Source organism: Ascaphus truei, chromosome 3 (genome assembly GCF_040206685.1).
Source record: "Ascaphus truei isolate aAscTru1 chromosome 3, aAscTru1.hap1, whole genome shotgun sequence".
Classification (NCBI taxonomy): domain Eukaryota; kingdom Metazoa; phylum Chordata; class Amphibia; order Anura; family Ascaphidae; genus Ascaphus; species Ascaphus truei.
The window spans coordinates 198,970,632-199,042,720 of NC_134485.1; the positions used below are offsets into that span (position 1 = coordinate 198,970,632).

The following is a 72,089-nucleotide window of genomic DNA, read 5'->3' on the forward strand; positions in this document are numbered from 1 at the left end:
GGAAACCAGTGTTCTGTCCGGCAAGAAGGGGCAGTGTAGGGGAGGGCTTTTGCAGAGACACCCAGAACGAGGCTTGAGGCTGATCCGAGCGGGAGATTCAAACCTGCTTTGAGCCCTAGGACTTGTATCTTTGATCAGGACTTGCGAGCAAAATTTTCAAAAGTACTTGCTCGCGTATAGTAGCACTGAGGTCCAGACGATCCCTACTCCTATGGAAGGTGGAAGCAATCCCCGGATAAGCATTTGAAGTGACACTTGGCACCTAGGATTCTCTCCCCGTAATCCAGTTTGGCGATTGAAAGCTCGGTTGGTGATTTTGTGCTGTCTGCTGGCTCCGGCCAGAATAAATGTACTTTATTTAACTCCTGTGTCCTGTCTGGTGCCTTGATCCCAATGATTTGCTCTGATCTTCCGTGACATTGTCAACGAATAAATACACAGATCTACCAGATATCTTGCTCCATATTGTTCTGTGATACTATGTGGCTAATTATTATTGCATATTCAATCCATGGACTACTGCTCATCCTACAAGTAGGTTTTTTACTTTTTGCTTAAACTGGTCAGTCCTTATTTTTTTCACGGCCTGTTTACATGACTTCGCAACTATACTTGCAGCTAGGAGTCTGTTTTTCCACACACTTCCCAGGGTACATGTGCCGGTATGGCTTGTTTTCTCTAGATATTGACAATTATCCCATAAAGAACCGAAAGGCCATTTTCATTTTTTTGCAGTAATAAAAATAAATAACCTCACTTATAAAGTTCCCAGAGTGCCATCATTTATCGACTGTTGATCCCATCTACATTTGCAGAACATTAGGGTTGTGCAAGAGTTTGTGTTCATTACTTGTTCACTTCCAAACCCATTCATTCTTTTTCCAGGGTCTCTGCAAGTAACAAGGATTCAATCCCTCTGCTAACTTCCTATGGTATTTTCCGCCTCTCCTGTAAAACTCTACTTTCCACATCAATTCCCTGTGTAAGCTCTCCATTTTACCAGCACTCGTCTTTGCAGCTCATCTCTGAAGCCCTTGCAACAAGTTCTATTGATAGCAGTCTTCATTCCTTCCATTAGGGAGGCGGTACTTGAATATGATGGAAACATTAGCAGCTACACAGCCGTTTTACCAAACATGCTTACTCCCTATGACAGGTGCTGTGATGTCCAACATTATTCCGCCTTATTTTCCACGACTTGGGCTCCCATTTAAGGACTACGTCTCCATAGTACTTTATACAGGTGCCACAAATGAAGGTCTTTTAACCAAAAACTGTTCCCTTCTTGCTTTCATAGTAGTACAGCACATAGGCACAGGGTTCACTCTGTATGCGCTGTACAAGACATTGAGATAGATATTGTACCCGGGAATATAAACTCAAGCATATGTTTGATACATTGCCTGCAGGACTCTATTGGAGAAAAGTATTTCTGTCTCACGATATATAAATACAGGATACTTGTGTAATTAGGTATTCCTATATACAGACATCCTGCTCTACACCTTCTTCACCCATCTACACAGGCACCTCGCACTAATTCCTGATCAATTTACATTTCTATGTTACTTTGTACATCTGTGTATTCAGACTTGCTAGGATGGGATTATTGTATAAATATGACCCGCTATTTCATCTTGATTTGTAGAAGTACTGCCTGAAGAGGCCTGTGTGGTCCCAAAAGCTTGCATTTTTTTAAAACCACGAGTTAGCTCAGTAGTGCGCAAACTGGGGGGTGCAAGATTATTCAGGGGGGCATGAGCAGTTGCAGGGGTCCCACGCTCTTCCCCCCAAGGCATTTAAATGAATGCCGGGGATCACGTGAGGCCTCTGCAACTTCACTGATCTTCTATTCGGCGTCGCCATGGTGTCATTAGGATCATGTGACGTCACGTGACCCCACAACATCATTTGACACCGGAGAGGAGGTAAGGGGGGGGGGGGCGCGCGAGCAGGGAGGGAAGCAGGAAGGGGGGGTGGCTGCACGCGGGAAAGATTGCACAGCATTGAGTTAGCTATTAAAGGTATCGCTTCTATATTACTTTTCGTTGTCTATTCTACAAGTGAGCAATTGTGAAAATAACAGGGAATACTTAGTTCATGTGTGAAGACACGATTGTCAACTTTTTATAGAATGACAAGTGGAGATTTATCGATACTTACATTTTCTTATTAAAGCAGCAATACTACATTTCTCTCCTTTTTTCTTATTTGTATACGTAAAGCATTGTATAATTCTACATTCTTACGTAATCTGGCAATCGTTTCATGATCCTGTTCTAAATCTGTAAAAATCCATTTGGTGTGATTAAGGCAGCGCTTATAGTGCCGGCGACAACGCGGTAAAACAAATGTATTGCCGCCGTCGCGTGCACTTATAGTAGAAGCAGCACGACGGCTTGGTCGCGAGCACTGGAAGTCAAGATGATTTTTCCAGCGACCGCAGCGTGACGTCAACGGCACTATAAGCGCAGCCTAACATGTCTGCTTCAGTTGGTCTAACGCGGCAGCTACAATGTATCCTTATACGACTACAGTAACATCTATTGTTACCCTTTACAGCTGAAAATGCAGGGAATATAGGCAACAAATTATTAAACAGTAAAGTGTTGCAAAAAATCTTGCACTGCTTGGGAGGTGGGCTAAAACCTGCTATAGAAATCAAGGGATGCTTCAAAACTCATTAAAAATTGGATTAAAAGTTGAATTTATTTTTAAATACAGTATTATCCAATACTACAGGACAGATTTAAAAAAAAAACAAAAAAAAAAAAACCTAAGATTTGACATGTTTTGCCGGTTCAAATAAAGGCTGTTTTAAAATGAATGTCTCATTTAGGCTGTGAAAACTATGGATAATAGCCAAATTGACTCTCCTGAATTCAACTTTTTTTTAATGGCACCTCTGAATTTTCATGTCATATCTATGGTCACTCGGTAACACTAATGTTTCTGCTTTCCTTCCTCACTCGGTAACACTAATGTTTCTGCTTTCCTTCCCCCGTGCACCATGTTTGATGGCATCTCCTAAGCTGGTTTGACAAAAGGCTGTGTGAGCCCTGCAGTCCAAAAAACAACAAAAGCCTCATGTCATTTCTACATTTATTTTTTATACCAAAAATTATATGCAACAAAACAATCTTACATATTTACAGGACGTTCGTTTTTCACACACAGTAAAATGGAGCCCTGAACCTGTCAGACATAGGGCCGCTTGTAGCACTTTTCAGAGAACATCTCATAGGCGACTTTGCTTGAAGTTTGCTGGAGTCAAAAGCAGTAGTTCATACATTTTGAAGGAACATTACCATACACAGACAAACACCTAATATTTGGCCATGCTCGTAACAGTTTTACAGTAAGAGAAGACTTCAGGCCTAGTATTTCCAGATCATAACTGTTCTCTGGCCTTTAATTCCAATATTGGTTGAAGCAAAATCAAGTTTTCACCAAGATATATTAGCCAGCACCAACTGGGAGACACTATATGAGAAACAGGAGATTTAGTCCTATTGTGACACTTTCTTTAAAAAGGAGAGGTGAGAAATCAGGGTGTTTACCAATGGAGATGGCAAGTTAAGTTTTTATAAGACTTTGCATTGAAATCTCATACACCATGGAGAGTAATTCATGGCACCTATGTTGGAAGGCTGCCGAGAGGTCATACCCTCATTATGTCAAATCAGTAGTTATTGCTTCTGAAACAAGAGGCATGGTCTGTAAAGAAAACAAAATCAAGGAACAAATATGTATCCTCTGCCAAAAGGTATACCATTAGGGAACCTCAAAACAAAGGGGGCAGGGGCAATACAAACACAGTCATTAGGCATATTTAGGATGGTAAAGTATTCTCAAACAAGAAAATAGGCTGGAGAAAAGCAACAAATGGTTAGAGACAAGACCTTCATGATTTAACACGTCAACTGGAAAGCTTCCAGACGCCCTATCCATGCTTCTATCTGGAAAAAGCATATGCTCACTTAATCCATGCAGGAGTGAAAATAGAAAGCGTTCTTTCCCATTGCGCGTTCTGGAGAATGTATAGCAACCCATTGAACGACCACACAACTCTTTACCATTCAGAGAGGAATGTGCCATCAGCAATCATGCATAATGGCTTATTTACAGAGGTAGAAATGCAGTAAATGGAAGGGATACAAAAGTACTGAAAAGGAACTCATAAATCCACTGTATCCAGATGTCCTACGAAACACAAGTTCCTAAAAGGCACTCCGGATTGTAGACATTATGAATATCCATAAAGATTGAAGGTCCGAGTGCCTTGTAGGGACTATTGTATCACTTCCTCGGAATACTTCTTGAATACTATTTTTCCATCATGTTTTTCACCCAAGCCTTATAGTATAATAAGGTCTTGATCAACTTTACTTTTAGGATTAGAGTTAAATATATCTGCCCTTTACATTCTTTCCAACAGACCAGGAACAAAAAATAGCACAACAAGTGCAAATGGAAATTGTATTTCCTCCTATTTTATTACCATTCTCCAACTATGCCTATTTATGCCCATAGTCACATTTTTAAAACGGGTATACTTCAGTGTGCGCCTTTTGGAAAGCGCATCATTATCAGGTCAATAACAAATTAAAAGTCATTTTGCAAAACACACTGCACCTTTTTGATAATTATTGAGGAAAGTGCAGCAGTGCCATAAAATGAAGGGAATAAGTAAAAAAAAGGGCTTCTGATGCAAGTTAACAATTTTTTATTATATTGCGTTTGGGACAAATGTTAGTGCAATACCCCTTATTGTGCGAACAAAAACTTTTTTTAACCTCAGAGTACAGCTTATAATTGTTCAACTATTTGTTGACTCAGAAGTTTATCAAAGAACACTTTTTCCATTTTTCACAAACTAAAGGATCATCTTGGCCATTGATCTTACAAAACTGATTGCTGATGGGACCGCCCCACCAGCAACCAAGGGAATAATGCACCTTCATTGCATATGTGGTTCTCAAAGCTCTCCTCAGCACTCTAAGCCAGAACCAGGTTTTTGATGCAACCACCCAACACAAAAGTAATTTCAATGGTGTGCAAGTTTATCGGTTATTCCTAAAACCTGATGCGGCCCACTAGAGGTTTGAGAACCACTGCCATAAAAGGGTAAGATAGCATAAGGAAGTGCAGAGTCAGGAGCAACTTAACAAAAGCCTTCACTCGCCAATTATTGCTCCATGCTCAAGTATTTTCGCAGACGCTGCTTTTAATTATCTTCGCTCATGCCTCTGGTTAAAGCAGTCCCAACATCCAAACCGTTGAGTTCAACTTCAAATATATATAATGTATTGCTCCCATAATACAGTTCACATTTACGGCGTTTATTATTCCAGCATTCAAACTATGATGGGGTGGGGAGGGGGAGATGGCGTTGTGAAGTTTAGTTTACTTTATATTCTGTAAATATCCCCAACAATAAATATTTGTTCAAGCACTCGTTTTCAGGTATACCATTCCTTCATACATGTGTGGCAATAGACACCACAGTATGTAGTCTTCCAGTTGCTCCCATCTCTCCCTTCCCAGACTCGTGTGCTAATGAAAGGGTGGGGGAACATTGCGTTATGTGCTGGTGAATTCTATGTCCATCTGTAGAGGTTACTGGAGTTCTGGCAGATGTACCAAAGTGTGGTCTCTCAGTGGGGCAGGAATATATTGTTTGTAATCAAGGCCTAAAGAAGAGGGGAAATTACCAGCACAGGACATAATTCAGTGCAAAAAGACCCAAGCATGCTCAAAGCATTTGCTTGCAAGTTACATGTAAACGACAAGCTTTAACTGTACCCTGAAAGACCACTGTGAAAGTGATATAGTACAAAAACAGCATCAGTTTATTTCAGTATATAAAATATCTAAACCCCTTTGGAAGTATTGGCAATTCCAAAAGTAGTAAAACAAAAAATCCAATCCTGCTGTAAATATTAGAAATTAATTCTACTTTCATGGTAGACTTTTTATTAACATCAATTTCTTCAGACATACACCGAAATACTTGTTTTCAGTATCCAACATTTTGTAGTGTTTAAACTGGCTAAGTTACAGTACAGGAAAACAGACAGGTACCTGGCGGGAAGAAAAACAGATTTGTATAACTTGTTTTTGTACCAAATCGTTAATGCCTTACAATTAAATTTAGTAAAAATTGGACATTAATACATTAGCATTTGCCCATTTACATTACACACAGTTTACCTGGTATGCTTTTAGTGAATGGTGTTAATGTTCGGAACATATATGCTGAGCAGTAGCTTGAGAAAATATAAATATGAAGTTAAATGAGCTGCCAGTGCTGGATAATCCTGAAGCTCCCTGAACAGAGCCCGTTTCCTCAGCATCGGACAAGTTAATTCAATATGAGTGCACCTGTACACTGCAATATGGTAATTGGCACAAGAATCTTGTATTCCTTTCTATACCACCATGGCTCGCAATGGAATGTTTACCCCCTCGGGCAGTGAAGTATCGAACCAGTAGCTTTCTCAAGTAAATATCCTTATAACAAGAATTCATAATCACCTTGGACTCTGAAATAGATTGCAACAAATTGCAGAGCCCTTGCAAAGATGTAGATAGGAAATGTCACTATCAGTGCCGCTTATTTTGAATTAACAGGTGATGAAAGCAGTTTGGACATACCGAACGTGAACACTTAAGTCTCACTAATGCACACCAGGCGTATGGTTACATAAATGATGAAAGGGTGTAAACCTCTTAGTTAAAATGGGAGCCTGCTAATGAACCACTTTGCAGGTGCCTTTGGCAACACAGGTTAAAGCAAAATTAATTTAAGAATGTTTTAAAGACCTTTATAATGGGACCATGGTTTCCAATACATTGTTATGGTTTACCTCTTATGTAACTTGTCTTTTGCTTTTAGGATTCCTGGAAATCAGAAGAGTTTACATTTTAATCAACTTCAATGACAGGAGTTTTAATGTGTGAAACACCAAGTCATCTCTTAAGAGGTAGAACCTTTTATACCCAATGCCATCTCACTCCAATAACTAGTTTTGTTTCATTTGTGTTCCGTAGCTGTGACTCTCAGATTGCAGTTTAATACAAATGTTTGATTGTTAAAGGAGCCATCCACCCAACTTCATTTTTTTACCTCTTCTTTACGGGTTTGGATCCAGGAGATCCTCCCTGAGCCGAACCAAACTAGTTGCAGCTTAATGTCCCTTCGGTTCCCTAGATCAGTGATTCCCAACGCCAATCACAATCAGTGGCTTAGTCATTTTGATTGAGCAACCTGTTCTAAAGGGGAACCACTGCCCTAGATACTTACTGGTGAAGCTAACCATTATTTCCTATTCAATGACAATTTAAATTCTCTTTAAAAACTAGGACGTCACAACCCTTTTTGCAGCTTCCTATCGGCCTGAGATTTTTATCCCCGGAGGGAGATTTTAACTTTGTAACTTCACCGGCAAGCATCTCAGGAACCAGCAGATCCTGCTCTCCTCCCCCGCAAAAGTAGGAGTAACTTCTCCTTTAAAGGTCGTCATGTTAAAAAAAAAAAAAAAAAAAAAACTGCACCAGATTGAACCAAATGAAAAAAATATTATTGCTTTCAAAGGGATTTTCTTGTCTTTCACTGTAGCAGCTATGGAGTTGGAAAACTGATACATAATCCCTTTGATGCGGAGGAACACTTGGTTGAATTTTTTTTTTTTTTTATGTAAAGTGGTGATCTCCCCAAATCAATGTTCCCCACCCAACTCATCCTTGAGGACTTGTCGCCAGGTGAAGTTTTTGGGTTACCCAATGAATATTCCACTCAAATACTGAAAATGGGAATTAACACGTTTGCATATTCACTGGTTACCTGTAAAAACGTATATGGCGGCAGGTGTCTCAGAATAAGGCTGGGAACCGCAGCTAATATACAATCACACACAAAAACAAAAAACAGGTATAAGGAGGGGGGGAAAAAAGTGCTTTTATAGACAGAGGCTATTGCTAGAATGTCTACTGTTATGGAAAGTAAAGAGTACTTAATGTAGCAAGATTTGTTACAAAAGGAAACATTTCACCAACATGCCTGTGACTCAATTTTTGGGAGTTGCAGTACTTGGAATAATTGAATCTGTCACTTTCACCACAGGCAGAGGCCAAGCTCTCTCTATACAGGCTTGTTTGGCATCTGCAAACTTTTATGAGACTTTAAAAGGAAAACATTTTGGAATAGTCATAAGGTGCTGAAAATAGAACTAAATGGCACTAAAACAAAAAAAACACACAAAAACAAATCTAATCCCGGTGAGATATGTCCACATTCCCTTCAAACTCTTAGGAGTATCATTTAACCATTTCACTGTCAGACAAGTCTGTAACTTCTGGCTCAAGGCTTGACTTTTTTTGTTTGGTAGGCTCCACACAAGACAACACCCCCGCTGTTCTTTGCCAAGTACGTACATGAACATGCACTAAGTGCTGGCGAGGCTCACAGCATATTTTTCCTCCGTTAAATGGGAACCTCTCACCACTGACATTACTATCCTCAAGCAGTGCAGGAGTTGAATCCACTCAATTGTGAAAGCGTCCATCAGGGGGCGCTTGTGAGGGAACCAGAGATTTCTACATCTTCCACAGATATGCAACGTGCTAGGGGTACCCAGTGCAGAGAAAAGGAGTCTCCTTCATACATAGGAAGAGTTAGTCAGTCTAGCCACTAGGGGGATAGTGCCGATTCAGTACTACTGCACAGAATCTCCCCCAAGAAGAATACAGACAGTTTGTGACTCAACAATTACCTCTCGCATGGAAAACCACAGTAGCATATAACTTTTTTTGTTTTGTTTTTTTAAACGCAAAAAAGTTTACGGTAGTACCCAAACATGTGCAAAGCCTGCTTTAAATGTGGCTAATGAGCATGTTGTAAAGTGGTATGCAGGCAGAAATCAGAAACTAGCATCTACTATATGGAAAAGGGGGCCCTTTAGCAAAGCATACATGCAGCATTTTGGCTCAGGCTTGGAATGCAGAAGGCACTTTTACCTCTTTGCTGAGGGAAGGATGTGCAATACATTGCACTTTCAAGTGTTGCAAAGGATTTAACCCCAAGTATTTGTTTCCCCTCTGAAATAATTGAGAGGCAGGTCTGGGACAGTGTCCCATCCGATAAGGAAGGGCACTCACACACATACTAGGATGTGAAATTCTGGCTGCTCACCCAGAGCGAGCTGTGTGTGGCACATAAAAATGCGCTTAATCATTTGTCCACTTGGTCAATTAGATAGGGCAACACATCAGGACGGCTGGCAGCAAGTGGCCATGTATTAAAAAGAACTAATTTTGAGCTAGGAACAGCGTACAGGTGAACTAGGCTGTTACAGAATAGTAATACGGCGCCTTACAAATTCTTATACCAAGAAAACCATTGCAGGGATTCTGACTCCTAAACACATCGGTACTACAATAGTAACCAAGGTCACAAGAACGACCTGTGCTATGGCTTTAAAGAGGAGTGCAATACGGACACTACTTCCATTTTCAGAACAGAGAATGACTTCTAAAGGAAAACAACAATGCAATTAAATATTTGGGCACAGACGTTGTGTTGAGTTACTGCCCCTTTGAAGGTTTGGGCTACCTGTGAATGTACACTAAAAAAAAAAAAACACACAACTAAGAAAAGCAGGAAATAACTGAAGAGGCAGCCTGTTTCTCTTTAGCCAAACTACTCATTTACACATGTTGCAGATGCACAGATCTCTGTTACTACTAAATAAAAAAACGGCAAACTATGCAGTGCTTATAATTGCGGTCTTATGCCTCTTTCTGCCAAAGTGTGTGGCATTCAAAAGTTACGATTTGCCCTAGGAGTCACCCTTTAAATATAGAACGTGCTAGGGAGAAGTGCTGCCGTTTATTAATACTTGGGAGGTTGCGCTGCTACCAATGCCATGCACAATGCTGGAATAATGATTGGCTGCATTGAGCTGGACTAGCCTTGCTTCACCAGCAACTGTGTTCTGAAACAGAAAAAGCTGAAGCCATGTCAAACGTTATTTAACAAAAGCAGGCGGATTTGCTATGGCAGCGTGTTCATCTTTAAATTTTTTAAAATTCCAAATGGGCAAGTCACACCCGTTGACAGCGTTAACATGATCCCTGCTTCTAAAAGCCCTAATCAGATTTATTAGCAAAAATCAGAGTAATTCTGAGGGATTATTAAAAAGGGAATTTAGCCTCTTCCCTAGCTCTCAAGATTCAGAACAGGGCAGCACTGAATGGCCTGTAAACACAAGGTGACAAGTGTCCTAAAAAAAAGGTGTACACATCAAACTGACAAATAAAAATGTAAAACAAGCCAGTTGAATGGTGAAAAGTATCCCATTCATAATCTATAAAAAGATAGAAAATATACTGCATGGAACATTAACAGGTTCTTTTTTTTTTTTTTTAGGTGTAGCTCTATCCATAAAACTATCACCCACTTTCATTATAAAAGCGGTCCTTGTTTTTCTGAACTACTAAAATAATGCCTTCCCGTAGAAGACCAACACATGGTCCAGATCCAGATCTGAAGGGTCTATTCACTGAAGTGCAACTACCATAAAGAGATAATGGCTATCACACTTCTGTGATTAGTCCCCTTTGTCTCTCCGTTTATAAGCTTATCTGCACTAAAAAAAAATAACCCAGTTTTCAGGCCCTCAAATAGTTAAAGGCGGTCCTTTACTACGATATGTTCTTGACTTTCCAATCATAACACACTTGAACCATCTTATTTGCACAAACCTACGATCCATTTTGTTTGCAGATTTTAGGTTACTGGTCATAAGCAGCTAAGTCGAACTTCAAACTGAGAATCTCCCTCCGTGTGGAGAGGTTTGTATGTCGCGCCTCTTGATCGGCCAAAGCTTGCAGTGCAATTAACGAACTAACCAAGCAACTGACGTGATGTCAAAAGACCGTTTCGCCACAAAACAATTAGCATGGCTGGACAACTTAATGCAATCCTTACTTTTCACTTAAATCGGCACAAAAGTCACTACAGATACCATTCAAAATTACTACCCATCCATAAAGATCCTCTAGATCTGGCCAAAAACAAAAAAAACAAAGTTGCCAGATGTTTGCAGTTCTTTACAATGTAGTGAAGGGGTAAAAACTATATCAGACTACCATAATGTACATGGAAAACAAAAATGGACATTATGTTTTGCTGTACCTACCGTTCTCTGTAGACACATGACAGCCACCAAGGGAACATGGCAACGCAAATTCTTAGCCAATTACATATCCTCATGATTAGATCTTTTCAAAAATACCCGCATTGAAGGTTAGACAAACACACATAGGACACAGGGAGGCACGAGAGGGGAGGAGGAGCTGTTGCAAGCAACCGTTGCCTATATTGGAAAATGTGCCTTACAATAAAACACCTTGGAAAGTACAGTTAAAGCTTGTCACTCTTGTTTAAGTTATCCTCACTCTTGCATCCATCCATTTCAAATTGAGAAGTGCCATAGCAAATATACATATATATCCAGGGCCCGGTCAGTCAAAAGTAATAATAATAATAGAAAAAAAAAAATTTGTTAAGATTGTTCTTTTTTTTTTTCTTGCAAAACTGCCCCCCAACCAATATCAATGTACTGCAAAATAAACGTTAAGGAAGCAGTGTCCCTCGGCTGTGAGTCAGAGTTCAAGAGGCCTCATTCGTCTTTCTCCTGCAGCTGCTGTTTCCAGGCCTCGTTCAAGTAAACTAGTCGTTTGTAGTTGATGATAAGGAGAATGAAGTTCAGCAAATAGGTGGCGATGCAGATAACGCAGAAGTCCTTCAGCACAAAGTACAAGATGTAGGCCAGGTACAGGGACCCCATGACTGACACTATGGAGGAGGTCATGAGCAACAACGCTGCTACGGCACTCACCGTCATACCTGTAACAGAGCAGAGAAGTGTTAGCCGCGCCATTGTACAGGGCCCTGCAGCTTGTGGTTTATCCCTACAGCAGGGTTACGTTCAAATCAAATTGCGGATTTTAGATCTTCAGCTATGAAACGTTAGAAATGGTCATCACGGTAGCTTCAAGGGTTATAATATACACCAAAATAACTGGGTTGAATTGAATGCGACTGTGATATGATAAAGAAAGTTTGTTCCTTCAGGGAAGGTGAACACACAATATTGAACAAATAACACACAGAATATATACACTTACGTGGGGAATGGGGCAATGAAGTCATCAGGATTCGGATTAGCAATTCATCAAGGCATCAGGTATCAGTAAGATGTAGTCACGAACATTGGGCATAGAGCTGGCAATCAGTTATAAAGGATTTGGGCTCTATCCCCAACATTGGTTCTCAGATATTGGTTGACAATTAATTATCTGTACCCAATAACCTTTTGCCAGCTAATCGTGGGAAGCACTTTGGTACCTGCCCCCAGGTAGCTGGCACATGCGCACAATCCCTTAGTCAGGCTCCCATTTTAATAGCCCCACTCAAAAGAGTTGGCGCAGCCAAGTCTGCCAGATGGGGATCTGCGGCGGGGAAACCTGACTAAAGGTGTGAATTATGACACTTTGTGAAAGGCCATGTCCTGCTTTCTGTCCACCCTGTATATACAAACCAGGGGGATGAGCCTTTGATCAGTGGCCTTTGTGTAGACACACTGTCGCCCCCTGCACATTAACATACCGTATGGGTCAGGGGTTTTCACTGGCTTTCTACCAGGCATAAAATACAGTATAGTTACAATATTTTATATAAATCAAAATATTCCGTTCGGTTGGGCCGAGCGGGCTAAAACTTGCCAGACCCCCATGCTGTAGGGAACTCTACAGGGTGGCCACGTTTCAGCTCGCTGCGACCCGCCGAACCGGAGTTACAGTAATAAATTTTAAAAACGACACGTTTTATAAATTGCATTTCTCTGCCATTGAAGTCAATGGCAGAACCACACATTAAACAACAACCCATACTCCGTTCGGTTGATCGGAGAGGGCTGGAAATTGCCATGCAATCATGCAGGAGCAGTGACTACATGGTGGCCAAATCCCTGCCCTCTAGTCCTTACAGAGCTGGAGATATGGGTTTTCACTTTTCACACTTTTGGACTTGGGGTTTTAAAGCCATGCGGCCTTTCTCCGCCATTGTGGTCAATAAGGCGACCCCCGTAGCCGCCGCGACCCTTTCCCATGGCCATTGCCCGTCGGACCCTTTTGGGGTCGAGTAAGGGGGTCCCACTGAGCTAGGGGCAAAAAGAATTGGACCGCTACCTGCCCTAGGACCGGAGATACAATTTTAATATGGATGAACTTGGCCGTGACCAAGTTCCCACGCCAATTGAGTGATCAAAAGCTCTTTATTGAAATTGTATCCGCTTTCGGGGATTGCGGTTTGGCCGGTATCCAACTCGTCCTTGGAGGTCGGACTCGAGAAATCCTCATTGAAATACATTACTCCATTCATTTCAATGGAGGAGTAATGCTCGTACTCGGGCGCCACCTGTTGGTCTTTTCTGATATCAGACCAAAACCATAGAAATCTCCATAGACTTGCATGGAGCTCCAATGGCAGCCTATGGGACGGGCTGCAAATGGGGATAGAAGGGGCGGAATGGGAACAAAGGGCCATAAACATGTTAATGCAATTCACCCTTGCCCTCCCGACCTGATCCCAGTGTATGTGTTGCATGCACACGCTGTAAGGGGAGAAATACATGTAACCAGGGGGAAACACATTCTGCACCGAGGCAGGGGCATAAAAACACAAATAAACATAACCGTTAACCCCTCGCCTCCCATACGATGGTAGGGGTGCCCCTTTGGGGTGTAACCCCTTTATTACTGGGCCCACCACCCCTCCATCGCTACAATGTTCATGTTCTTTGTACTACTATTTCAGTTACAAGTTATGTTGCCAAGTGGAACAGCATCCAAAAACCTCAAGCTTTTATACTAGAAGGGCTGTAACCATACTGCCCAAGACACCAGAGGCCTTCTATGAAGACAGGAGGCAGAGATTGGATATCAATGCAGTGCAACCTGCAGCTGTTTCTGTAAATGGCAATGCTGTTTTTTTCTTTTAAAGCAAATGTACCACTTAAATAGTATGCAATGCAACAGCGTATAGCACCTCAAGTCATAACTTATCCTGTGCTTTCAATATAAACTTCATGCTTTATCATTTAGAAAGATGAAGTGGTATAAAATGTATATTTGACACTTTTTTTGTGGCGTTTAATTTAGAACGCAATCAAGCGAGAGCATATGAAATTGCAAAACAAGGCTAAATAGAAGGAATTCTCCACTTCGATTACCAAATATATACATTTACACATGTAAGTTTGTAGGGATTAATGCGGACAATGCCTCCTGCTTGCTTGCAACTAAATAAAATTGCTTGACAGTTCTCACAACAGAGCCCTGTGACTCCCTATGCGCACATGTTTTTACAGCCGATTTGGCCAAAACTTAAGAGTGAGGAAAAACAAACAAAAAAAAAAAAAAACTGTTAAAAGTATTTCCATCTGTGATTGTAACACTTTATGCATGACATGCTTACAGTTATTGTTCAGAGCTTTAGAGCATCATAAACTACATTTATTAAGCAACTGGTGAGGCTCCTAGACCAAGTAAAAGTGGAAGTGAGTATGTAGGGGACTTTTTTTCCCAAAATGGCAGCTGGGGCACATTCAGACACTGAGATGTGAGGCACAATCGGACAGTGTTCTTGCTGTGGGAACATCCTCCCGATCACTTACAATCATGCAATTCAATGCGGATTTGACATACTTGTGAAATGTAGGCTATATATTTTTTATACAAATGTTATTTATCAATATGCCATGTTCCAGTTTCACAGGCATTTTTGTTATTTGCATGCTTTTTGTTCTGTGTGTTTACTTGCTCATCATTTCAATTAAACAAGATTTGACATGCTTTGTTTTAATTTCCATTAATAAATAGTCTATGTCCAAATGCTCCCCCTCATGCCTGTCCATATCTGCCCCGGCATGGGGCAGACATGGAAAATGTTGCCCCTTTTATGGTTTACTTTATTCCTGATTTATTAAAAAAGGGCAGGACAGTGGTTTTAGATTAAAAAGCAGCAGCATGGTTCAGGCATTCCAGCACCACTATCACAAATGCACAGACGTTTACAGAGACTCCATGGAAGCTATACAACTTAAGTGTGTCCAAATGTGCCCCCTTCTCCCCTATATCAAATTGTATTCTTAACTCCTTCAATGCCAGAGGTGCCTCTAAAGCACTGCACCCAAACTGCATAGCACCCCACCCTGCAGTCAAGTTTTTGATACCCTTTCCCCACAAATATAAAACTTGCAACGAGACGATAGAACTTTTCCCCCGTGTTCCAACACAAACATACAAGCAACTATTACCACATACATTTTTAATTTTAAGAGTATAACACTAAAAAATAAACATTTTTTTTTTTTACAGGATGGGAACCAGAGGCTACCTCCTGGCTCCCAAGATACTGTACTTGCTGATTAAGGTACCAGCATTTCAGTCCCCTCCCAGGGAAACAAAATAGCTCTTTAAATGTCCCGCATGACGAGGGACAACAACGTGCCGCGACGGAGGCCTCCATTGGTAATAAGTATCTTGGGAATCAGAGGGTCCCCAGGGCAGAAAATGACACAGTTCAGCTCTGAGGACCTCTTTGTTCCAATTCTGTAAAAGAAAATGGGGCTGGGGTTAGGTTTGCGGGGCAGGGGGAGGGGGGTGTCAGGGGAACTGTTGCTTTAGGTGCAACTGAAAAACACCTTAACCAAAAACAAGGGACAAGTATTTTACAAATAAATGTTTCAAAACTTAACAGGTCCACGGTAAACACATGCTTTGTAACAACGTGCAAATGTATTTGTGATAAAACGTATCAGCCATGAAAATCGTTAGCTTCGCTTTCTTGTAAGCAAAGTAGTTATAGCGCTGTCATTAGTCACAGAAACATAAGTAGGGGTTATGCTTGCATTCAATACATATTCATTTTTCACAAAATAGAAAGAAGTAAAACAGTTACTTTAAGGGTGATTGAATGTTTCTAGAGGAAGTCAATTACACTGATGATGGTTTCAAAAGATGGTTTGACCCACTAAATTGAATTACCTCTTTCAATGCTGACAACTGCTCTCTTGAATTAAAGTAATTGGTATTTTTTTAGCAATGCTGGTGACTTTTTTCAGAGAATAAGATGAGTGATCAGCGCAGGACGCTGGGCTGGTACAGTACTTACCGAGCAGCAGCTGTAGTAAATAAAATACAAGTCCAAAGACACTGTTTGGCTGATTCATTACACTGTCCTTTCCAAAGATGGAACCCAACAGGCCAAATCCTCGACCCCATCTGCAAGACGGAAAATAAAACAATTCTACATTTAGTAACGCATCTGGTGAGCTGATTCAGACTCTGCCCTGACTCCATTAACATTTGAGACACACCACAATAGCAAGGCTCTGGTTCCCTGCTTATGCATTGTACCCATACAACGGACTGTAGCTTATGTATGCTACAACTGTCAAGGCATCTATCTTGGTACGCACATTTGCAGCCGCTAGTTAAAGCTAAAAATGTGCCAAAAAATGATGGTGCAGCAATACTAGTCCCACATTGATAAAGGGACATTGTATCCTCTATGGTATTGTTACAAAGAGTATTTGTTTGAATGGAACAATACGATATTTTAACTTTTTATGAACTTAGATTTTGTAGACTCACTATATAATAGTCTGCACTCTAGGGCTGTGCTTATAGTGCCGGCGACGTCGCCCGAAAACAAATGTATTGCCGCAGTCGCGTGCACTTATAGTAAGCGCGGCGCGAAATTTGGAAGCTGGTCAAATTTGAATTTTCAGAGGCTGTCGCCACGTGACAGCCTCTGAACCAATCAATGACCTGCTCACCCGCGACACCGCGCAAAGCGAATTACAACTTTTGCTAGCGGCGACAGGTGACGTCACCCGTCGCGCGCACTATAAGTGCGGCCTAGTACAGCTGCACTGTACTAACTAGGAGAGAAACCATTTGTAGTAGAAAGAATATCATTGTAATTTCCCGGCATGGAAGAAGTCAAACAAAGTAGTATTTCCCCAAACTTATTTTATATTCTGAAACCATTAAGGGGATTTTCATCCTGTCGGAAGATTCAAGATTTTTTTTTTTTTTCAAACCAAGGAGAAGATCAATACTTTGTTTCAGCTAGTACAGGGGTGCTCGACTCCACTCCTCAAGAACCCTCAACAGGTAGGATATTGCTGGGTCTGCAGCTTTAAAACCTGACGTGATTTTTTTTTTTTTTTTAAATAAAATCAGTTCTGTACTAAGAGAAAATACTTGTAATTTTTGTTTTTAAACAACTCTAAATGACATTTTTACTGTATTATAATGTAACAACAAAAGACAGAAAAGCCCAATGCTACATCCAATGTGACAAATATACGGTTTTTGGGGTTTCTTGATATTGCTGGGATTGTGTGTGTTTATAATGTAGCAAGCAATTTGTGTATCGATAGCAACCATTTACAAAGTCCCATCCCCTTCCTCTTCTAAAACAGGCTCTGGCACACCCCTTTTTGAACCCTGCCCTCTCTAGCTGTGCACCAATTGTATCTAGTGACTGTCGGGTCACACAATCCTCCCCACTGAAATTTGCAGCTTTGGTCCTCTTCTGCTGTACCGACAGCCATTTAGTGAACCCCCAAGCCGAATATTTGCCGATCAATCACAGTAGAGCGGATCAATCGGCAACCTGGCCAATTACTTGTGTGGCTTGTATTGATGCACATATTAAAGGGGGGGGGGGGGGGGGGGAATCCGGCAGCTTGCACTCCTGCTTTAAAGGATATCCCTGCTTCAGTACACATGGTACAGACTTTGACAGAGCTATGGTGCTGATGCAGGCATATTTTTTAAACCTGACCTTTTTGGGAGAGCCGGGGTCTTTAAGACTTAAGACTGGAGTTGAGCACCCCTGAGCTAGTACACAAATATGGTTTTGCTCCACCTTGTTCCATGGAGGTTATTACAATGCACTGGAACAAGCTTCTGGGGTGTTTGCTTCGTGCTACTGGAGCATGCAATACACTAGGCTTCAAGTAGTGTGGAATATAAGGTCACAAGAATGGGAAGAGAAAACCTCATGTCCTGGCTCGGTATAACCACAAATGTGTAAAGAATAAAAATGCATGATTAAAGCCAGGCTACATGACTCGCAGTAAAGGGGCAAGAAGAGAGCCATCTTTAATTTGTCAGTTTGATCGAGGCTCCTGTGCATTGATATTCATCCTTTACCCTCATATCTCTAGCATCTTCTGAAACAGTACAAGCTTGAGTATTTTCCAGAGGAATTAGGCAAATATGTAAATGTGCCTCTCTTAGATTTCCACTGTACAGAGTGTGAATAGGATGAAGGGCACTTCTAAGCTTTTGTGATAAATTGGTCGACAAACTGTGTGCGCACCAGTTGTCACACAGGCATTGAGAAACAAGTGACAAGATAGGCAATATTCAATGTCTCGTCTGACGAAATCATTGCTAAAATGCCAGCCTATTACAGGAGAGATACACACCCACTATTTTATATATGGCTGAAGTCAGATGCTTCAAAGGAAAATCCCTCCCTAATCATAACTTTTAAATACCTCTCCGGTGGAAGAATACAAAAGCCAGAAGTCCCGGAGAACTTTAGCGCTAATATCTATGCTGCTCAATTAAAGGTTACAGTATATCCATATCAAACAATGCTTTCGTCAAGATTAAGTATACAACGTGCTATTTGCGAAAGAATCCACTAGATATGACCCTAGCAAACCAAAACTTCACTTTGAGGTTCTTCTCTCTTTCAGTAAACACCAAAGTTGTGTGTAAAGGGTCCATTTTAACAGGCATTATGGACATTTTAGTATTTCAGAAATTCCCATCATATTTACAATGGTGTAGTTATGCAGAATCAGGACACGTGGTTTCCTCCACCCCGTTGCTGTGAAGTTCTGCTCCGCGCGCTCTTACCCCAAATACATGCGAGAATATGATAAAACTTTCAGTGATAGGAGAAAATGTTTTAAAACCGTTGCAAAATTCAGAGAAATTTTGAACTTTAATCTGAAAACGGACTGTGGGATTAAGATATTCTTGCAAGGAACAGTTGATAGATATAGATATTAATATTAATTTAAAAAAAAAATATTTCAATGCAATAACACCCTGTACTAAAAAGTTGCTGGGAGGCTATGTTTTTATAGCCAGGGGATGGACAATATCAGCCAGTCTTCAAAATGTTGGAAACTGGTGTTAAAAAGGTGCCTTCTGCTTTCCAAGACTCCAATGCCAGGTATGAAAGATTCCCAATGTAACCAAAGCAGGATAAATGAGTGACACTGGTCAGATTATTCTAATTTTGTCCGTGTCACTAAATAGTTTTAGGGAATGCTTGATTTTCTTGTGTGCGTTTACCATATCAGAACATAGGAGGCGTAAGACAACCTGCTACATTTTAGTACCTTGGACGATTATCATGGCTACCTTTTAAGAGCCTAGATAACTATGGCAAAGATCACTGCAGTTACAAAACGCCACTGGTCACCTTTAACCCCAATATAAATGTCGAGAACGGTTTTGCGCAACAAGGATTTCAAACATGCAGCACATAGAGGACTGCATCAAGCAGTGAAAATCTGGAATGAATCTCCCACTAGCCCCTGGATTTTGCTCAGCAGTAGTGAGTAGCGAGTAACAGGAGTTTAGGTGCATGCATGTGCAAACAATAGAATGCAGGCAACAAAAAGCATTGTAATTTAGCTACAATGATCAAGAACATTGCAAATATAACAAACAGCATACAGTACAACAGTAGGAAAAAAAGGCATGGCTTTGGAAGCTAAAAGGGAACCTCATTTACACATGGCTATGTGATGGCTTCTAAAGCAAGCCGGAAACAAGACGACTTCCCTTGAGCAGTAACTTTTACAGGTGGCATTGGGAAATGCTAGAACTACTCAGAGAGGAAGGAGGAACAGTGGAAGTATTAACAGACAAACCAAATCTGGAAGAGATTTGTCAGCAGCCAAGAAATCAAAGGCAGTGTTGCATACGTTCCCCTAATCCCAACCAGCGACCGTTTATTTATATGCACAGATTACAAGGGTAACGTCAGTTCTGTTAACCAACACGTTTATTTTACAGGAGTATATGGGATACAGATACAGCCGAACTGGAACTTAAACACAGCAAGGGCAACATTATTCAGGTAGTACATGCAGGCGGAAACAAACACGTTAGTCCATATTCCAGGCAGCTAGGTGATGCACAAGAATGCAGGCAAGGTGAGCTCACTCCAAACACAGACATGAATTATATATATACACACTTTTTTCTAATAACCTGCCACCTAAGGTCACATCCAAGTCTGATTTCGTCTCACTAATGTTTCTCCAACTTGTAATGGTCGGCTTACAAGTCCTCATCCCCTCGGACGCTTTACTGGTTGGTTATGTTGTGACATTCGGCACCAACACAGCCACCGAATCCTATGGAAACTCTGACATGGAGTTATAACAGGATACATTGTAATACCTGGGGGAACAATGTTATGTGTTGTGTTATCTGGGGGAACATTCAGCCAGCAAAGCATTAAATAGATAAAAAAATAAAATTAAAAAAAAAAAAGGCGTTCAGAGCAGAGCGAGGACTGTGTAGAATAGATATTATAAATAAAATTTAAAAACACATTTAATCCAAATGAAAATGGAACATTATGATCATGCTGGAACTCATTGGACCCGAACCAGAAACAGATTTGCATACTTAAAATGTTTGTACTGGTTTCCTCTTTAATGGCTCAATGCAGGTTACAGTTAAATGGCAATACATTCATTGAATTGGTTAAAGAGGCAAAATAGTCTTATTTAAAACACAGGGAAATGGTGGATATTCGGCGCTACTGCGCATGTCTGCGCCGAATATCCACCATTTCCCTGATACTTCTTGACGGTGGCACGCAGGAGCAGGCGAGGAGAGTGGGTCCCAAACCGGAGAAGCAGGTGAAGTAGTATTTCTATCCCCCTGCACCGGTTGTTTCTGTGGCCCTGCACAGCTCCCTCGCAATCACTCCAGTGTCTGATACCTCCAGACCTGTGTAATTACACCGAAGCGCACGACAGACTCCCTGGCACCTTATTTAAAACACAACATGGATTCTTCCGGAGGTGTCATTTTTGCAAGATTTGCCCTGTGACGGCAGCTTATTCTCAAGAGCTGACATTAACGTTTGCATATAAAAACACAGCTTGTGAATATGCAGATTTCCCTTCACTTCCTTTCTTTTCTGTACCCTCAACTCAATAAAAAGACTGTTACAAAAAAATTTTAAAAAACACACACCACAGCTTGTCCTCAATGTTACCTTGTTCATCATTCCTGTGATGAAAGGAACGCGGGTCATCCCAGGTGCTAGGCAGTCGAGATCCGACGCCTGCATCCAACCTTATCAAATTCAAAGTTGACAAACATTCGGAGGATATGAATCTCCGCCCAGAAAACACCAGCCATGAATAGCTTACTTCAGCCTATATTCTGTGCTGTGAGGTCCTTTCAAAGTACAGAAAGATACTTTATTCCCATTTTTATTGAACCAAACTTCTCCAGCACTGGGAAACTGTGTCACTGACTATTGAATAGCGATCTTACAGAACAAATCTGACACCAAACTGCAGTAAGTTTCACCAAAAAAAACTCTCCAAAAACACAAATATGCCTTTTTTGACCATGCAAATCAACACAGGGCCTTTCATTCAATTCCCCAAATTCAACAAAACCAATTGCGTGAGGTTTTATACCTTTGTAATTTCTGATCATATTACTATTATTACACTGATATTTTATCTATAAAGTGCCACCGTATGGTGTATTGTGCTGCAGAATAGCTTAACATACACAATAGGAAGTTTACACATACTGGCACAAAAAGGAAAGGACGTCCCACTAGGCCTATAAACCACAAAGGAAACAAAATATGAAAAGAGCAAAAAAGTCCCGCCTCTAATCAACAAAACCCATGGCACGAATAAAGGCAGAAAGGATACAAGTGCTAAATGAGTAAAATAGTGGATCTACTTGCACATTTGCTCCCAATGTATCACACAATCACCTGCTGGGGACGTCTGTATTTAAAAAAAAAAAATTTTTTTTAAATAAAATCAGTTCTATATTATTAGATAATACTGAAAAATAAATGTTTTAAAATTCAACTCTTTGCCATTTTGAAATGAGCTTTAATATACTGAGCATCCTTCGATTTCTATAGAAACTGAAAGGCGGCCATTTAGTGAACCCTATGAAGCAGGATTTTGCTGACCGATCTCAGGAGAACTAATCGATCAGCAGATTAGGTAATTAGTTTTCAATAAAAAGGTAATCAAATGTCGCATATATTAAAACAATATATATTTTTTTAAACTGCTTGGATTTTCTCTAAATGTGCCTGTAAGACAGGGTTGACAAGTTTAACATCAGGACAGCTCACCTTTGCATGCATTACCTTTGCCTGGTGTAGGAGAATGGGAGGAAAATGCAATAACAGCAGCAATTGTTAATGGTTGACCAAACTACATGTTGTACCTTTAGATTGGGAAATTTCAGTTGAGTTTAAAATAAAAATAAAATCTTGGGACCTTCAGTCTGAATTACACTGTAGATCACAAAAAATTATATTTATAAATATAATTTAATAAAGAGGAACTGTTTCCTAAAACCAAAACGAACTAATAACAGATGAGTGTTAACAGAATAAATGTTGGGCATTAATGCCTTTTTCTTCAGAAAAGTTTATTGCCACGCAATCCCTGCTTTGGGAGGTTATTTACACTCATCTAATATCTATTACAGTAGTTTTCAACCTTTTTTCTCTGAGAGCACCCGTAACCTCAGCACTCAGATGCCGAGGCACCCCTACAACAGGACAATGTCACAGAAAGACAGGACAGAGAGACAGTCACAGAACACACCAGCAGCAGGGCAGTCTCAACACACACACCTCAGCCCCAACAGGACAGAGCAGAACACACGACAGCCATAGCCTCACCTTGCTATGGCCCATGCTGCTTCTCCTGGCATCTCCTCCGGATTGGCTGCTGCTGGGCAACTGCCTAGCCCAATAGCAACTTCCCAGTTCTGAGATGGGGGATATCCCGCAGACCCCTTTTGATCCACACGAAACCCCAGGGTGTCAAGGAACCCGTAGGGAAACACTGCTCTATTATGATCATCTCTTTTTGATGCTCTCTTTTCTTTGTTATTTATAAAGTAATTAAGATGCCATGACCAGATAAGATTAGAAGACACTGCCAAAATAAAAACAGCTTTTTCCCTTGAATCAAAGGTTTAAAAAAAAAAAAAAAAATAATAATAATAATTTAAAAATGATATTATGTGGACCAATTATTCTAAGACAATTACACTGCTCATTTAAGAAAAATATTTCTATTGCTATGGGGGACAGACATTTAGAGCCATATTTAATTAGCAGTGCTCTGCTGTTAGTTGAACGGGCAGTCTGGTGCCGGAAGGCGTTTTATCGAATAGCACTGCTTAATAAATATGTCCCATGTATAAGAACTAAATCGATTTAAATACAACTGGATCTATTAGCACTTATTTGTATAATAAGGAAGAGAATATTCTGCCTTTGTTCCCTTTTTTTAATCATGTGTTGCACCCACTTTTTAGGTTGCCTTGCGCTATTTAATTGGATCATACTAAAAATGCATGCACGGGTCCTAGTTTGGCCGCACACAACTGTCCCAGGCCAAAATCTGTCATGGAACATCTCTAGTTCTAGAAGAACTACTGGGTTGTTTCGTTCTGGGATTCCAGCTGCGATCTGCATTCCATTTTTTTTTTATATACACTTGAGTCTCACTTTAAGTTATAGTGTCATGTGTGCTTCATGGTCAGATTGATTTATAAGTGATATATAGATATAGCTCTCACTATTTCACATTTTCACAATAAGTGTTTAGGATCATAACTGAAAATTAAGAACCACATTGAAAAAATAAATAAATCCCGGTAACAAAATCGGCATAATATCCCAACATCCTTCAGAGCATCGTATGTTGTGCATATGGAGGGACCCATTAGATTAAAGTTAAAGTGACAATTATTGCATTTGAAATGAAATGATGATCAATTCTCTACATTATGTAACAGCTTTTTTTCTTTATTTTTTATTTAAGGGGGTTCAAATTTTTTTGATGTGTAATTTGCTTTTTGTGTCCACATTTGCCAAGACCAGCATTTTCCGATTTAACTACAGGTCAGTTGCAGTGACCAGAGCTTGCAAAGCCACCATTTAAAACTCATGAAGACCACAACCCGAGGTCAACACTTATGGTGAAACTCAACGATGGTCTCCAATATTGAAAATTGTGGTTCTCCACCAATTAGAAAACCATTAATGAAACATTACAATGGTTATAACATACTACGAACCATGGAAAAATAATGAATATAGGACAGACAAAAAACAGACAAGACCACACTACTTTTTTTTTATAGGAGTGGGCCAGAGACACGACAAAAAGAACCTAATGGAGAGGGTGGAAGCTCCGGAGGAAAACACAACTACTAAAAACAAGATGACAGAAAAGACTAGAAGAAGAGGACAATGGGGAATGGTGGAAAAAAAACAGGAGAGAGAAATTACATAACGAATTGATAAAACCTGTCAACATTTTTAATCAGATCGTTCCCTCACACCTTACTGTGACGGTAGGGGTAAATGTGACTGCGTTTAATAAAGGTCAAGCCAGTCATTACCCCTACCAGTCAATAATACAGTTGTGTTATGTATATGTATATCTATGTATTATGTCTTAGCCTGGTTAAAGCACTTCAGGGATCAGGGGTTAATTTTGTTTTCAGGAGGAATCTTGCAAAAGTTGTCTGTGACCTTTCCCTGTAACTAAAGTTATGTCGCATTTCAACCCACCAATCAGGGTCTGTGTCATATTGAATGCACCTGGCCTTAAATGTTTAAATTTTGGGGCGTAAGGCATAAAAAAGGTGGGGAGGGAGACCCCTAGTGAGGTGTGAGTAGCTGTTGGCTTTAGTTTTTAGCTGCAGCTCAAGTTTATGTTCCAGTGGGGATTCCAGCTGCAGTGTCAACTCCAGTGCTGGTGCCAGGTCTGGAGTCCTGTTTCAGAGGACACTGCAGGGAAGAAAGAACCAGGGGAAATCTCTTTAGGAAGTTCTCTGCACCCAGTTTTATAGGGTACCCCAGTTGTGAGTGTGTTGTCCGTTTACCTGTGTACAGTTGTGGATAACTTTTATCCAATAAATTAATTTTATAAACTCTTATTTTTCTGTCTGGTGAATCAATCCCTGGTGTAATAGTCTTGGTCTGCCGTGACACTTATGAAATGGCATTACTCAATAAGGGCCCATCATTTGCTCCATTTACTAAACCAAAGAGATTAGCTTTTTATAGATTTTAATACATAAGAAATTTTACACTTTAGACTATGCAAAACAAGAACCCACAATTGAGAACAGGGTCAGCGATTAAGGGTCTGACTATCCCTCGGTTGATAGTTTCCCCTTGATTATACCCTTGGACTTGATCTAGAAAATCCTGACAGACCTATATGCAAATATCCAGAAACATCATACTGTACTATAATTAAGATTACAGGTAAACTATAATCTTAAGAATAAATCCATCTTCTACCCGGTTCAATCCCAAACTGACTACATTAAGATCTGGAAACAGAGGATTTTGGAGACAATGTGCCAACAGAATTCCAAACCCAAATATAATTCGACCGTGAAGAAAGCCATCACAATACTAGAAGATAAATCGTGATCAAACAGGCCAACAAAGGGTTATAGTAAATTGTGTTATTGAATAGGAAAAATTGCATTAGAGGGGCAAATCGTCTGTTAGGTGATAACACATACAGAAAACCAATAGTGTTCACCACAAATGTTTTAACTGAAATGAAATCCTTACTTAATATAGTATGTGATGAGAATGTTTCATTAAAAAGTGAATACTTTTATTCCTTGAACAAATTTCCCAAAATGGTAACGTTTTTTATCTCCCACAAAATTTATAAAGATATTAGAAACCCACCAGGGAGACCAACTATACCCGGCATTAACTCTCACTACTAACTTATCCACGCTTCCGATACATTCCTCCAAAGCAATGGTTTTATCATTAAGATCACACCTACGAGACACTATTCACCCCTTTTCAGAAGGTTAGAGATCTGGAATGGGAGGATGATTTTATTTGGGTGTCGTGATGTTACATCATATGTTGCATGTATACCACACGGAAAGGGGACCGAAATCAAGGACCATTTCCTTAAATTACATGGGCATGCATCCAGTGAACAAACATTTTAAATCCCATTTAATTTAAACTAACAATTATTTTGTTTTAAAAAAAGGACTTTTATTCAACTCTGCGGAGTAGCAATGGGGACAAATTTTGCACCATCATACACTAATATTTAGATGTGTTTCTGGGAAGATACACTTTTTTTTAAAACAATTTTATGAACAAGATTCATGGATGTTTTAATTATATGGAAAAGCAATACACATTTTAGACTCCTTTTCAGAATGTATTAATGTCAAAACTTTCAATCTGAAATTTAGTAGCAAAATTCATATGGACAAAAATCGCCATTTTGGATCTTGAACTCATCAATGAGTAGACCCAAACTTAGAATGTTAATTGTAATGGCTACCTTGATGCCGCAGTGGACATCATCCAAACTAGATAAACAATATCCCAGACGGGCAATTCTGAAGAGCTCACAGAAACTGACGAGGAAATTACTTCAGATTATAACCCAAAATCCTTAAAACAACTCTTCTTAAAAAGAAAATATTTTTTTTTTCAAAGAACTCCTTATCAGCTTTCTAGATCAAGTATCTAAAATTGGCCGGAATGATTTACTTAATCTGTCTTTTTTTTTTTTTTAAAGACAGAAAAGGGCAGAGAGATTAAATGCATCACCCGCTATAATAAGACAGAACCAGTAATCAACCGTATTCTCCATGAACATTGGAATATTTAAAAAAAGACTCAATTTGAATGAAAAAAATCCAAGAGCATTCAAACAGTGTACAGAAAAACAAAATACTAACATTTTAGCACCAAGTGTACTGAAAAATAATGAGATGTGGCCATAAAAACACAAAAAACAGGTGTCCCATGGTACACAGAGAAACCACACGGGTGCTTTAAATGCAATGCCGAAACGTCAATATATAGATATGAAAGTTTCAAAAAGCATCCCTTCAAAGAGTACGGGTAAGAAATGAGATTACAAACTTCATCAATAGCAACACAGCATATGTAGTGTACGTATTAGAATGCCCCTGTGGCAAACAGCATATTGGACAGACTTAAGGAGCCTAAAAATACGCTTCTTAGAACACAAGAGAAATATATGGCTTCATGAAACATGGAGTATCAAAGCATTTCCTTATTAGTCATAATGAAGACACCACCCCGCAGGCCCGACCACCAAAAGGTATTGAAATGGTAAAAAGAAACGAGGGGGTGGTGACAGAGTTTCTGGATCCATATATTGAAAACATTATTTCCACGTGGCCTTAAATTAGATCTGTCAGCATTTATCCGAGTATTTTTATCACCATTTGGCACTCCTTTTCAAAACCCTCCCCACACTAGCTTTTAATAATTAGCTGGATATTAGTTCAATTTATAAATGAATAGAATTGCCCTTACCTCTCCTTGCATTTGACCTATCGTTACACTAAGACATAGAAATGTTTAGTGGAATTCCTATGGGCTAATCCAACTGTGCTTTTCCATTCATACACATTTTTTTTAATACTTTTTATTGTAATATATAGATATATATATAAAAATATACAGAGATCTAATTTATATTTAGATCATTTTAAATGAGGTGGTTTTTCTCCATTGTTTTTACACATTGAAGCAGATGGTCTCCGGAGCTGAACCCCATTAATTTCAGCTCCGGGGACCCCCTGCTTTCAGAGATACTTACCTCCAAAGGGGGTGCCGGTATCAACTGCAGTCACATGGGCCAGTAGGAAGCCGCCCCGGGTGACCTCACAGCTTCCTATTGGTCCGTAGAGCCCAGAGCCAGGAACTTTGGAAAACCGTCCATGTGAACCCTGGAGCAGCTACCGGCACCCACTACAGAGGTATGCATCTCTGGAAGCAGGGGGCCCATGGTTCGAAAATTAATGGGGTTCAACTCCTGAGACCCCCTGCTTCAATCCTGTACAGGCAGATCGCGGTTATCTGCCAGAATCAGTTCCGCAAACCACCATTAGATTGCAGATTTAATGTTAATCTGCGGCGGTGTGCGTCAGATAATCCGTTAGATGGACCGATGAATAGCGAGGACCACCAGCATATATATTTTTTAAATTGTACCCCCACTCCTAAAAAAGGACCTCTTTAAAATAATTTTTATATATTTTTTTTTATTTAAATGTTATCTTCATTATTTATGTTATATAGTTTTACATATAGTCATGAGAAAAGAAAGCACACCCTCTTTGAATTCTATGGTTTTACATATCAGGACATAACAATAATCTGTTCCTTTTTCTCAAACAGTAGGGGAGCCTACTCACAAGTGGAGCAGAATAGTAGACAAAATTCAACACAGTGGCAGATTATTCCAGGTGTAATGCACAGGATCCTTCCGGAGCTCAAAGGACAGAAGAGGAGAACCATAGTGCAGACAAACAACAAATTTTATCAGCACAAAACACAAATTCTATGCCCGATGTTTGCTAATACCATGCAAGCCTCCACTTAATATACTGTGCATTATGTCCAAACATCTCCACTTTGGTCTCGTCTCCAAAAGGACATTGATCCAGAAGTCGTGTGGTTTGTTCAGATGCAACTTTGCAAACCTAAGCTGTGCTGCCATGTTCTTTTTAGAGAGAAGAGGCTTTCTCCTGGCAACCCTTCCAAACAAACCATACTTGTTCAGTCCTTTCCCAATTGTACTGTCATGAACTTTAACATTTAACATGCTAACTGAGGCCTGTGGTCTGAGATGTAACACTTGGGTATTTTGCAATTTCTCTGAGCATTGCACGGTCTGACCTTGGGGTGAATTTGCTGGGATGTCCACTCCTGGGAAGATTGGCAACTGTCTTGAATGTTTTCCACATTTGAATAATCTTTCTCACTGTAGAATGATGGACTTTAAATTGTTTGGAAATGGCCTTCCAAGATTGATGGGCAGCAACAATTGCTTCTCTAAGATCATTGCTGATGTCTTTCCTCCTTGCCATTGTGTTAACACACACCTCAGTGCTCCAGAGCAACAAACTGCTAAAACGTCGGCTTTTAAAGAGGTGGTCACACTTGCTGATCAATTATTTAAGGGCATTTGATTAGCAGCACCTGTCTGCTACTTAGCATATTAATTCCTATGGAAGCAGTAAGGGTGTACTTAGTTTTTCACACACAGCTTCTCCATTTTTGTTAAATAAATCATGACACGGTGTAATATGTCACGTGTTCATCTGAGGTTGTATTTACATAATTTTTAGACCTGCTAAGGAACAGTTGATTGTTATGTCCTGATATGTAAAACCATAGAATTCAAAGAGGGTGTACTTTCTTTTTCACATGACTGTATATATTTTCTACCACTTTGGAAACTCTCAATCTATAATTTGCTGTTTCAAGATCATCCCCATTCCAAATAATAAAAAAAAATATGTATATACAAGTGTAGGATATAAAGCATTTGTTCATACATAATTAGCTACATCTACCTAAAATAATTATTAAGCATACTTCTAGCAAATTAAGAGATAGTCATCACATTTAATTGGATTTTTATGTTGATGTGCTTACTTTTGATTATCCTTCATTCCACTTTGATAGGTTTCATATATTTATTCTTTTTTGGTTATGTTTTTATTGACTTAAAAATAGTAGTATTTCCAAAGATTTGTTCATGTTACAATTAGGGTTTTTAAATCATTCACGGCATCCATCATCCCCTAGGATCAATCAGATGGGTACTCTTACTGCCAATTAAGGGGAGTTATGTTGACAAACTAATTACCTCAGATGAAGCAAGACTTGACTCGCGAAACACGTTTGCCTTGCCATACGGGCACTTTGTTTGTAGTGTGGTTGTACAGCAATCTTTAGCAGGCTCCTAAACCCAAGAGTGTCACCTTTGACGTCAAGCTGCAACAAGCACTTTCACGTGTGAGCAGAGACTCTGGGAGAAGCATCATGTAGAAGTGTTTTTGCCAATCTTCTCCCCCCCCCATTGGACAGGACTTCAGCGCGACCCGCATGTTACTAAGCCCCGCCCATCGCATAGCATCATAACGCACCAGCAAGGGATCCTGCGCAAGCGCATAACATCACTGCCAATACTCATGAGCCGAGCGTCAGGCACACACCCCATAGGAGAATGGACAGCCGGTGACGTTGTCATCGCGCACTGCGTCGCGGGGATGCCCGCCGTGCACATAGCATACATGCCCAGGACTGCACGGCCACAATATGACAAAAACTTTATTGGAAACAGACAAACCTGATAATGCTAAATAAAAATATAAAACTCCATATTCAAAAACCCAAAGTAAATGGGTAAGTGATATGGTGATAAAATTCCTAATTATTTGTATGTATAGTGAACACCAAGCTTAAAGCAACACGAGTTGTATCCTCGTGTACATAAACTGCAGACTGATATATAAATTAATCCCACGCAAATAATAAGTAGTACTGTTATAAATCCATTACATCATTATATAATGCCCAGATCAATATCCTATCCTGAACCACTGGCTCAATATATAGGAAAAATTAACCCAATCTAAGTCAGATTATATATAATGAATATCAATGCATGGGAATCATTGGACCACACAATGTACACGTTTCTATATTGTTAATATTTCCATAAAAAGGGATGAGAGATACACAACTTCTGAACAACTTATGTATAACAGGACACCATTTCCATAATCTTGTAAAGAGGTGTATGAATGTTATTTGACTTAGAGTATTTTAATGTCCAGATATATTTAATGGCTCTGAGTAGAGATTACATAGAGTATAAAGTGTATATAAAATCAGTTCAACAATGTATAAAATGTAATTAAAATCTACACGTATAGACCCATCCAAACCATATAGGACACTTATAAACAGAAAAGTGTACATAAATATTAGTCTCACCACAACAGCAGAACATTAAAAAAGAAAATTGGCCATGGCTAAACTTTCAAACAATACTCCCATGGGAGTGTAAAGCCCTCCTGACAGAGAAACACCAATTCAGGTTCCAAAAATGGATAAAGATAATATCTAAATAATATAACCCGTGTTCACTGAAAGAGGCCGTGTTAGTGGGGTTTAGCACATCAATTAATCTTCACCAAAATGATCAATATCACAATTAGAGTTTAAACCGAAAAGGGACGGGCCTTCAAAGTGAAGATCCAATAAAGTTCACACCGGTTTAAGATGTTAATGCTATTACCTCCCCTGACCGGAGAGGGGACATGCTGAATGCCTAGGAATGACAAGGCATTCGAGTCGCACAACCTGCAGCATGTAAAACGGTTGGAGACTGGGTGAGTCAGGTCTCCCCTTGAGATGAGGCACACGTGCTCCATAATTCTAATTTTAAGTGCTATCATCGTGCTGCCCACATACTGTACTGCTTCCCCCACAGCCACATTTTACATTTTAATCCACAAGACTGGCGTGACACCTCATGCCTTTCTCCAGTTAACAACCGTGGTCATTTTAAACTCCCAGAGAAGCAATAAGAGGACATGTATTTATTTGTTATTGAGTGTAGGGCAGATTGCTTCTTTAAATGGGTAGTTCCACATAGCAGGTCAGTGTAAACAGCTTCCTTAGAAAAATGCCATCGCCGTTAAAGTAACAGGTTACAGTAACAGGTTAAGAAGTTAAGAAAATAATTCACTTTTTTTTCGAAATCTTTTGTTGAACTTTTTCATGGTGAAGAAAAATGTTATATTCTTGTCCAATTTTAGGTGTCCATAAGCTACATTAAACCTACTAAATGTATGCCATGGTCCTTCGTTCCCCGTCATCACAGGAGTGAATGCTCCTTGACACATACACGGATATGGCTTGTCCTCACTGTGCTCCTTAAACCAGATTGCATACTGTAAGGAGTTGTCACTTTGGCACAGGCTGGGACTTTGGTATGTCGTTTGAGAGTAAACACAGATTATCAGGCCATAGAACAAAGCAAACACTTGTCACATAGTGTGCGTTAACAGTCATTAGAAGAGACAGTTACCCAGGTTTAGCGAGATTGTACATACATGCAATTTATTAAATTTTTTTATTAATAATAAAAGTTGCAGTCCCTTCTCAAACCACAATAAACCAACTATGGTGACATGTTCACGAGGCCAAGATGTATAAGTATTTGTAAGGTCATTCTTTTTCTTTTCTATTTGTGCGCGAATCTGAACCGTGCTTGTGGCGGATACGTTCTTACAATGTTCTGGAATGTCCTTTGTTCACCATGCAAGAACACTTGCCAGGTTGGAACAAAATTGCCATGGTGTCAGCCTTGCCTTTGGCAGCCATTAGAAGGCCATGACACCATCTGAAGATGACGTTGCAACATTCTACTGGCGTCCCCTGAAGCCATATGTATTAACTGTTTTCAGCAAGCACACAAATAGGTTGAGGGCGCACGTGTTGGTCTAGAGCGGTGTTTCCCAACTGCAGTCCTCAGGGAACCCCAACAGGTCAGGTCTTAAGGATATTCCTGCTCCAGCACAGGTGGCTCAGTCAAAATGACTGAGCCGTTGATTGACCAATCTGTGCTGGAGCAGGGATATCCTTAAGACCTGACCTGTAGGGTTCCCTGAGGACTGCAGTTGGGAAACACTGGCCAAGAGGGTCACCCCGGTTCAGGTAGAACGAGAATACATTGTGGATGGGGAAGGTGGTATTGCTACCTTTTTTTAATAAAAAAAACAATAATCAGATTCCTATAATTATTTCTAAATTAATGTTTAATTTGTAAACGTTACAAGGCTGGGGCTTTATTCAACACTAAAAAAATAACAGCTAGAGGAAATTGCACAAGAAAAACATAATAATAATACACACCTTTCTAGAATTAGTTTAGGACAGTCAACATTACATTGAGAACTATGAAACAATTGTGTTTTAAATATCACAAGTGCCGAAACAATAAAAGGTGCAGATATCTTGCATATGAAGTATGCAGAAAATTATTTAGGATAGAGCAAGATAAATCTTGATGTTTCCATATATTTACAGTACAGAAATCCCAAACCTGTAAGAATATTTTATACAGTACATTCACTTTTCCATACAAACATCTAATGAAGTGTTTCTCCTTTGCACGTGTTAATTGTATTTTGAGATATACAGTTACATAGTTGATGAAGTTGAAAGACATACGTCCATCAAGTTCAACCTATGCTAAATATAAACATCAAACCACACAAAACGGTTTATAGAACATACGTTTCATACCTCACAAAGTATAATAGATATGAAAAAGAGAGTGAGAAACGCCATGTAACAAAAACTTTTGACAGCATTGTGCATCGGTGATGTCATTAGTACATCTCATCTTGCATTTAACGGGAAATGGATGGAAGCATAATGATGTCCCTTTATAAAGCATTAGTAAGACCACACCTTGAATATGGAGTAGAATTTTGGGCACCACTACTTAGAAAAGACATTATGAAACTAGAGTGCAGTGAAAAGCCACCAAATGAATAAAGGGGATAAACAATCTGACATGAGGAGAGGATAGCAAAATTACATAGTTACATAGTAAATAGTTACATAGTAGATGAGGTTGAAAAAAGACTTACGTCCATCAAGTTCAAGCTATGCTAAATTTAGACAACAGATACTTTATCCTATATCTATACTTGCTTATTGATCCAGAGGAAGGCAAACAAAAAACCCCATTAAGGGGAAAAATTAATTCCTTCCTGACTCCAAGAATTGGCAATCGGATTAATCCCTGGATCAACATCCTTCCCATGTATACTTATTTGGTATATCACTGTATACCTTTCCCATCTAAAAAGATGTCCAACCTTTATTTGAACAAATCTATTGTATCTGCCATCACAGTCTCCATGGGTAATGAATTCCACATTTTAACTGCCCTTACTGTAAAGAACTATTTCCTTTGTTGCTGGTGAAATTTCCTTTCCTCCAACCTTAAGGGATGGCCCCGAGTCCTTTGTACTGCCCGTGGGATGAATAGTTCTTTTGAAAGCTCCTTGTATTGTCCCTGAATATATTTGTATATAGTTATATCCCCCTCTTAGACGCCTCTTTTCTAATGTAAATAAATCTAATTTAGCTAGCCTCTCCGCAAGTTAGAATGTCCATCCCCTTTATTAATTTGGTGGCTCTTCTCTGCACTCTCTCTAGTTCCATAATGTCTTTTCTTAGTATTGGTGCCCAAAATTGTACTCCATATTCAAGGTGTGGTCTTACTAATGCTTTGTAAAGGGGAATAATTATGTTTACTTCCCTTCCATGCATTGCCCGTTTGATGCAAGATAAGATCTTGTTTGCCTTTGCAGCTACTGCATGACATTGGGCACTATTGCTAAGCCTGCAGTCTACAAGCACTCCTAAATCCTTCTCCATCAAGGATTCCCCCAATATATCTCCATTAATTTGTAAGTCGCCTTTTTATTCTTGCATCCCAAATGCATAACCTTACATTTATCTGTATTAAACCTCATCTGCCATTTACCTGCCCACGTTTCCAGTCTCTCCAAGTCCTTCTGAAGAGAAATTACATCCTGCTCTGATTCCATTACCTTACACAATTTAGTATCATCAGCAAAGATGGAGACTTTGCTCTCGATCCCAACCTCAAGGTCATTAATAAACAAGTTAAAAAGCAAGGGTCCCAGTACTGATCCCTGAGGTACTCCACTCACGACTTTAGCCCAACCTGAAAAAGCTCCATTTATGACAACCCTCTGTTGTCTGTCCTTTAACCAGTTTTCAATCCAGGTGCATATATTATTACTGAGTCCAATTTTCTTTATTTTGTACACCAACCTCTTGTGTGAAACCGTATCAAAAGCCTTTGCAAAATCTAAGTAGACCACATCAACTGCATTACCCTGGTCTAAATTCCTACTTACCTCCTCAAAGAAACAAATAAGGTTAGTTTGGCAAGATTAATGTTAGATTAAAATTAGATTTTTTACATTAGAAAAGAGGTGCCTAAAAGGGGACATGAGAACTATATACAAATCTATATTTGGGGACAGTACACTGAGCTTTCAAAGAACTATTCACCCCAAGGGCAGTACAAAGGACTCTGGGTTATCCCTTAAGGGTGGAGTTAAAGAGATTTCACCAGCAACAAAGGGTTCTTTACAGTAAGGGCAGTTACAATGTGGAATTTGTTACCCATGGTGTCTGCGATGGTAGATACAATAGATTTGTACAAAAAAAATTGCTCTTTTTAGAAAGGAAAGGTATACAGGAAAATACCAATTAAGTAAACATGGGAAGGACGTTAATCCAGGAAGACATCTGATTGCCATTATCAGAGTCAGAAATTAAATTATTTTCCCCGTATGAGATATCATTGGATGATGTTTCACTGGGGTTTTATCATTTGCCGTCCTCTGGATGAGGTTGAACTCGATGGACACGTCTTTTTTTTCCAACCTCCTCTACTATGTAACCTATTGATATATTAGGCAACCACTGCATTTTTTACTTAATATTTCTTCGTAGGCAATATGTTATCTAATATTCACTGAAATAATGTTGGGATAATCAAGGTCTGGCTGAGAGTAAAGCCAACTTTGTGTGTGACTTATTTAGCGCTAACATTAACAGACTTTCGTCTGTCTGCAATGTGAGGATAACCGATCATTAGCATATTATTTGCTTTGAGTAACACGATTATATAATAATAGTTACACAATATTTCAATTAATAACACTAGCTATTTATGTATATAATGTAAACCCTGTTCACTTATGTAACTGTATTTGTAACCATGTATTTGTCATTTTAACTCTATGCCCAGGACATACTTGAAAACGAGAAGTAACTCTCAATGTATTACTTCCTGGTAAAACATTTTATAAATAAAATAAATATTTACATTAGAAAAGGAGTCTAAGAGGGAATATGGTAACTATATACAAATATATTCGGGGACAGTCCGAGGAGCTTTCAGAAGAACTATTCATCCCAATGGCAGTACAAAGGACACAGGGTTATCCCATTAGGTTGGAGGAAAGGAGATCAGAAACACAAAAAAAAGGGTTCTTTACAGTATGAACAATTAAAATGTGGAATTCATTACCCATGGAGACTGTGATGGCAGATACAATAGATATCTTCAAGAAAGGGTTGGACATCTTTTTAGAAAAGAAAGGTATAAAGGGATATAGCAAATAAGTAAACATGGGAAGGCTGCTGATCCAGTGAGTAATCTGATTGCCAATTCTTGGAGTCAGGAAGAAATTTATTTTACCCCTTATGAGATATCATTGGATGATATGACTCTGGGGTATTTTGTTTGCCGTCCTCCAGATCAGCGGTGCGCACACAAGATTGTGCAGTGCTGCTTTAGATCAAAATACTGTAAGTACAGATATAGGATAAAGTATCTGTCGACTAAAGTTAGCATAGGTTGAACATGGACAATAGTCTTTTTTTCAACTTCATCTACTATGTAACTATGCAGCAAACTTTTTTAATTTGGGAGAAAATCTCTCAGGAGCAAGTAAGTTACAACAAATGTGTAAAAATAAAATAATCAATTAATCTTGGGGGAGGGGGTGGGGATTGCTTTGCTATAATATCACAATTGTTTTCAATAAGAAACATTGGGTTTGCAATAAGAAAGCGTTTAGACGTAAGATATTGTGTTTCATCCCAAATGTTTGCTGTCTAGTTCAAAATATGTCTAATAGTTTATTTTATATAGGCACAAAGCATAAGTACTAAAAAAAAAACCTCAACAATTTAGACAACATATACACAATGCTTACTGCATATATTACGGGAAAGTTTAACAAATGTCACTTAATTGACATAATGCTGCCGGGATTTTGGTACATGCATAGGTATTACTAGAATATTAGCCAGATAATTATACATTAATATTTTTTTTCCATTCAAAACTGCTGAATGATGTGTTTAACAGTTTGGGATTCAGACAAAGTGAATTTCCAAAAGAAAAATACTTTGAACCAAGTGAAACTGGCGCCTTACAAGATCTTCTAATCAATTGTTTCTTATCTAAATAGACACAGCTTGTTACACATGCCCTCAAACCAACTTCCATGTTCAGGTCACTTTAACAAGACTCCTCAATTCTTCCTGAAAACGATTCTGGGATTTAGTTTTTTTGTTTTTTTAATAGAAAGAGGACAGCAAATCCCCAAAAGCTAATCGAAGAGTTTAAAAATCAAGACACAAGAAAAACAGTCTTAACACATAGCTAAAGCTAGCTGACACGAACCAAGTCACCCTCACGTGAATGTGACTCAGCCAACTTCTTGGAACAGGAAGTCTACACAGCTGATAAACCACACTGCAGACCGATTCGGTCTGCCACATTTACACATGAGGAGGACACAGGGAAACACCTTTGACCTCGAGGGGACTTAGATCAAATGATGATACAAGGAGGAGAGATGAGACCAAACAAGGGCTCATTACTTTGGGGTGGGGGGAACTGCAGTCCATACTAGAGCAAGTGCTGGATACAATGTGTTTCTTTCAAAACATATCTTAATTTGAAAGAATCTAAAAAATGTGTTGAAATGTTTGTGGGTGTGTCACACCCAAAGTGTCACATATAAAGTGTCTGGAGTTCATTTGAGTTGAAATTGGAGGTGAACACTTAAAGATGATCTGGACTCTGCACTTGAACAACTCTGCAACTGTGAGAACTAAATATTCTGATAATTTGTACTCTTCCCATCCTCTATTACCTGGGATGTCTCTCCTCCTGCATTTCACTATACCCTCCTTACTGATTTTTCAGTTTACCGTTTCCTCACTCCTTTGTAAACGTTTCTGTTCTCTCCAACTTCCCCACTGCCCTCCTAACCACATTTCTTGATCTCTCCTCCCCTCCACCTATGCCCATAAACTGCACCATTATGTCTACACCTCTTTCCCAACAACTTCTTTGCCCCTCAATGAAAAGCACCCACACAAACCCTCTATTCACACCCTCTATCTACTCCTTCCTGCTGCTGGGGATCTCTCTCCTAATCCTGGACACAGCCCTATACACACCTGCTCTCATCCACACCTCCCTGCCACCTCTTCCCTTGCTAATTGTGTTAATACTGACTAACCTTTAAAAAAAACTCACCTCACAAATTAAGCATCCCAATAGCCTGCACTCATGGCTATTGAAGCATAAATACAGTCACTCCTATCAACCATTGTGGCCAAGCACTGCACTTATTCCCTCACCTGCTGCCTCTGTAAGTCTCCCATCATACCACTTAGATTGTAAACTCCCTAGTGAAGGGATTTCCTTTCCCATTGCCTGATTTTGCTGCGCTTATTGTATTATAATTCCCTGTACTGTATTCTTTGTGAAGCGCCGAGTACACTTTTGGCACTATATAAATAAAGATATACATACGGGCATACACATTTGTGTGTATATACAGTGTTCACTACCCTTGAATCCCAGGAAACACTTTTGGGAGTCTCAACCCGCCGCCGAATTGGTGAATACTGCCCTGCTCCTCTTCTTAGACTGGAAACTAACAATAGCACAGGCGTGTAACAGATCGCAGCTGACAAAGAGGGGAGAAGCTATGATCCTCATCTCCAGAGGCAAGGGGGAGCCAACTTGTGGGATGTCAGCGGTCGAGGGCCACAGCGGAAACGCCTGAAGGTCACCTGTTGCCCACCAAATGGCTAACTATACACCACAGTCAGTGAAAAGTTCATTTATTATTTTATGGGGGGGGAAAAAAAAAAAAACTAGAATAGCCATCTTCCAAACTCCTATAGCTTCCCACACCAGCTACTTCATATTCCATGCAGAAACTTAAATTATTTTGTCAGTTATACCAGTCAAACAAAGAAGGAATTTTGGTAAAGACCAAATAGAAGGATTTCTACCTACCCATTCAAACTAGTTATGGAACAACCAGGTTTAAAGCAGCAATACCCGCCCCCAGAATACTATAGACATTTAGCTAGATAATGATTTTGTTAAATCGCATGTGTCTGAACTGGGCTCTGGGGCAGAGCTCCATTTTAACCTCCCAGACACTTAAAGCTGCAGTTCAGTCAATATCCTGCATGTGGTTTTTTTTTTAATAAATCAGTTCTGGAGTAAGAAAAAATACTTTTAGCATTTTTTGTTTTTAAAAAAAAAACAACTTTGAAAGACCAATTTTCTTGTATTCTATTTTAACAACCATTTGCTAAGGCACTGCCCCTTCATGTCCTGTCACAAGCCCTGGCACACCCCTTTGTCAGCTCTGGCCTCCCTCTAGCACATGTCAGTGCCAGAGTGCTCATGAATATTCATGAGCTTCCACTGAGAGAAAGAAGCAGAAGAAAAACAGATCCCTTCACTAATGATGTCACCAAATTTCACCAATCAATACATGGAGAACGAATTGACCTGCAGCTATACAGTACTTTAGGTAATTAGAGATTGCACACATGAAACTATTGAAGTAAAAAAAAAAAAAAAAAAAAAAAAAAAGACTGAACTGCAGCTTTAAAGATGTGGATCCACTTAGGGTTCCTCCCCCCCCCATATGAAGTAGGGAGCCTTCAAAGCTGAACCGGGTTAATTGCAGCTCCATGGACCCCATGCTAACAGAGATACTTGCCTCTAAAAGGTGCTGCTAATAGCATCCCCAGCCGGGTAAACAATGCGGTTTAAATCTCACGAAAGTCAATATGAAGCTGAAACATCATTCGCCGTGGATTCCTATTGGACTATGTGCCGCAGAACTTCAGCACCATCTGAGGCAATTATCTTGGGTAAGCAAAGTGTCTCTGAAGATGAAATGAACATGGTTCAGACCCCCAGATTATCATCTCCTGCACAAAGCACCCGGAAAAAAACAGCGTTGGAAAAGTCGAAAGCTCTTAAAGTAAAAGAAAAACTGATCAGCATCAACTGCTGCTACATAATCATGCTTACTGTTTAAAAAAAAAATTCAAACAATTAGAGCCTAATAACTGATTAAGGCTGCGCTTAGTGCCTTGTGACAGCAACGTCTCTCCAAAACAAATGCATTGTCGCCATCACAAGTGCTTATAGTAAGCGCGACGGAATGACGTCGCGACCAAAGATTTGGTAGCCGGTCAAATTTGATTTTTCAGAGGCTGTCGCCACATTTGACAACCTCTGAACCAATCAATGGCCAGGTGGCTAGCGACGTTGCTGCAACACGAAATTCAACTTTCATGGGTGGCGGCGGCATCTTCCGTCGCGTCGCCATCGCGGGCACTATACGCGCGGCCTAAGGGACTCACTCTTTGGATCACTATTTCTCTAAAGGTGTAAGCTATAAGAAAAAATAGACTTCAAAATTAATATACATATTTATCTGCAAAAATGTGGAAAGGTATGCTTGTAATTATTAAAGGAGTGGTTCTCTGCCCTACACTGTACCATCACATTTGATTACTGATTCATGACACAGTAACACGTATTAATTATGGGGTGGGTACAATAATCTACATGTATCGCTACATTAGACTCATAGTACAGTACCTATAAACCAAGTTGTCATGGTTCATTGTCCACTCTGTTGCTTAAATCAGTCTTAAAGATTGTAGAGCAAGCACAAACCCAAGTTGCAAAATTGCACGGTAATCATAGTGACGTTACCTTTAACTCAGAGAGCAGAGCAAACATTACATGGACTACAGTGCCTTCTTGTATTTTATTAGGCACCACAAAAGTATTATCTTATCTATTTATACCATGTATGGTCCTGTTAACTTTTAGCACATTTTGTCCACAATTGCTTTGTGACTGAAGTGTTGGATGCTGGCACTGTTTCATAGAACACCTCAAATAAAAAGTATTCTATTAGTTGACTACCATTTCTAACAGCCACACCAACACCATAAATGAGTCAAAAAAAAAAAAAAAAGTTTCAGACTCCTCTATAGTGTTTATAGAAAACCAGAAGATGTATGCAGTACCTCCCAGAGGTGATCTAGAACAGCGTTTCCCAAATGGTGGGTCGCAACCCGGCACCGGGCCACGGCACCAAAATTGCCGGGTCGCAGCAAGGCTGGCCCCCCGGTGTCTCCCCCCCCTCCCTTCCGCCCCCTCCCCCACCCCCCGCTCAAGTTAAAAAAAATGGCGGCGATTCCCCCCGCGGTCCCGCGCGTTTGCGCAGGGCAAGCAGGGCCCGCTCCCTTCCTCCCCCCCCCCTGCTCCCAACGTGGGACGGAGGAGGAAGTACCAGCTCCTCTGCGGCCCGCACGTTACATGGGGGAGGGTGGAAGTAAAAGCTCCTACTGCGGCCCGCTTCCCCCCGCGGCCAGCTTCCCGAGCTCACCTCCCGTGGCACCCCCTCCCGAGCCCCCAATCCCACCTCCCGTCCCGGGCAGCAGGGATATCGGTGGCAGCAGGGGAAAGCGTCCGGCGGCAAGGTAAGTCACCCCACCCAAGTGTCCCTGGCCCCCTCCCTCCCACCCACCCAAGTGTCCCTGGCCCCCTCCCTCCCACCCACCAAAGTGTCCCTGGCCCCCTCCCTCCCATCCACCCAAATGTCTCTGGCCCCCTCCCTCCCACCCACGTGTCCCTGGCCCCCTCCCTCCCACCCAAGTGTCCCTGGCCCCCTCCCTCCCACGTGTCCCTGCCCCCCCCCCCCCCAGTCACTCACATCCGTCGTTGCCTGTAATTCACTGTTTGTGTCTGTGTGCTTATAGGGGAGAGCGAGTGTGTGTGTGTGTGTGTGTATCAGTGCCTTTGTGTGTGTGTGTGTATCTGTGTGTGTATCAGTGTATCTGTGTGTGTATCAGTGTATCTGTGTGTGTATCAGTGTTTGTGTGTGTGTATCAGTGTTTGTGTGTGTATCAGTGTAAGTGTGTGTGTGTATCAGTGTAAGTGTGTGTGTGTGTATCAGTGTGTGTGTGTGTGTGTGTGTGTGTGTATCAGTGTGTGTGTGTGTGTGTGTGTGTGTGTATCAGTGTGTGTGTGTGTGTGTGTGTGTGTGTGTGTGTGTGTGTGTGTGTATCAGTGTGTGTGTGTATCAGTGTGTGTGTGTGTGTGTGTGTGTGTGTGTGTGTATCAGTGTGTGTGTGTGTGTATCAGTGTGTGTGTGTGTGTGTATCAGTGTGTGTGTGTGTGTATCAGTGTGTGTGTGTGTGTATCAGTGTGTGTGTGTGTGTATCAGTGTGTGTGTGTGTGTGTGTGTGTGTGTGTGTGTGTGTGTGTGTGTGTGTATCAGTGTGTGTGTGTGTGTGTGTGTGTGTGTGTGTGTGTGTGTGTGTGTGTGTGTGTGTGTGTGTGTGTGTGTGTATCAGTGTTTGTGTGTGTGTGTGTGTATCAGTGTTTGTGTGTGTGTGTGTGTATCAGTGTTTGTGTGTGTGTGTGTGTATCAGTGTTTGTGTGTGTGTGTGTATCAGTGTTTGTGTGTGTGTGTGTGTATCAGTGTTTGTGTGTGTGTGTGTGTATCAGTGTTTGTGTGTGTGTGTGTGTATCAGTGTTTGTGTGTGTGTGTGTGTATCAGTGTTTGTGTGTGTGTGTGTGTATCAGTGTTTGTGTGTGTGTGTGTGTATCAGTGTTTGTGTGTGTGTGTGTGTATCAGTGTTTGTGTGTGTGTGTGTGTGTGTATCAGTGTTTGTGTGTGTGTGTGTGTGTGTATCAGTGTTTGTGTGTGTGTGTGTGTATCAGTGTTTGTGTGTGTGTGTGTGTATCAGTGTTTGTGTGTGTGTGTGTGTATCAGTGTTTGTGTGTGTGTGTGTGTGTATCAGTGTTTGTGTGTGTGTGTGTGTATCAGTGTTTGTGTGTGTGTGTGTGTATCAGTGTTTGTGTGTGTGTGTGTGTATCAGTGTTTGTGTGTGTGTGTGTGTATCAGTGTTTGTGTGTGTGTGTGTGTATCAGTGTGTGTGTGTGTGTATCAGTGTGTGTGTGTGTGTGTATCAGTGTGTGTGTGTGTATCAGTGTGTGTGTGTGTATCAGTGTGTGTGTGTGTGTCTGTGTGTGTGTGTGTGTCTGTGTGTGTGTGTGTGTCTCTGTGTGTGTGTGTGTCTCTGTGTGTGTGTGTGTCTCTGTGTGTGTGTGTGTCTCTGTGTGTGTGTGTGTCTCTGTGTGTGTGTGTGTGTGTGTGTGTGTGTGTGTGTGTGTGTGTGTGTGTGTGTGTGTGTGTGTGTGTGTGTGTGTGTGTGTGTGTGTATCAGTGGGTGTGTGGGTGGGTGTGTATCAGTGTGTGTGTGTGTGTGTGTGTGTGTGTCAGTGGCTGTGTGTGTGTCTGTGCTGGCCCTATAGGCCAGTATAGGCGATAACATTTTTAGTGGCTCACGAAAAAGAAGTTAAAAAATAACCGGGTCACGGAAAAAAAAGTTTGGGAAACCCTGATCTAGAAGACAGAATACAGGAAAAATGAAAACCACAGAACACGTAAAAGGAAACACTGGGGTAAGGGAGTCCCCCCCCCCCCGCCAAAGAGCTTACAATCGATGTTTCAAATAATTTGTTAGCGCTGCCTCGCAGATCTTCTATGGCACTAATGGGGTTAGAGGTCTGTTACACATGATCCCAAGAAAGGTAAGACGACGCATTCCTAAAACATATATCCAAAGTTTAAGGGGAGCACCAAACGTTCACAGCGATTGCATGTAAAAGATAGAAAAAAAGAAAAAAAAACAATATAGTGCAACCTATTTGGATAATTATATAGTGTAGGAAGCTTAGGTGAACTTCACTCACACTTTATCCATAAGTTTAACGCAAATCAGAGACGTTGTCTCTGATTGGAAAAGTCTTCCCCCAGATGTAACCATATAAAAGGAAAGACTCTTATGGTGTAGTATTTCTAAAGATATATTCATGAGCAATGACATATGATAAAAGTGCACTCACATTTTACACTTAGAAATTATACGAAACCCCGGTTATGGCGAAGGGCGGAAGCTCCAACGTGTCTCCCACAGCGTGCTGGAGCTTCCGCCCTTCGCCATAACCGGAAGCGGCGAACGCGGGGGGTCCGAATACACACACACCAGCAGAGAGAACACCGAAAAGACCGGGATTTCGTACCATTTCTAAGTGTAAAATGTGAGTGCACTTTTATCATATGTCATTGCTCATGAATATATCTTTGGAAATACTACACCATAAGAGTCTTTCCTTTTATATGGTTACGTCTTGGGGAAAACTTTCCCCATTTGCTCCAATCAGGGAGAGACAGCGTCTCTGATTTGCGTTAAACTTATGGATAAAGTGTGAGTGAAATTCACCTACAGCTTCCCACACTATCATTTTCCAAATAAGTTGCACTATATTGTGTTTTTCTATCTTTTACATGCAATCGCTGTGAATGCTTGGCGCTCCCCTTAAACTTTAGATATCTGCAATAGGAAATAGACTTGAGAACAGTCTATAAAGAGTTTTTGAGCTGCTTTTCAAAAATATTTTATCTTTCACTTTTTGGTGGTGGTATATATAATTCACATATTGCACTTGCTGATTGAGATACATTTATCATCATCATTTGTCCATTTGGTTCACCCTTTAATCTTGGTTTTATATTCACATTTATGTGCACAAGCACCTGCATTCTGTGTGGAAATTAGTCACAATTAAATAGTATTCACTTAAACTAATTACATCACCCAATTACACACCTTCAGATTCGCATTCCTAAAAAGCAGATTAAAGATTACACCAGCACAGAAAAAGTAAAGCTACAGAATACTGCGTTAGAAAATTACTAGGGCTGTTTTCCATATTATTATTATTATTATTATTATTATTAAAGAACGGAAAGAATAAAAGCAGTAGAAATATTATCTTGATATAAACCTGCATTGGCAACACCCTTCTTCACAGGTTTATTTCTGCAACTCATCCTTTATACCACAACTTAAGAAATACATTTTTAAAAAATTAGGGGGGGGGGGGGGTAAGAGAATCTGGTTTTGGCATCAAATGCTTTAAGCGTTTCACTGGAGTTTCCTCAGCTATGAAAAGTACGTTAGCATCATGTCATAGCTGGTGGAATTTATTGACACCACAAGGAAACCTTGATCAACTACAGACAAATCCTACTATTATACTGCAAGTAGCAAGAACTGAGAAATAATCCACAAACCTCTGACAAGCGAAGCTACAGAACAGAGCACAGGAACTACCAATGTAGCTCTATATCATAAGGTTCGGGTGTACCAGATGGACCATAGATAAATAGCACGGGACTAAGGACTAAAATACATAGGAACAGGTTCAACATCTCAGCCAGGACACGGACTCGAAATGCCAATACGAAACGCGGCTTCATACACCAACACAAACATGGGCAATGTGAAATTGACAGTGCCAACTTTGATGCGGGCACTTCAGGTCAATGGTAGATATTGCACGATCGCCCATGGCAGAGTGCCATTACTATACCCCTTAGGCTCTTTATTCAATAAGATGTGATGGTGTTGATCTTGCGCTATTTCACAGAAAGCCCCATTTAAATCAATGGTGATATTGCAGTTTAGAATAAGGGCCTTAATGGTAGAGTAACCATTTGTGATTCGTCTCAAAAACCTTCTTTTGTAAAGCAACCCTATGCTAGTAACAGTTAATCGTTCTCTTCCGGAGGCCCTCCTTGCAACAAATGGGTTAAGGAAAGTGAGGTAAAGCAGACACTGAAGATGTTAAAGCTATTCAGTAGTATAACAGTTCCATGTTAGAGGTTGAATGGCGACTTCCTTAATCTGGTTTAAAGAGCGAGCACACACCCAGTTGTCTTAATTCCCAAATCACTGCTGATCTTGTGTTCCTACACAGGACTAATTCAGGGCTGGATTAACACACTAGCAAACCAAGGCCCATTGGGGTTCAAAGCTCCAAAATGTATTAGATAGGCATGAAGACCCCGTTGGTCTTTCCATGTGCCCCTCTATGTATGTGACTATCCCTGTGTGCACCTGCTTGTGTCTCTGTCTTCTGGTGTGTGCTCCCTTGAGGAGCATAAGGTGTAATGGGCTCCCAAACTGGTGTCTTATCCAGGGCCAAGTATAACCTTAATCTGAATCACTTCCACATACATTATACACAGAGAGAAATTTCAGAAACCGAAACCCATTGTTCAAAAATGATTACAGAAATTCAGCACCTGCCCTGCATGTAATGATGCTTTTTTCCCCCCTCCAGTGAACCCGTTTGTGAAAGGGGAGTGGCAGCCTCACGTTAAAGACACCATGATCACAGAACCAGTAGTACACAAATGTCTCGGTCTGTAAGTTGTCTTCAAGCGCCGGAAGATGTCTTAAGGCAGACGACTGCTTAATAGCAAATACTGTATGGACCACCACTGCTGGTGATGTACATGACAGGATACACACTGTCCCAAAAGACTGAATATATACAGCCATCATTGTTAGTAGCACCAGTATTAAATGTACCTGCCCCTACCTACACAAGGTAACACACCTTGAAGTGTGTTCAGACTACACATGATTACTTCACATGCTGGCACATACTAGTGTAGTGGACAAGAACACGAGCTTCTAACCAATGCAGAGACCTCTAACCTGCCCCTTTTGCCAGGAAACAGAATAATTAACCCCTTTGTGTTGGTGTCTCCACTTCATGCCACAAAGGCATTAAATAAATAAGTGCGTGTGTGTGTGTGTGTGTATGTATGTATATAGATATATAGATATATAGATAGATCTATATATATATATATATATATATAACTGCAATAAACAGAGATAATCTCTCTCAGACAGGTAGGTCTGAGCCCCGGCATCAGATGCTTCAGGACTGAAAAAGTCATCCCCCTATTCAGAAGACCTTGCACAACCACAAACATGTCCCCAGCTGTCAGCACAGGAAAGAGGACTTCCCATCATCACCTCCCCAAAGAAAACCAGAGGCTGAGGAGGATATTCTCTACACCTGATCGCTGGCAGCCACATGACCTGAGATCTGACACCGACACCTGCACCCCCTCTCTCCCCCCCCCCCCCCCCCAACCATCAACAGTGTCAACCCCACTGACCACAGCACCTTAACCCCTTGAGTGCCACAAGGAACACCTTAACCGCTTGAATGTCAGTGCAGAGCAATGTGTGCTGTCTCTCTCCCCCTCCCCTGACACGCATTGGGTTTAATGTAGCCCTACCTACAATAAAAAAAAAACCTCACACCCGCACTGGAGTCATATCCCCCCTGTTACAGCCATATTAACCCCTCAGAGGATGAGACTTCCAGTGAGGGAAGCACACCCCCTCCTCCCCCTTTAGTCCTCATCTCTCCTGACACGGGGAGGTGGTGATCAGGTCCGGTGCCTTGCTCTGGTGTCCTTCCTCCCTGCGGCTGCATGTCAGGACCGGTGTGTGGGTCTCCCCCTCCCTGCATGTCAGGACCGGTGTGTGGGTCTCCCCCTCCCTGCATGTCAGGTCCGGTGTGTGGGTCTCCCCCTCCCTGCATGTCAGGTCCGGTGTGTGGGTCTCCCCCTCCCTGCATGTCAGGACCGGTGTGTGGGTCTCCCCCTCCCTGCATGTCAGGTCCGGTGTGTGGGTCTCCCCCTCCCTGCATGTCAGGTCCGGTGTGTGGGTCTCCCCCTCCCTGCATGTCAGGTCCGGTGTGTGGGTCTCCCCCTCCCTGCATGTCAGGTCCGGTGTGTGGGTCTCCCCCTCCCTGCATGTCAGGTCCGGTGGGTGGGTCTCCCCCTCCCCCCCTCCCTGCATGTCAGGACCGGTGTGTGGGTCTCCCCCTCCCTGCATGTCAGGTCCGGTGTGTGGGTCTCCCCCTCCCTGCATGTCAGGTCCGGTGGGTGGGTCTCCCCCTCCCTGCATGTCAGGACCGGTGGGTGGGTCTCCCCCTCCCTGCATATCAGTCTCCCCCTCCCTGCATGTCAGTCTCCCCCTCCCTGCATGTCAGGACCGGTGTGTGGGTCTCCCCCTCCCTGCATGTCAGGACCGGTGTGTGGGTCTCCCCCTCCCTGCATGTCAGTCTCCCCCTCCCTGCATGTCAGTCTCCCCCTCCCTGCATGTAGGGACCGGTGTGCGGGTCTCCCCCTCCCTCCCCGGTACCTGGAGGATAAGACGCTGGAGCAGCGCACCCACTCGCTGAGGTCGCACAGTGCCTGGTAGCCGGGGTCCCTCTCCTTCTCCCTCTCCACGTGGTAGGCGTAGAGGGCCAGCAGGATCCCCAGCGCGCACACCGCGTACCGGGCCCCGCTCTCCCACCGCGGCACAGACACTCTCAGCACGGGCGCCGCCATCTTAACCCCGGCCTCCAATCTCGGAGAGGAGGGTGTGAGCGAGAGGGGAGCGCGCGCACTAGCGGCCTATTCACTGGCTCGCGGAAGGGGGCGGGGCCAAGGGCGGGCAGGCGGTGTGGAATAGTGACGTCGCTGCGGCGGGCGGGGTTCCACGTCACAGGCTGCATGTGTGTGGCTGGCAGAGGAGTGGCGCGGCCGCTCTGCACACAGACGGCCTGTGACTGGTCCCACTCCCGGTGCTGAACAATGCGGGCGTGTGTCATGCACTGTCACTGACTGCACTGTGCGTGACACAGATTCGACGTCATTGCTAGACAGGGGGTATCAAGGGGCTTCCCTGGGGCTCATTACAGGGCCATAGCAGACACAAATAAATTGTACTAGACTAGGGTTTGTACACATTTATAGATACAGTGTTTTGCAATTCACTCGTACTTACTGTACTCTAAGGCCAAGTTCAGGGTGGCTGCTACGAACGCTTGCGTCCGTGCACGCCTCCCCCGCGTGCTCCTGTAGCCCAGCGATCTGTGTTCAGGCTGCAGGAGTTGGGTCGCGCCGTTTGGGGGCGGGGCGAACATGTCACGGAGCTGGTTCGCTAAACCAGCTCACGTGACGTGACTGCCACCCCAAATATTATTTCGGGTTGTAGCGGCAAAGTGTAGCAGCGTCAACGCTGCACTTTGCCGCCGGTGAAGTTTGGAGTTTGAACACTCCCACCGAACAACCCGAACTTGCGACGGACGTGTGCGCGCACGTCGCGTAGCAACCACCCTGAACTCGGTTTTAGGCTGAGATTATACAGCCTGCGATTGCGCTCTCGTGCCAATTTATGAGGCCGCGCTGTGCACGACAGCGCGCTGGCGCAACCGCTTTTTGAAGAGACAGAAATTTGTCTTTTTACGCATTGCTGCGTGACATCAACGTGACGTGAGCTGGTTCAGCCAATGTGGGCGAACCAGCTTCGTGACGCGTCTGTCACGCCCCCGACATGCCCCCACATCGCTACCAGTAGTATGAGCAGGGACCGCTTCTGCTCCAACCGCGCAGCAAGGTAAGAGCTTGCACTCTTGCAAGCAAGCCTACATGCATACACTCATTTATAATAATCTTACTATATATTTCTCAAACCACTGTATGTCTGTCTGTCCTGTGTCCCTAGCGGCAAACACTGGGATTAGTGTTGTTTTTCACACCTTGGAACAAAGGGTTTCCTATCCCAAGCAGACTGGGCGACGCCAGTCTTGTGGGAGGGGGGGCTAGGGAAATAAGCCCCAGATTAGAATAATGTCCACCCAGTGGGTAGGTATTACTTTGCCTCTCAGGTGAGGTGGCAAGGAGGGATTGGGTGCAGATAATTGTCCTCCAATGACTTGCACTCAATGAAAGGGTATAGGACTGAAATCACATATAAACGAGTGTCAGCCCTATAGCCAGTGTCTTTCGTGTCTTTTCGTGGTGTCGTCATTTGAACCTGTATTGCTGAATGAATTGCCAATCCTGTACCTGATTGCTTCATTGTCTAACCCCTAAGTAAGTGTCCATTTCTTGTCTGTTATTTGTATCATCTTGTGTGTTCTCCTTCTTTAAGGAATAAAATATATTTATTATATCTAAGTCGTGTTCAATTCAACCCAAATATTTGGTGTATATTATACCCTGTCACAATTTACCGTGACAGGGACATCTGGACAGGCTTCTGTGGTACATTACCGTTGTTTATTCATGGGTACACAGCGCCACCATCTACTGCAGGCTCCAGATTTATGGAGGCAAACTCCCACAGCAGAACGTACTCCTCTCCCCCCAGAAAGATTACACACTAGGCATGAGGTATAGATAACTGGAACTGATTTATTGCTCCTCTGCATACACAGTATCGTAGGAGTCCTGCCCAATACAGTTCTCTGCAGGTCTCCAACTTCTGGATGGTCCCTGGACCTCCACTCCGGGTCAAGGGAACCCGAAGCAGTCCTTACTCTTCCCTGCCCCTCTAGCAAGGACAGGTGAACGGTAATCACTCACTCTCCCCCAAGGGGAAGAGGAACAGGGGATGCCAATGCACAAACAATCCTGCGTGATACCTGTCTCTTAACGGTTGAGACACTGCCTAAATTTGGGTGGTGCAGCTCCTTAAGTACAGTGGGAGGAAGGTACAAAGTTTGAACCCAGGATTGGGTAGAACACAGGCCTTGTCCCACCACCCCCCGTGTCACTCAAGGGAGCTGCCTCTGTGGGGAAAACTGATGATTGGTCCTGTCACTGCCTGCGCTGTTACCAGGGCGTACATGACAGGCAGGGCAGACTGGTAGCCAATCCAGGCATGGCTACATTCTCCGACTGGTGGAATCCAATGGCCCCCACTTGGAGCCAGAATTTGGTGCACCATCCTTCGTTTGGGAACCTGAAACAACACACACCCAAGTTTATCAACAGTAGCATAATCATAATGATATTACATTTGATACATCATACTTTCTGTAAACACAATGACATTACAGCATTCAAAGAATGATAACAATCCTACAGCTGTAGTACTATATATTGACCCCGGTCCCTCCCAACGTGGAGAACCTGGCTACCTACTAATAGTTTTGCTGTGTTTCAGGCTTGCTCACTCAGTTACCGTTACGGTCCGGCACAGTTACTGTGAACATTCTTTTCGGATGCCTATCAGAAAGGTATTCAGCTCGGTCCATATAGATGGATCTTCCTACTTTCCGTACCCCTACAAGATAAGCAATGCGCTCCTCTAGATGATAGAATGTTCTCTTACCACAAGATGTAATGTAAGCTCTAATAACATCTACCAGCTATTTTTCCTGGTTCTCCTCTACCTCTCTCATGATTGGTTCAGATACATAAGGGTATTCAAAGCTGTGTGACTGCCTATACCTCTATATGATGTGACACTCAGCCCTACTGATTTTGGTAAGCCTGCGACCCTCTGCCTGGCCTGACAACACCCAGAACAATGGTTCCTGCACTGGCGGCTCACAGTACCTAAGTACTACACCCTTGGACTGTACTGTGAGGACTCGGGGGTCACGTCGGTCGCAGCGTGACCTCATCTCACCTCTGTCCGCTCCCGCGGCTGCGTGGCTCCGTCCTCGCTGCTCCCACCAGGCCTCTGTGGTGGGGGGGCTTCCCCATCCTCCCCGTCGGGCAGCCGCTGCCCCGCACGGGGCTGGTGCTCGGGTGCCTGCCGTTGCTCCTGCGCGCGCATCCCCTGCTGTTACGGAGCGCATTCCAGCACCAGCTAATTTATTCACTGATTTTGCATTGAAGCCACGCCCCCCTCCCACACACTGGTTACTAGTTAACCCTAAACCTTACCACCTGGCAGCCTATTATGGAAACCAATCCTGGACTGCTCCTAGGGCTCCTCCAGGCCTGCCTCCTTTAACCATTGGTCAGCCACAGTACTTAATGCCTGTTCTGCCTCTCTCACACCGCTCGACATAGTCTCTGCTACAGACGTCTATTCTGGCTCTCCCTTTGTCTTCGTGCATTCAGGTTGCGACCCGGCTTGGCAGACGGGCTTCTCTGGCTCTGGATCCTGGCTTCCTCCTGACCCTGCAGCTTCTTTCATCCTTTTACCTCAGCTCGGACCTGCTTACAGGGAAAGCACTGGCATGGGCCTCCCTGATTTGGGAACTACGTCCCGATATCACCCGCGACTACGTGGCCTTTAGACGAGACTTTCGACAGGTCTTCGATACCCCCGCACGCCAAGAAACTGCCTCTGACTCTTTGCTTGAACTTTCTCAGGGACATCGTTCCGTGGCCCAGTATGCCTTGGAGTTCAGGACCATAGCAGCTGAGACACGATGGGACCAGGAGGCTTTAGTCGCAGTCTTCTGGCGAGGCTTAATGGATTTCGTCAAGGATGAGCTCGCCTCACAACCCAGGCCAGGGCTACTGGAGGAACACATCACCCAAGCCAATCGAGTGGATCAGCGCCTACAGGTACGCCGCGTCCAACGCTAGCTTCCCCGATTTACACCTTTCCGTGCTCCTTTTCCCAGATTCTCTCCAATGACAGGACCTGTCATATCCCTGTTACCCGCTTTGGAGACTTCGGAGCCGATGCAACTTGGAGTCCAGCGTTCCCGGCCACCGATACAGCAAGCTCGCCAAGCTGGTGGATTATGTTATTACTGCGGATCCTCCGAGCATCTGGTCAGTGAATGCCCACTACGCCCGGGAAACGACCAAACCCAGTGAGTAGGAGGGGGCTCTCCCTGGGTGCTAAATCTCCTTGTCCCCTTTCCGGGAAGGAACTTCCAAAAAAATTAACCATTCCTGTCTCTCTCTCGGGTCCCACCTTTCGTACCTCCACTGCGGCATTTATCGATTCCGGCGCGGGAGGAAATTTCATGGACCAAACCTTCTCTGAACAGAACCAGATTCCCCTCGTTAGGAAGAAGTCTCCCGTTGCCTTGGTCGGGATCGACGAACGTCCGCTCACCCCGGCATACATTTCCTTGGAGACTAACCCCATCACCCTTTCCTCTCCTTCCCACAAGGAGACCTTGGCCTTTGATGTAATCCACGCTCCCGGAACTCCAGTCACTCTCGGCTTACCTTGGTTGCAGAAGCACAATCCTCTCATCAACTGGACATCCCAAGATCCTATTGCTTGGAGGTCGAGGTCGGAGGAGCCGTCTCCAACAGCCGTACTTCCGCCTCGACTGCTGGCCAATGCATCCAACCCTCGGGGAGGGTTGCCCGCTCCGTATGCTGCTTTTCTGGATGTCTTCTGCAAGATCCAATCCGAACTTCTACCTCCTCACAGAACTTACGATTGTCCTATAGACTTGGTACCTGGATACACACTGCCCAAATCCAAGTCCTACCCCCTCTCTCTGCTTGAGACGGAAGCCATTAACGAATATATCCGTGAGATCCTTAAAAGGGGTTTTATTCGGCACTCCAATTCGCCTGCAGGAGCTGGTTTCTTTTTCGTCAAGAAAAAGGATGGTACCCTCAGACCGTGTATAGATTGCCAGGGATTGAACCGCATCACAGTGAAGAACCGTTACCCACTTCCTCTCATTTCTGAACTATTCGACAGACTTAAAGGTGCTAATGTGTTCTCCAAGCTTGACCTTCGCGGGGCGTATAATCTTATTCGCATCCGGAAGGGCGACGAATGGAAGACCGCCTTCAACACCCGTAGCGGCCACTATAAATATCTCGTGATGCCTTTTGGATTATGCAACGCTCCGGCGGTTTTTCAGGACTTTATCAACGACATCTTTCGGGATGTCCTTAATCGTTTTGTTATTGTTTATCTGGATGACATCCTTATCTTTTCCAAGAATTTACAGGACCATATCATCCATACCAAGTTTGTACTCTCCCGCCTCCGAGAGAACCGTTTGTTTGCCAAGATGGAGAAATGTCTCTTTCACCAGTCTACCACCTCTTTTCTCGGATATATTATTTCCAAGACGGGGTTGGCCATGGATCCTGAGAAACTTAAAGCCGTAATAGACTGGCCACAACCCGACTCCCTCAAGTCTATTCAGCGGTTCCTAGGCTTTTCCAATTATTACCGGAAGTTTATTCGTAACTTCTCCTCCATCATCGCCCCGATCACAGCACTGACCCAAAAATGAGCTGATCCTTCATCTTGGTCTCCTGAAGCAATCTCAGCTTTTGAAACACTGAAACAAGCATTTGTATCAGCTCCCATCCTTCGACACCCGGACACCAATTTTTCCTTCATCCTAGAGGTAGACGCTTCGGACTGCGGGGCCGGTGCTGTCCTATCCCAAAGGTTTTCCACCCAGGATAAACTTCACCCTTGCGTTTTTTTCTCGAAAAGGTTTTCCCCAGCTGAGAGGAACTATGATGTAGGCAATAGAGAACTTTTGGCCGTCAAATTGGCCCTTCAGGAATGGAGGCATCTGTTGAAGGGGTCAAAAGAGCCATTCACTATTCTCACGGACCACAAAAATCTTTTATACATCGAGAATGCCCGTCGCTTAGGCCCCCGCCAAGCCCGCTGGTCGTTATTTTTCTCCAGGTTTAATTTTATTTTGTCCTACATTCCTGGCACTAAGAACGTCAAGGCGGATGCCCTCTCTAGACAATATTCTTCTGATGAGAGACCAGAGAAAACTACAGAGGCTATCCTTCCTAAACTAAAGATCCTCGCGGTCGCTACTTTCAAGAATCTTGAGAAGATCATCAAGTCTCAAAATCACCTTCCTAGCGATCTTGAGATCCCGAAGGACACCTTATATGTGGAGGCCAAGTTTATTCCGGAGATTCTGGAATGGGGACATGCTTCCCGTTCGGCAGGACATCCAGGCTACAAAAAGACTTTGGATCTCATCCGTCGTACCTTTTGGTGGCCCAATATGGCCAAATCTATTTCTGAATTTACCCGGGCCTGTCCGGTATGTGCACGCAACAAGATTCCTCGCCAGAGACCCCATGGTCTTCTTTTGCCCTTATCCATCCCGGAACGCCCCTGGTCCCACATATCCATGGACTTTATTGTCGAATTGCCTAGGTCTAATGGCATGAACACCATTCTAGTAGTGGTGGATCGTTTTTCCAAGATGGCACATTTTATTTCTCTCAAAAGATTAAGCCAATATTTTCTCCAAAGAAATCTTCCGGATCCATGGCATACCCACATCCATCGTATCGGATCGTGGCGCTCAATTTGTTTCCAGATTCTGGAGGTCCTTCACCAGAAGACTGGGCATTGTTTCCTCCTTCTCTTCGGGTTATCACCCTCAGTCTAATGGACAGACCGAGAGGGTCAATCAATCTCTCGAGAAGTATTTAAGGTGCTTCGACTCTGACTCCCAGGATGACTGGGCAGAATTGCTTTCTTGGGCCGAGTATGCCTTTAATTCCTCCAGGAATTAATCCACTGGTGAGACACCTTTTTTCATTAATTACGGCTTTCACCCGGTTTGCCTACCTATTTCCAAAATCTCCTCCGGAGTTCCAGCTGTGGATGAACACATCTCCCTCCTACAGGACTCTTGGGCTAGAATTCAATCTGCACTTCAAAGGGCCTCTCTGTCTTCTAAAATCCAGGCTGACCGCCGTCGCCAACCTGCACCCAACTACAAACCAGGGGACAAGGTTTGGTTGTCTACTAGAAATATCCGCCTCAAAAAACCCCTTCCCCCAAATTGGCTCCTAGGTTTCTGGGGCCATTTCCTATCATGGAGCAGGTTAACCCGGTGGCCTTCCGTTTTCAACTACCCCCAAGCATGCGAATTCCTAATGTTTTCCATACATAACTTCTCAAACCATTCATCTCTAGCCCTCTATTCCCGGACCACACTCTTAAACCAGATCCCGTGATCATACAGGGCAACGAAGAGTACGAGGTCCAGTCCATACTAGATTCCCGTCTCTCCAGAGGGAAAGTCCATTTCTTGGTTCATTGGAAGGGTTTTGGACCCAAGGAGAGGTCTTGGGTACCTCTTAACGACATCCACACACCAGGACTTCTTAATCGCTTAAGGAAAAAGTTTCCATCCAAGCCATGGAAGGATCGTCCTGAGGCCGAACCTGAAGGGGGGGGTACTGTGAGGACTCGGGGGTCACGTCAGTCGCAGCGTGATCTCCCCTCACCTCTGTCCGCTCCCGTGGTTGTGCGGCTCCGTCCTCGCTGCTCCCGCCCGGCCTCCGTGGTGGGGGGGCTTCCTCGTCCTCCCCGTCGGGCTGCCGCTGCCCCGCGCGGGGCTGGTGCTCGGGTGCTTGCCGTTGCTCCTGCGCGCGCAACCCCTGCTATTACGGAGCGCATTCCAGCACCAGCTAATTTATTCACTGCTCTTGCAGTGAAGCCACGCCCCCCTCCCACACGCTGGTTACTAGTTAACCCTAAACCTTACCAGCTGGCAGCCTATTATGGAAACCAATCCTGGACTGCTCCTAGGGCTCCTCCAGGCCTGCCTCCTTTAACCATTGGTCAGCCACAGTAATTAATGCCTGTTCTGCCTCTCTCACACCGCTCGACATAGTCTCTGCTACAGACGTCTATTCTGGCTCTCCCTTTTCTTCGTGCATTCAGGTTGCGACCCGGCTTGGCGGACGTGCTTATCTGGCTCTGGATCCCGGCTCCCTCCTGACCCTGCAGCTTCTTTCATCCCTCGACCTCAGCTTGGACCTCGACCTTCCGGATCTCTCTCTCCCCGACCTTGGCTAACGGCAACGACTTCGCCTCTTCAGTACCGATACCGGCAAGTATTGCTACACCTGTTCACACCTGGCCTGGCAATGCCAAAACACCACACTCCGGACACGCTCCTTCTGCTGCGGGTGCGTGCACATATACGTCCCCACCTCAGTATAAGGGACGAGTCTGGTCTGCGGGCAGCACCGACGTAACATGTACTAATTCTAACCGTATCTCATGTTACCTACGTCTGAGTGCTTTAGCGGTCTCTTCTGGACTAAACCCTCCCTCAGCCCACCAATGATCCACTATGTCTCCGTCATGTAACAGGAACCGGGTCCTGTGCATATATGGCACATATCTCTGAAACATAGGATCCCACCAAGGCAAGAATTTTACAGCGGCAGCCTGAGTAGAACCAGAACCGGAAGTAGTCTTTGATGATACCCCCAAAGTCTCTGATTTACATTATTTAATTGACTTGCCCCCATAGGAGTCCGCACTCCCTTCGGTCTCGTCCCCCTCCAAGCACACCTCAAAGTCCTAGTCCCTCCAGTCTGTAGAAGGCTTTAGGGTTTTCTTACAATAATGCGCTCGCTTCTTGGAGTATTTGGGCCTTCCATTCAATTGGGATGTGGTACTGGTAGCGTCTAAGGCCCTAAAGTCCCGCAAGACTAGGTCAGAGTTCTCCTGTCGGAGGCCTGCTATTACCAGGTACCACAAAGATGGTTGCAATCTCTGGATCCACAGATTTCCTGCGACCCAGGGTCCTAACATGATCCAAAAAATGATTTATGCTGGTTTTAGGTATGGCTTCACTCACCTGAGTGAACATCGGCTGTTTCTCATCCGGTCCAGTGGTTGCTTCCATAGTGATGTCATCAGGTTTTGGTAGAGGTCGATGTCCTGCACCGAAAGTACGTCGATATCCGGTTTCTGCTTGGGGGTGTCGTCATCCGAGTAGGAGAAGATACCGGCCAGTACCCCCTTGCTGGAAGTCTCCATCGTTTCCTGTAGAAGGTAAGTAGTTGGGCCCTCACCATTCCACTGACTTGCCGGAACCCTGAGACTCGTCGGATGGGATGCAGGTTCGCTGACCAGGCCGCTGGGAACCACCACCATTGGGATGCTCCTCCGCCACTAAGGCCGCACCATCACTGTCATCGGAACCTGACTCCACCTTCGCTCGGTGTCACAAGTAACTTTTGCTTTCACAGTGTTGGTAAAGGTACACGGCGGCTGGCGAAGCACTATGGATGGACGACCACAGTTTTGGCTTGACGAGGGGAGGGACATATCGGCGGGGGAGAGAGAATTATACATGATGCAAAAATAGTTACTGGGCTCAAGAGCTGACACTCTATAAACCCAACACAGATCAGGGGCAACCAAACGGGCTTAAACCTTTATTTGATAGCCTGGCTAACCCCTACTGTCACATGTTCTCTGTTCCCTTTTTCTCTCTTCCTTCCCCTGTACCCATGACTTCTATTTTTTTAGTTGTTGGGATATGAATCCTTTTTATTTGTATGTAAATGTTTATATGTTCGTTTGCTGTATTTGCCTCTGCTATCAGGCATCACATTGAAAGGTCAACTATTAGATGACCTCCCCCTCATGAGATCTGTATAGTTGGGCTAACCGGGTAGCTGCTAGGGACCCCATAGGCTGGCAATGCAGGTTTGATTCAATGACCAGTGTTGCGCATGCGCATTGGATAGCTTTGGTACAATTTAGGGACTCCCTTGTAAGCATGTGACGTCATCACGCTCCGTTTTTACTTTGACTAATGAGATTTGGAGTTCTGTGCATGCGCATTGATTTGCCCGGCGATGCAGGTTGCCGAGGACGCCAGCGGGTGTTTTAAGTAAGACAGGAAGGGATCAGACTCTGAGACTCTCTGACTGCTAGAAGTACTGTCTATGGGACATGGAGCACTACTATCTCCATAAATGTAATTAATTGGAGTTGGATCCAGTGCTCTCCGGTTGCATATAGATGGGACATGTTTGTTTACAAGCTACAGGCATTGCACATGTGCAGTAACGATATACATGTGTACACATAGGGTTGTAATTACCTGCAGAGCTTTCTTTGATTAGGTAATTACTATTTTGGTGCCATCTTTGTTCCTGTCCCTATATAATGGTTATATCTTTCAATAAATGTATTTAATCATCTGGAGAGTGCTGTGGATCGCTCTCTCTCTCTCTCTCCCTCTCTCCCACTCTCCCTCTCTCGTTTTAGGTCAGAAAGTGCAGGAATAGTACAAAATAATCCGTTCCACAGCTTCACATTTACTCGGGCTGGTGGATGGAAAGTCCAGACCACAGATTACAATGTGTCTAGTTCTCCCTCACCTGCTTTCCTAATCACTAGCACAGGTATTTAGACCAGAGAGGGTTGCATTTCAGTCTCTCTTCCTGGAGGCTGGGGGTATCGCTGCGGGTATCGCTGCTCCCCTGCATCCAGTTCGGGTAGGACGCCCCCTTCAAGTATCGCTGTATCAGAAGATTTACCTGGACACTTGGAACCGAGTTCCCCACCACGAACAGATAAGCCAAACAAATGTCCATTGCTGTATCTAAAGACTGTATGCCGTATCTAGTGACCCTAAGTGAGAGGGCATTGTTTTAAGCTGGGAAACCAGGTTAGTTGGCCCAGCACTTAGAGAGGCTGATTCTGCTGTGTAGTTAGATCCCTGAATGGTTAATATCTGAGTGCCTCCTGCCTACACCTGTTAAAGCTGCAGTCCCTTACTGGGATGAAAATAAAGCAGGCAGAAGCCTGAGTTAAGCAACGTAATGCTTTGTATGATCCGGTTATTCGTATAATTAACCCTAAAAGACTGTGTCGGGAAGATCCCAGACAGACGTCAGCGCTACAAAAGAGGGGCGTTTGTCACAATATATATATAACTGAAATCTTGTTTGTCTGTGGGTCTGCCAGACCTCTCACTCTTATTGGCCTGCGGGGTGGGGTGACGTCACAGCCAGGCCTACGCAGGCCGTGAGACTCACACCATCCTCACACCGCGTGCGCCTCTGAGAAGTGGCGACCCACACTCCTGCACCGACGCACAATTCAACCACCTTGCCTCACACCCTCCTCCCACCGCCTCTTCTCCTCACCCTCGGACACACCGGGGACCGAGGTGGGGAGGAACAAGCGCTGCACAACCACCCGGCCACTCTCCTCTTCTCCCTGGGGGAGGGGGGGGGAACGACCGCCAGGGACAGAGATGAGGGGGGGACGGTGGTGAGCACGACAACAGCAGTGAGCCGCCACCGCGGACACACCCTCCCGCACTCACCCCCAGTGAGCCGGCGCATAGCTACCCGCAGACCCTTCGCGCCGGGGACAGAGGTGAGGGGGGGAACAAGCGCCGCTAAGCCAACATCACTCACCACTGTTATCCTCCACACCCCACGGGACTGGGGGGTGGGGGGGGCGGGACACGACCGGGGTGAGGTGGCTGAACGGCCACGCGTGCCGCCGGGAACATTTTCGGAACCGAGGTGAGGGGGTGGGACAAGCGCCCACTCTGCTCTTCTCCTGCGGCCCACATACCCACCCACTCCCACCCAGTCACTGCCTCCCTCCCACCCAGTCACTGCCTCCCTCCCACCCAGTCACTGCCTCCCTCCCACCCAGTCACTGCCTCCCAAAGTTACTGCATCCCTCCTACCTTCCCACCCAGTCACTGCCTCCCTAAGTCACTGCCTCCCTCCCTCCCACCCTCCCACCCAGTCACTGCCTCCCTCCCACCCTGTCACTGCCTCCCACCCAGTCACTGCCTCCCACCCAGTCACTGCCTCCCAACCACCCTCCCACCCAGTCACTGCCACCCAGTCATTGCCTCCCATCCACCCTCCCACCCAGTCACTGCCTCCCGAGTCACTGCCTCCAACCCTCCCTCCCACCCAGTCACTGCTTCCCACCCACCCTCCCACCAAGTCACTGCCTCCCACCCAGTCACTGCCTCCCACCCAGTCACTGCCTCCCACCCAGTCACTGCCTCCCACCCAGTTACTGCCTCCCACTCAGTCACTGCCTCCTACTCAGTCACTGCCTCCCACCCAGTCTCTGCCTCCCACCCAGTCACTGCCTCCCACCCAGTCACTGCCTCCCTCCCACCCAGTCACTGCCTCCCTAAGTCACTGCCTCCCTAGTGTCACTGCCTCCCTCCAACCCTCCCACCCAGTCACTGCCACCCTCCTTCCCACCCAGTCACTGCCTCCCTCCCACCCAGTCACTGCCTCCCACCAGGTCAGAACTGTAGTCCTGGGTCCCGGGAAATCTGTCTGCGGCCCTGCCTGGACCACATAACCAAACATGACATGAAGTAATGAATGTAGTAGTCGCTGGGTGAACATACTTACTAAACATGATTGGGAGGCTTCACAAATATGTATTTCTGTTGGGCATGCATACACGTGAATGTAGTAAATTGCATGGTTTGAAATTATATAATTAAATATACGGCACATTATTTGCATCTTTCTTCCTGTGACATGCTCATTGAGAATTTACATCTGAAAATGAATATTAAAAAGAGCCTATAATCCTATAATACCAGTGTAGTTGGATCTATTTGCTTTTCTTTATTTATTTTTTTTAAAGATGTCAAACTACTACACTATATAGTTAATGTTTTCTTCTCTATTTTTGTTTCCCTATTTAACATGGAGCTGCGAACCACATGTGAAGCACTTTGAGACACACTGGTAAAAAAAGTTATATATATATATGTGACCCGGTCCCCGCTGGGTCCCTCTTCATCCCCTTACCTTCCACTGTGGCTGCGTCCGGCAGTGGAGGATGGGGAGAGTGCGGGAAGGGTTATGGGCAGTTGGAGCGGCGATCGGATCGCCAGAGGCTCCCGGCGGCGCGCATGCGCAGAAAAGTAGTGGAGTTGCGGCGGCCATATTGGTGCTCCACACACATGCGCAGTGTAAACGCTTGCGGCGGCCATTAGTTGAATAAGTCTGCAGGGGAACTACAGCCTCAGAGGGCCATAGGGCTGCAGGATCCGGTAGCACTCAGCAGCCAATAGCGTGGCCGAATTCTCCTGCTTCCCAAGATTGATATATTGCGCGTGAACCTTATACTCCTTGAAAAAGGACACTCTTGTCTGAAACGCGTAGGAGGGTTTCTCACCTCCTTGGGTGATGTTTTGTTTCTGTACTGAATAAATAGAAACAAGAGGAAAGCAGCGTACTTGCCAGGGAGTCAGGTGGTATAAAAATACAATTCTACCATTGGACTTCTGCATCAGCGGCTCGCATGCCACTGCAGACTCTTCAAGACTCAAGGAGTGGGTAAGATTTTTCCAAGATATCCATGTCCATAAATCACATAAAGAATGAGTACCAGTACATATCTGATTTCCTCCAATGAGGTTACATCAAGGTGATATTGAGCATTTTTGATTGTTTCCTTCAGGAGAAGTTTTATTGCATTTTGACTGGTCACTCGCAGATCATACTTCATTATCTACCCACTCCGTAGTATAGTCTTTGATAGGAGCCCTACACTTATGGATTTAATTACATAAAGATTTCACTGTCTTTGGAGCACCCACTCTCTATACATACCTCCCTGTGAGAGACTGCAAGGTGATGTTATCCACACTGTAATTCACCCCACGCGAAGGCGGATGCCATCGTGGATGACAAAGTCGGATCAGACGGATCCTCTGTGTTAATCTGCATCACACGGGTGCTGGAACTCCAGGGCAGGTACCCAAATAAGTGCACCAACAGAATAGCAGCCTTTAGTTGCTGATAGTCCATGGCCTCGTCTGCTGGAAGAGCTTGATAGGCTGCCTGAGCTTCTCCTATGAGGAATGGAGCCAGAGTCGTTACCCAGCGTTCAACTGTCCAGCCGTGGGCCGTGGCTACCCTTTCAAAAGTGAGGAGAAATGCCTCTGGGTCGTCAGTTGGCTTCATTTTAGGCAGCATCACCGGTGGGTTATTTGGAATCCCTGGTCTGCCGGGGGCTGGGCCTTCGGCCAGCAGTTGGAGTAACTTTTCCTATCGCCGGGCCTGTTGCTCATCTTGCTGTGCTTGTCGCTCAGCTTGCTTCTCTGCTAGCTGGAGCTGTTGCTCAAGGAACTGAGAAAAAATTGTCTCCTTTTTTTTTTTCTATTTCTGTGTGGCCCTTCAGATACAGGGGCCGTCCGACATCCCACTTCTGACACCACCTGTGGCAGGACGGCCTGTAGCCGAGGTCAGGGAACAGTCCACATGTATAGTTTCAGGATAATGAAAACGTTCAGGGGCTTTATTTCTCCACAGCATACACTACATTACCCATTTCTATTGAGTATACTTGTACCCTTTAGTCTGTAGCCTGGTATATAGCGTTTGATCACCTCATAGCTATTTTGGAACACATAGTGTTCAATAAGCACCGTTACCCAACACATCTGGGGATTTTAATAATGCACTGTTATGCATTTTTTATAGTGTTTCGTCGGTTTTTATAGTATAGATTATTAAAGTTTTGTTATTTTATATAGTAGTGTGACCTTTTTGTTAGTGTATCCTATACCAGGATTTGGCTATTCACTGCCTCATACCTCTATTGACATCACATTTATTTTGTCACTTACCTTGAGTGCAATTACAGGGGGCTGTATATAATCTTTTGATTATTTGTGTGGCTTCTATTGGTTTCCCCCTTGCACCAGGTAATTTGTGTTTCTATGTCTGTTGGTTTGGTGCAGCGACGTATTTTTGTGTGTTTATATACAAGATTTTGCACTCCCAGAGACGCATTCCCAAGGACTTGGTCGTTCCCGACAACAAACTCTTTGTACCATCCAAATTTGTTCCAGAGGTCCTGTCTTGGGGACACTCCTCTAAATCTGCAGGTCATCCAGGTTTTAAGAAGACTACTGATCTCATTCGTCGGAATTTCTGGTGGCCAAGGATGTCTCAAGATATTCTGGAATTTACCCGCGCATGCCCCACGTGCACTCAAAACAAGACTCTCCGTCAAAAGCCTCAGGGTTTTCTGTTACCCCTTCCAGTTCCCGACTGCCCCTGGTCCCACATTTCTATGGACTTCATCGTGGAGTTGCCCAGGTCCAGAGGAATGAACACTATCTTGGTGGTCGTGGACAGGTTCTCAAAGATGTCCCATTTCATTCCACTTAAAGGATTACCCACTTCCCCCGCCCTTGCTGATATCTTTACGGAGCAGATTTTCCGGATTCATGGGATTCCTTCGTCCATTGTCTCTGACAGAGGTTCTCAGTTCGTATCCAAATTTTGGAGAGCTTTCACGAAGAGATTGGGCATCTCTTCTTCCTTCTCCTCCGCCTATCATCCTCAGTCCAATGGACAAACGGAGAGAATCAATCAATCCCTGGAGAAGTACCTGAGATGTTTTATATCCGATTTCCAGGATGATTGGGCTCAACTCCTCTCTTGGGCAGAGTATGCTGTCAATTCTGCAAAAAACGAGTCCACCCTGGAGTCTCCCTTCTTTGTAAATTATGGGTTCCACCCTTCCTGCCTTCCCATCCCCAACATTCCTTCTGGAGTACCAGCCATAGATGAACGCATTTCTTCCCTCCAAACCGCATGGTCCAGGATTCAGTCTACCCTTCTCAACTCCTCCCGCAGATCGAAACTACAGGCCGATCGTCGTCGTCGTTCGGCGCCCAGTTACAAACCAGGGGATTTGGTATGGCTCTTCTCTAGGAATATCCACCTCAAGGTACCATCTCCTAAACTGGCACCTAAGTTCCTGGGTCTCTTCCCTATTTGTGAACAAATCAATCCTGTGGCATTCCGGCTCCAACTACCACCCAGTATGAAGATTCCCAATGTCTTTCATGTGTCCCTCTTAAAACCATTTATCTCCAGTCATTTCTTTCCGGATCAGACTCGTAAACCGGATCCCATTACTGTACAAAATAACAAGGAATCCGAAGTTCACTCTCTTTTGGATTCTCGCCTATCCAGGGGTCAGCTTCAGTTCTTGGTGCAGTGGAAGGGCTTTGGCCCTGAAGAGAGATCCTGGGTACCTTCAAAGGACATTCATGCCCCGGCCCTTCTTAAGTCCTTCAGGAAAAAGTTTCCAGAGAAACCGTTCTTGGACCGTCCTGAGGCCGTTCCTGAAGAGGGGGGTACTGTCAGGAATCAGCGTTCTCCTCGCTTCTCACACAAAGCACTCCCTCTCCGCAAGGAGTCCCTGGACACACTAAACAATCCTGCCTTACCGGTCTCCACGGCTCCTCGCCCCTGCCGCCGTCGCGGGATCACTCCAATCGGCGATTCCTCTGCTCAGCGCCGGTCCCGCCCACGCCCTCCTACACGCACGCCAGCCCCAGACGTTATGTGCATGCATTTTCAGTTTACAGAGCACACGCCTAACAGAGCACTTTTAACCACTGCTGCTGCAGTGAGGCGTCGCCCTCAAGCATCACACAGTTCAAGGCAAATCAATGATTACACTCAGCTGGGCTGTAACACCTCTCTCCTTATCAGGGAGGACTCCTTGCAGTCCTCCAGGCCTGCCCCTTTTTCCCATTGGCCTGCCCAGCTTTATTATGCCTGTGCTTCCCATCACTCGTCGCTCGACATAGTTCTGTATGGAAGTATTTGACTTTTCTATCAGTGACTCCTCAGGTATTGACGCGGATTGGACGACTACCCCCTCTGGCTCTCGACTTTGGCTCTACTTGGACTTCGTGACTTCTGGCATCCCTGATCTTGGCAACGGCAATAACTACTCCTTCTCTACTACCGGTACCGGCAAGTATTGTCTTCACTACTATACCTGGCCTGGCAACAATAACACCACACTCCGGACACGCTCCCTTTGCTGCGGGTGCGTGTATCCCTACGTCCCACCTCAGCACAGGGGACGGGTCTGGTCTGCGGGCAGCACCGGCGTAACATTGGGGCAGGACCACCACTGCACTATCATAGACTATCAAAGGTGAGACCCTCCTACCGGAGTTCACCCCACGCAGAGGCGGAGGCTTCGCTGACATCGACGTCGCTTGATCAGTGGATCCCTTTTGCTCTTGGCCATACCTGGGTGCTGGAGCACCTGGGCAGGTACCTCATAATGTGCACCAACTATAACACTTTCAGTTACTGTGGACAGCGCTGTCTCACACTTCCGGGTGGGTTGGCTTCTGTGGACACTGGGGTGGGGGGGAGGGGTGCCCAGGGCATCTCTGTACATAGGGGGACACGCTCACAGGGGCAGGTGTGTGTGGGTAAAGCCGTGCGAGGTCACGTTCTATGGTTATTGTGATGATTATTGCATGTCAGTAAACTTGTTCTTATAAACACTGTGTATTGCATTGGTTCCTGTACCGGGGCTATCCCACATAGTAGGATCCCGTACAGGGGGAGGCGCTGTCACCCGACGGATCAGGCACACCATAGGCTCCCAGCAGCGGAGGCCATGCCTTCTGTGAGCCGCAGGTAATGCACCACATACACAGTAGCCGCCATATCTCCCAGGGGGTGGGGGAAAGTGTGCTACATGCAGAATTTTTTTTAACTAGTAGACAATAGCATACATTTATCTACACTAGAGAGAAGCAGACACAGAATTGGGAGAGAGTGGAAGACACAGAATGGGGAGAGAGAGACACACAGAATGGGGTGAAAGAATGGATGGGTGGGGGGGAAGTAGAGAATAGAGGGAAGGGGGAGGGAGAGAATGGAGGGACACACAGACACAAACACACACACGGAAATTATATGTGAGAGCCTCTCTACATAATTGTACATGTGTATGTATAGATACAGAACACAATCTCATATCAATGACTGTGCACACAAGAAGGGACATCTAAGGCAGCGGTGCGCAAACTGTGGGGCGCGACCCCCCGCGCGCTTCCCGCAGGCACTTAAATTAAGTGCCGGGGGAGCTGCAGGGCCTCTGCAAACCTTTACTTACCTAGGCTCCGGCGACTTCCTTCCTGCGTCGCCATGGCAACGCGGCATCAAAATGACGCAACGAGGTAATGTGACTTCACGTTGCTATGGCAACGTGACGTCATGACGCCGGAGAGCAGGTAAGTGGGGGTTAGGGGGGGGGGGGCGCAGGAGTGAGGGGACCGCCGGCAGGGGGGGCGCAGGGAAAAAAGTTTGCGCCCCCCTGATCTAAGGTGTTCTCAGGTTTCAGTCACAGGCAGAGTTTTACAGCATGTATTTAGCATCAGAATGCAGATTCTTTCTCTCTCAGATACTTTCTGCTCAGCGCTGTGCTCATTGGAGTTGTAGTCCTTCTGCATCAAAACATTTCTTTATTTTAGTTGTGCCAGACTGCAGCCCCTCGTCATTCTTGAGGGGCCTCCTCCTGCAGTTCTGGTTGCAATTCTCCCCGCACCTTTTTTATTTTTGGGCGCCCAGTATCCTGGAACACTAGGGTCAGGGACCTCCCTATCACCTGCTCCTGGAATTATAAATGGCCAATTTGTCTAAATCCAGGAAGCAGCGTTTGGCTGGGGAGGTATCCCTTACCTGCCAGGCCTTATTCCAGGTGCTGGTGCGCTCCTGTATCCAAGCAGAGTACATCCATGCTGTGACCACTGGGGAGAAATCTGCGATCACTTCCCAATGGGCCTTAAGCGGGGTGCTCTGCTCGGTATCCCCCCATGGTTTTTCTTTTAGCTTAACCTCCTTATTTAGTGCACTGTTTCTCTTATTTTACAGTTGCACTACTTTCTAGCCTAAGTTTATTTTAGTTTGAGCCTTACCTTTTTCTGGTTGGTCTCTCGGCCGACCAGATGTCGTATTATCTGATTGGCTGGCTTCGCTAGCCAATCAGTATAAGGCTTAAAAATAGATCTGCATGAAAACATTGCTTTCTGCAATGCATGCACAACTACACTTCCCAGGACGCTCCACCGTGACTTCACAGGGGATGGTTACATACTGTACTGCAGGGACTGTTCCCTGTGGCTTGTTTCTATACCTCCATGCTTCAGCAGCGCCCTCAAGCGGATTTTATAAAAAAAACATTGATTCTAAGACGCATCCCAATTTCACATGTAAAAATGGGAAAAGAGGTGCGTTTTAGAATCGACGAAATACGGTATTATTATTATCACTTATATGCACCGATATTATTTTTTCAGAAATTCACTTATCATTGAGATTAGTGGACTCTATAACTTTAATTCGCAATCACTAATTGATTGTGAACTTAATATTTTAACTTATTTTATTAAGAGGAGCGCTGATTTGTTTATTGTGTTTTGTTTATAATTGTGGAAAACGCTTGTTCCGGTGGGGAGAAGCAGATCAGCGGGCACCACGATGCAGAAAGAATTGAATTGAAGCTGGACTGTGCTGTATAACGATTCCTTTATTTCGGCATGGATAAAAAGAGGAGGGGAAGCATACCCCTGCACCTCTAACGCGTTTCACCCAGTAATCACCCAGTAACTGGGTGAAACGCGTTAGAGGTGCAGGGGTATGCTTCCCCTCCTCTTTTTATCCATGCCGAAATAAAGGAATCGTTATACAGCACAGTCCAGCTTCAATTCAATTCTTTCTGCATCGTGGTGCCCGCTGATCTGCTTCTCCCCACCGGAACAAGCGTTTTCCACAATTGTCTACTACTTCAGCTTTGGAGCACACAGAACCGGTCGTTATATGTGAGTACAATCTCTGCCCCATGAGAGCTGCCCCAGGCACATAGGTTTATTTCGTTCAGAGACTTTGGAGAGGTCTTGGGGGGGTCCCAGGACTTCCCCCTTACAACTCTGCATATCTCTGCTAGACCTTATGCCATCTAGGGGTTAAATTCTTACAGCCTCAAGCATGCATCATCACACCCTGTGATCCGGTTCAAGTGCAGGAAGATAATTTCATAAAAAAGTGGGTCACTATTATGCCCTGTAGCACTGGTTGATTGGGGGCCTTTACCCCTATATTTTTTGTGTTTTGTTTATAGTAAGAAATGTCTCTGACTGCTGGGTGTGGAGAAAGATAAAGAAAAAGGGGGAAAGGTGTGAATGGGGACCTGGGGTACAGCCTGATCCCAGGTATAATCCTCCTTCAGACAGTGAAGGAATAAGAGGTGGCAGGTAGTGCGCAACCAGAATACCTGCATACCCAAACGAACAGGGGCACTAACGCATACACTTACTCGACGGATATTAATATATGCATTAGTATAGTATTCGATGAAGAACAGCAGGTGCGCAAATGTCATCAGGTCATGGAAGAGAATAAAGACACCCAATAGTGCAATATTGTCTGGTTCAACAAATAGAGTATTTGATGAAGACACTATAGATTTTTCACTCACATATTAGACGTGATAATCAGGCAGTGTGGTTGGAGAAAAGTTGGTAACTTATTTCAAACAGGTAGTCCGTGTTTACACAGGTATTATCTCATGGGAAGGAAGGGAAAATCCACATACTATTTTTTGCTTTTTCCTTTTTATAATATTGCTTTTATTTAAAAAAAACATAAAGTAATGCACTTAAATAAGTGACTTTGTGGTGAGCATTTAGACCACCCTGGGTCAATTTGAACGAACAGCACTTCACACAGCAACAGCTTCTGCTTCACGGCCGATACAGCATCCACTGGGCTACATGAAGCAGTCCATCGTTTTGAATGTCACCAACAAAGTGTCCTCCAGCAGATCCCAACCAACCAGGAGGCTCGGTACCACAGGTGCTCAGAGGCTTATTGTCTATTTCCATTCTTGCATCCAAGATCCCCAGTGAGGAGTCTGACGCCTCAATCTCCCAAATATAAATTAACAATTATAGGTTGTGGGTCCCAAAGCCAATATGTTTTTTTGTTGTTTAGGGTCAAGTATGGACCCACTTTAGAGTAAGAGGAACTCCCAACCCTTTCACATGTGATAATTCAGGTTCGTAGCAGGTGTGAGGCATGAGCATGGTTCCAGCATATCGGTATATCGGTAAATTCTCCCCACTTACCACTTAGATTGTAAGCTCTTCTGGACAGGGACACCTTTTCCTATTGTTTTGTCTGAAGCGCTTATTCCCATTGTGTTAAAATACATGGGACATAATATTATAAAACGTCATGTACATGAATGGTGCTAAATAAATAAATATATACTAGCTGATCTACCTGGTGTTGCCCGGGATTTAATTTTCCCGCTCCCCTGTCTCTTTCTCTGCTCCCCCCTCTCTCTCCGCTACCCCTCCCTCTCTCTCCGCTACACCCCTCTCTCTCCGCTACCCCTGTATGTATTGGTGTGGATGTGTGTGGTGTGTGTGCATGTGTTAGTGTGGGATGTGTTCCTTCCTCCCATCAGCTTGCCACCTCTCACTCGGCAGCCCTCTTCTCTTTCCTAAACACAGAGCCCCCCCCCCTCACCTATTCTTATCCTACTGGACTGGGGAGGGGATATGCTAAGGGTAGTGTGACTGTCACACCCTCTGTAGGCGTGGCCGTGATGTCAGCCCACACCGCAGGCCAATGAGGTGAGGGTGCAGACAGACAAACATTTTTTCACTCTTATATATATATAGATATATGCATACATACATATGACATTTGCCCAATAACAACTTTAACCATATAAACATATATTCTTGATGAGCATGTCCCATATGTAAAGAACCAGGGACACAACCCACAGGACTGAATCCACCAGAAGGCCCGACTCCCCATATTATCTACTATGTCACCTGAGGATAAGCTACTTAAAATTAATGCTCCTGAAGCCCCCAACAGGGAGCTCCAAGCCCCCTAATGTATAAGTTACTAGCTGAAAGTACCCAGTTGCTCGGGAATTCTAAGAAACAAAAAATACTGAGATTTATAAATGAATAATTCAATTTTGTTGTTTCTTAATGTGAAATTCCCTGCTAAACCAATGTCACTGTGTGCTCACCACAAACTAGGCGGGACCACGATGTTGAGGTGGGAATGGATAAGACGCCACACACAGCCACGAGGGCACGTCTTGAGTGTAGGTTGGTCCGTATTGCCGGGTCGGGATTGGAGAGGTACGGATAGTAGCGGGTACTGTTAGCCAAGTCTGGGGTAGGAGAGGAGATCGTAGTCGTATTACCATGAGCCAAGATCAGGTGCGGAGAGAGCGGAATGGTCATTTGGCGGCGTGGCTCCCCAGACCTTACAGTACCCCCCTTCAGGGGCAACGTCCGGGTGTCCAAGAAACGGTTTGGAGGGATTCCTTTGATGGAATACTTGAACAAGTCAAGGAGCGTAGAGGTGCCAGTGGGGAACCCAAGAATGTTCCTCTGGACCAAACCCCTTCCAGTGGACCAGAAACTGCACTGATCCTTGAGTCCAGCATTGACAGGACTTCGTACTCCTGCTGTCCTTGAACAAGAAGGTGAGGTGGGGGTGAGGTGGGGGTGAGGTGGTCCCGGAAAAACGAGGACTTTGAAATGCTGGTTTTAACAGGGATACATGGATACAGGAATCCTCATCGAGGGTGGAAGACGCAGGCGATACGCCACCGGGTTGATCTTCCTATTACGGAAAAGGGACCAAGGAACCTGGGTGCCAGCTTCAGTGTGGGAACTTTGAGCCATATGTTCCTGGAGGATAGCCACACCCTGTCTCCTGGAGAGAATTCCTGGACCTGGCGCCAATGGCGGTCTGCCTGGAGTTTCTGCCTTCCAGTAGCCATTCTCAGGTTCTTCTGGATTTTTTCCCAAAAGTTTTGCAGACGGACGATACGATTGTTCCCCCATTTTGAATTATCGAATGATATCCTGTATAGGGTGAATAGGCAGACACAAAAAAGGGAGGTCACTAGACAGATATTGGTTCCCAAGGTGTTTGTGAAATCTGTGTTCACTCTAGCTCATACTGTCCCTTGGTGTGGTCACCTTGGCAGGGATAAAACATTGGACTGTATTTTGTCCCGATTCTATTGGCCAGGGATGCATAGTGATATTGCTAAATTATGTGCGGCATGTCCGGAGTGCCAGCTATCTAGTCCGAAGGGACAAAAACCAGCCCCTTTGGTTCCTTTTACCCTTGGTGTGAGTTCCCTTTGAGAGGATTGGGGTAGACTTGGTAGGACCTCTAGAACCTTCTGCGAAAGGACACATGTTTATTCTTGTAATAGTTGACTATGCAACAAGACATCCTGAGGTGTTCCCCCTGAGAACAGCAATGGCGAAGCAAGTAGCCAACAAGTTGTTGGAGCTGTTCTCACGGGTTGGACTTCCCCAGGTTATGTTGACAGACCAAGGAACAAATTTTATGGCTAAACTGATGCAGGATGTCTTAAAATTACTAGAGGTCAAGTCTGTTCGGACATCGGTCTACCATTCACAGACTGACGGATTGGTGGAAAGATTTAACCGAACTCATCTTTTCTGCTGTTTGAAGTGCGGGAAGTGCCCCAGGTCTCCACGGGATTCTCTCCATTTGAATTGCTGTATGGCCGCCAACCCCGGGGTATCCTAGACCTCCTAAAG

The 72,089-nt window shown here is 43.9% G+C and overlaps 1 protein-coding gene across 1 annotated transcript; it reads right to left on the bottom strand.

The window, feature by feature from the left end:
- Positions 1-10,381: 10,381 nt before the first annotated feature.
- VKORC1L1 (vitamin K epoxide reductase complex subunit 1 like 1) lies at positions 10,382-48,583 on the bottom strand. The gene is made up of 3 exons (XM_075589921.1): positions 48,314-48,583; positions 16,241-16,350; positions 10,382-11,911 (listed from the first exon to the last, which is right to left on the bottom strand). Exons 1-3 carry the CDS (start codon positions 48,502-48,504, stop codon positions 11,685-11,687), a joined length of 528 nt encoding a protein of 175 aa, XP_075446036.1. The 5' UTR covers positions 48,505-48,583; the 3' UTR covers positions 10,382-11,684.
- Positions 48,584-72,089: the final 23,506 nt, after the last annotated feature.

What these genes read in the sequence shown, in the direction of transcription:
- VKORC1L1 (XM_075589921.1), bottom strand. Translation starts at nt 48,504, where the DNA reads ATGGCGGCGCCCGTGCTGAGAGTGTCTGTGCCGCGGTGGGAGAGCGGG. An exon ending in TCCAGCGTCTTATCCTCCAG is followed by an intron (nt 16,351 to 48,313) that starts GTACCGGGGAGG and finishes TCCGTCTTGCAG; the next exon opens with ATGGGGTCGAGGATTTGGCC. An exon ending in TTTACTACAGCTGCTGCTCG is followed by an intron (nt 11,912 to 16,240) that starts GTAAGTACTGTA and finishes GCTCTGTTACAG; the next exon opens with GTATGACGGTGAGTGCCGTA.